This window comes from Galeopterus variegatus, unplaced genomic scaffold, assembly GCF_000696425.1.
Source record: "Galeopterus variegatus unplaced genomic scaffold, G_variegatus-3.0.2 Scaffold5035, whole genome shotgun sequence".
NCBI classification, from domain to species: domain Eukaryota; kingdom Metazoa; phylum Chordata; class Mammalia; order Dermoptera; family Cynocephalidae; genus Galeopterus; species Galeopterus variegatus.
This window is the reverse complement of record NW_007731146.1, coordinates 74,162-146,250: the sequence shown is the minus strand read 5'-3', so window position 1 is coordinate 146,250 and position 72,089 is coordinate 74,162. Positions and strand designations below refer to the sequence as shown.

The 72,089-nt window shown below is 37.2% G+C and overlaps 1 protein-coding gene across 1 annotated transcript; it reads right to left on the bottom strand.

The window, feature by feature from the left end:
- Positions 1–28,978: 28,978 nt before the first annotated feature.
- On the bottom strand, positions 28,979–67,523 carry GC (group-specific component (vitamin D binding protein)). The gene is made up of 13 exons (XM_008588788.1): positions 67,148–67,523; positions 51,782–51,851; positions 51,062–51,194; positions 48,616–48,827; positions 47,300–47,432; positions 46,908–47,002; positions 44,857–44,986; positions 43,608–43,810; positions 42,148–42,277; positions 41,566–41,663; positions 39,477–39,609; positions 33,534–33,588; positions 28,979–29,156 (listed from the first exon to the last, which is right to left on the bottom strand). Exons 1-12 carry the CDS (start codon positions 67,203–67,205, stop codon positions 33,559–33,561), a joined length of 1,425 nt encoding a protein of 474 aa, XP_008587010.1. The 5' UTR covers positions 67,206–67,523; the 3' UTR covers positions 28,979–29,156; positions 33,534–33,558.
- Positions 67,524–72,089: the final 4,566 nt, after the last annotated feature.

The following is a 72,089-nucleotide window of genomic DNA, read 5'->3' as shown; positions in this document are numbered from 1 at the left end:
TCTACATACAGTCCCCATCCTAAGTCTTTAGTCTTGCCTCAGTTATTCTAGTGATCTTGTGTCCATGACGTATTACTTCTTCTTTTGAATATTAAGACCAAGCAGCTATGCTACATGATAAATTTTAACAGTTTAGAGAATATATAGTGAAATATATATATATATATATATATATATATAAAATATAAAAATATATCTAAATAAATAAAAATATTTAAAAATATATAAATTAAATCTTGGCATTAAAATTAAGTCAATACATTTAATTATATGCGTGGTGTTCATTGTGCTAAGAATTACGTTTTAATAGTAAGTTATTATTTAAATGAAAATAATAATTGGAGAGGCAGGGAATCAAGATGGCAGAATAGATGGTCCCCAGCATCACCCTCTCCCACAATGAACCAGTTTTTAACTATTAAAAAGCAAAGACTGCCAAGCTGGGCCCACTAGATCTCAAGGGAAGAGGAGAAGAGACCTACAGAGTGCACGAAGGTAAGAGAAGCCATGATGAGAGAAAGAAGGGACCTCTCCAACTGTTTTGAGCCCCAAACATTTCAAGGCCGGCCCTGGTGAGCACACAGAGAAAGAGCTGGCAAAAACCCCAGCTGTGCCCTTTGTGTGAAGCTGCTTGGAGACTGCAGGGGAGAGGAGGATCTTGGTGGCCCCTAGGCCAGCAAGACCACTGACAGGGTTCCTGTGGACCCACATTTGAGTGAGGGGCCACAGACAACTGAAGAAAGGGGCCACTCAGAGGCTGGTGAGTCATTGCAAGGGACCAGTGCATGGTCCATTCCATGGGAAGTGTCTGGAGTGTGGGCGGTAGGGGAGATGGGCCCACCAGGAGAACATTAGGATACAGGATGGACAGCTGATCTGTCCCCCAATCAGCACAGGCCCACTCTGTGTAGACTGGTCAGGAATATAGAACTGCAGGGGGTATAGTTTGCTGAAAATACTCAGGCCCAGACCAGAGTTGCCACACAACCCAGGTGTACCAGACCCCATGAGACCCAGAAGTGCTTACAAGGTCAACAATTAAAACCCGAGCTGCACAAAAAGCCTTCCCTAGGGAATCAGCAGCAAAGCAACAATTTAGCTCAACCGCAGAACTCAAGTGCTGTTTGCCACAGGAAGATCCCCCATTTTAGAAGTAAGCAAAGGACAACGAATTAGTTGCAGTTCAGAGTTTAAGTGTTCAACACAGGACTGAAAGAAAACACAAAAAGCCCACAGATAAGAGATAAAGGTCTGATATTAACCAGTAAAGGTCTAACACCACCAAAGAACACCTATAAAACCTAGAAAAGCTGGGAGCCCCCCAGGTTCCCAAGCTGGGGTGAGTGGGGCCTGAGGGCCTCAGCCACAGCCCCCTGAGGTCTGCATTCAACCCAATGACAACTGTGCTGCTGGTAGAAACCCCTTGGGCTCCTGAGCCAAAGGTTGGGGAGGGGTCCCCGTGGGCCTCAGCCATGCCCCAATGCCCTCCACAGCCTTGGGCCAGCCCCATCCCCCACCCCCACCTCTGTTTCCCTACCTCTTCTCACCTACCCATCCCACTGCTTCACAACAACATCTTAGAATGTAAAATAACAATATTAATTAGTTAATTAATTAAAGAAAATTATAATTGTATATAGCTAAGCTAAGTAAGGTAATCTGGAAAGTGGTTCAGAGATGGCAGAACAAAAGTCTGCTTTATTCAGGCTTCTTTTTTTCCTGATCAATTTCTTTTCCCCCAAATTCCAAGGTATTACTTAGAGGCAGCTTTTGCCCAAACTCAAGTATTTACCTTGAAAACTCCTTAAGACAAGACAAGAAATCATTACCTACCTGTTCTGAATTTCCAAAAGTTGGGGTGGGTAAACACGTTAGCCAAGGATTAGAACAACTAGATTTCAAGTGTGCTAAGTTTAATTTTCCACACACAAAAAAGAGAATAGTTACCGTAGGAAAACTCATTCAAATCTTTAGAAAGCTGAGGTGGTAGTTGATAGTGAAGAAGGAAAAAAAGTAGCCTGCCTATTGGAGTGCTTTTTAAAAAATCTATTTTTAACAGTAATATTTTCATTTTTATTATATTCCAACTTATTACAGAAAAATCAAAAAATATCAAACAAAAGAGAAAAATGTCAGCCAGAGACTACTTCTGTTGTGGGGGAATTTTAACCTGAGAATTAGTAACTAAAGAGGAGGTGACAGTCCATAGAGAAAGAAAGATGCAACCCAGAACAGCAGGGCACAAAAATGGCAACATCTCCACAATCAGATTGCTTTCCTAAAACCAGCAAAAAAGAAAAAATGTGGGTGTGGCTGAGTGGAGAGGTAGTTTTGGTCTGTGTACAGAGTGTAGGATGAGGGGTTTTCATGGAGAGAACCAGGGCACTAAAGAAGGGAGCCCTGAGACTGCAAACAGTGAAACCAAACTTCCCCTGCTTCAAACTATTGCTTCTCGTAGGCCTTGCCTGCTCTCCTCTTTAACTCTTTTTAAGTCGGTTCTTATACTTCTCTTTCTAGTACGCTTTCCTTACCCAACTCTGCCACAATCTTGGCTGTCACAGGAATAATACTACTAATAGCAATAACAAAAGCAACTAACATTTATATAGCATGTTATAGCTTATTAATGCTTTCAGAGATGTCATCCCTTTTAATATATGTTTTTTATTAGCTTTTTATTCATTCAACTAATATTTAATGATCACTGGCTATTTTTCTAAGTGAACAGAACAGGCCTAGTGAAATAAATGTTGTAATCCTCCTTCTACAGATGAGGAAATAGGGTCTAGGAAGTTCTAGAAACTTACCCAAGAGGACACAGCATTTATTTGAATCCAGGATTCAACTCCAGGACTGCTTACTCATGATACATTGAATATTGAGCTAAAGGATCAGTGAGCCTGAGTGAGTTTCTGTGACCTGGAACTTTAGTGCTCTGTAAAAATCATTAGTTTCTAATGGAATTTTAAATCCTAGAGTTTGTTTGGACCTAATTTTTAGTGGGTACCACATCTTTGCTTTATTTTCATATATATATCTTATGCTGATAGACAAACGCTGAAGTATTTCTTTGATTCAGACATAGTAAATATATTGCTTTATAAAATCCAAGGGGCTTTTCAAGATTCATGGAAAAAACAGTAAATATCCTGCGCCAACCAGCCTATCTTAATTTTTTATTCCTTATTTTTGGATATACTAAATGTAATTTCATTACAGTAAGGCTTTTGTATTTTTCTTTAGGACTGTATTCCCAGTATCTAGAATAGTGCCTAATCTATAGTATCAGTTTAATAAATACTTGTTGAATAAGTAAAAGCACATTGCTCTTTGTTGGTATGGATGTAAAGATAAGTGTAAAGTGTTTTACATACATCATTCATTCAACACGTTAAGGGCTTGGCCAGGCAGTATGCTAGGAACTGAGGGTAGAAGATAGAAGATAGATTATATCCTGACCAAATTATTTTATAAGTCAGGACTTTTAAATTACAAGTTATGAAAATCCAATAAACTTGCTTAATCAAAAAGAAAAATGACCTGAATTGGCTCAGATAACTGAATGTTCAAGGGAGAAATGTGGCTTCAGGCATGGCTTAGCCAAAGGATTGATGTGCTACAGGAGGCATCTGCTTCCTCTTCGTCTCTCTGTCCTGCTATTCCTTGTGTCAGTTTTATTTTTAGGCAGGTGACTCTTAAAGGGCAGTAAGGCAGGAAAACTGTAGCTGAGCATTTATACCCCTGGCATAGTTTTAGCTAGTGATTGAAGCTTCTTTCTGGAGAGTTGCAATGTAGATGAGAGATGATGATGATCTGAATTAGGGGACTACAATGGAAATAACAAGTGAACTACTTTGAGCAATATTCACATAGTAGGATGGATTTGATATAGAGGAAGTAGGAGAAGGGTCAAGGGTTGCTCCAAATGTTTTGACTGGGGAAATCAGTGAAGAGTTGCACCATTTACTGAGACTGAGAGCACTGAAAATGGGCTAATATTTTGAAGAAGATAAATTTAGTTTGGGATATGTTGAGTTTAAGTTTTCAATAACATTAAAAGGGAGTGGGCATTCTGATCTGAAAACTAGGATAGAAATCTGGCTGGCAGCCATTAGGACGAAGATAATAACTGATGCCATGGGAGTAGATGAAATTACACAGGAAAGGTTCATAAACTGTGAGCATAAAATGTCTTAATATAGAACCTTGAAGAACGTGCATGAATAAGGCACAGGTAAAAGAGGGGTGCACCGAGGATATAAAGGATAACCAGAAACTTAGAAGGTGGTGTTACAGAAGTTAGGGGAGTCAAAGTACTGAGAAGGACAGTGTTATCAATATTACCAAATGTGGTTGAGAATTTAAGAAAGATAAGGACAAAAATATACTGGAATTAGGGGTGGAGGCAACTTGTGATCTTGTGAGGACCACTTCAGTGGAATGGTAGGGATGAAAAGCAGATTGCAGTGGGTAACTAGAATTGAGAAAACAAGTAGAAATATTTTTCTATAAAAGAGAGGCAGAAAATAGATAATAACTGGTACAGTTCATGGGGTTGAGGAGGGACTTCTGTTTTTAATTGGGAGAGATTGAAGAATATTTGAATTCTGATGGAAAGGAGCCAAGAGAGAGAGAGAGAGAGAGAGAGAGAGAGAGAAGCTGGAGAGACAGGAGAAAGGGAATGACAGAGCATGGTGGAAAAATTGAGAAGGTGAGAGGAGATGGGTGCAGAACATAAGCAGAAGAATTTGCCATCAATAGAAGGGGTGATAACATTTTTTCCCTCTAACAGGAGGCAAGGAAGAAAGGAGGGGTGCAGACATAGGAGGGCTTATTTTAGCTTGGTGATTGGAAATTGAGGGAATTTCTTTATGATTAAAGTAAGTAGTTTAATCTTAGTTTGTCTGGGACAATTTTGGTTGATACCCACTATCCTGATATAAGAGCACCACCCCCTTGGACTCTCAAAATGATCTCAGTTTGGGCGGTAAATTATATGACCACCCTACTTAGGATTGCTTCTTTTCTCAGTAGCATTGGAGATGAGATGTGGGCACAGGTGTGAAGACAGCAAAAGGTAGAACATAGTGGCTATGGAGAATGGGAGAGCAAGCTGACCAGAGCAAGAGAGGCTGGGAGGTAGCACTGCCAGCCCAATGAAGCTGGGACTTTGATTTTCTAGAAACGCCACTGTATACCTGTCAGTGTTCAATAACCCTCTAGCACCTGTATGAGGAATCTCCAAAAAGTTCATGGAAAGATTTGTATTGTCTTTTAACTCTGTCCATGAAGTTTTTGAAGTACCATCTTCTGTTAATGTGCCTATTTATAGATAAGGAAGCAGACTCAGAGAGGTCATATAACTTGCTCAAGGACCCAGTAATAAGAGGTACAAGTTGGATTTGAACCCAAGTCCTCCTGATTCTAAGAAGTGTATACTTAACCACTGCACTGCGTTGTCATGAAACCTCTTGGGATTTTAGGTAGAGTGAAGTACTCCTGTATTCTTGACTGCCGTGCTATATTGTCGGTCCTTTCTGCATTTATGGTATAGAGTTGTTATTGCTTTGACAATATACATGTTATCTCCTTGTACTGCATACCTGTAAATGATACTTTTGGAAAATATTTCTTTCACACCATGTGTAAGTTTGGAGGTCACTAGTAATGTGTTACTAATAATCGTCATTACAGGGCAGCTTGCATATTACTTATTTAATAAAATAAAAAGAATTAGAGGAACCTCAAAGTCATCTTTGTGTGTGTATGGTGGGGGCGCATGACTCCTGTGAGTCTATGAACAGAGACATTTTCTCCTTGTCTTCTCTTAATGCTGGGTTTATCTGTGATTGGGAAACACCTACCATTTTCTCCACTTTCAAAGACTGCTGCGTATATGCAAGGGGAGTGGGGAGAATTGATCTGGATACTTTGAAGTATTTAAGGAAAAAAACCTGGAACTTCAAAGTTTGCATTGGCACTTTGTGTTGCTAAAGATGAGTTTCCTATTACCTTTGGGATAGGAGTTTTAGTTTCTGGAGTAAACATTTGCACGAGCCTTCGATTACATAAAGGTGAAACAAAATCCTGTTCTGGAATGCTGGACTAGGAATAAAAGAAATCTAACTTTTTCCAAAAGCAATGTAAAAGGCTGTGTTTTCTTTGGTCACAGGAGCTTTTCTGAAAAATTATTATGACTTTAACTGGTTTGGTTTCTCCTGGACAGCTAGAATAAAGTAAAAATGAGGTTTTCTCAGGGAAAAGAGTGAATAGTTTTTAAAAATTTAGTTGAGGGCTAAGGAATGACTGATAAATTTTAGGAGGAGGATTTCCTACTTTTCTGCATTCTTATGTTTCCATAAAGCTTCCATTTATTCAACAGGTTTTTACTGAATATGTACTGCCAACAGTATTCTAGGTGTTTAAGATACGTCAGTGACAAGACAGATAAAGATCTCTGACTGGGGGTAGCTTGTATTATAGTGGAATTCCTTGAGTGAAGTGTTTTGACAGATAAAGCCTTGTGTCAGCTGTGTTTTAGAGAGAGGAGGGTGGTGTCTAGATTTGGAGTGAGGCAGAGCAGACAACTGCACCATAGGGCGAGTAGTTATGAGATGTCAGGGGCAGGAAAAACGGTGGGAAAGCTGAGAAGCCACAGCTGGGAGAAGGTAAGCCCTATCTGCGGATCATCAGAAGGGCTTGTGAAAGGCTCTGGACTCCACAAACGATGGACACCCAGATGGTAGTTACTGAGGTATTAAAAGGAGGGGGAATCCAAGAAGCTAGTGGGTCCTTGCGTTATGCCTGTATCAACATGAACTTAATTGTCGACTATCAATTACATTACCTTGAGTAGGAGAGAAAGAGTTGGTATCAGAAATAGTGCACAGGAGATTAAACTTAAATCTCACTTATGTGTATTGCATATATGATGTCATCATTTCTCAGGGGTGCTCATTGTGGAAGAAAGGTTGAGAGTTGTTGGTGCATCTGTTCACCAGGAATACCAGGAATACGAGCATGGAGTGCAAGTGACTTGTCAATATAGTTCATTGAAAAGCAATGTAGATACCCTCTGTGTAATAAAATCCTAGATTATATTTTCATTAGCTATAGCCAGATGGAGATGCTTTTATTTTCAGCCCAAGGGTACTGCCCTTGTAAATATTTCTTCAGTTCATTCTATATGGTCATAGTTATATGATTAATCAAATTATTGCGCTTGAAAAACAAAAATTGTATAAGAATAATTTTGGTTGTTAGGGCATTTTTCCATCCATTATCTATTTTCTTTCCAGAGTTTTTCCCCACTAATGAAATCATATCCATTTTATTCCAGGTAAATCAATAAGTATTGCCTTTTTGTGTTCTCTGATTACATTTATCATGTTAAGATGCACTTGCAAATTCAGTTTAAGCTTATATTTAGTAGTATGTGATGCATTCATTTGGTTTCCTAACCACACAGAACATCAAATGGATTTTTAATTCAACTTCATGTTTATGGAGTTATTTACCTAAAACATAATGGTATAGATTTCTGGGTAATATTAATGAGATGTGGAAAATTTATGAAATCAAAATAAGAACATTTCAACTTTCAGTCACATATGAATATGTTTTCTTTGCCTTATGTGTAAAGCCCTTCCTTAGCTTCAGCTTTGTCTTAGCCACTTCAATACCTTTTTCTATCCCATGTCAGATTCCTAAAATTCATCAGTTTGGAGGATCTGCTATGGTGGGCACAGTTATGGCCCCCCAAAGATGTTCTCATCCTAATCATAGGAACCTGTAAATATGTCAGGTTACATTGCAAAGAGGAAGTAAGGTTGCTAATTAGCCTACCATAAAATAGGGAGGTTATCTTGTATTATATGGGTAGGCTCAATGTAATCATCAGGATCTTTGAAAGCGGAAGAAGGATGCAGTTAGGAATGAAAGGCACAGGGAGAGGCAGTGTTGCTGGCTTTGAAGATGAAGGGGAGGAGCCATGAGCCAAGGAACGTGGTGTCCTCTAAAACCTGGAAAGAACAAGGAAAAGGATTATCCCCTAAAGCTTCCAGCAAGGAAGGCAGCCCTGCTGACACCTTGATTTTAGCCACAAGATGAGACCTATGTTGAGAATTCTGACCTTCATAACAGTAAAATAATTCAATGTGTTGTTTTTTAAGCCTTTTAGATTTGTGATAATTTGTTAGCGCAGCCATGGAAAATGAATATACCTGCCATTTGAAAGATTGTGAGATATATATATCTTATATATATATCTACCTGCCTCATCTTTCTCTTTGCACCCTCTGTGTTTCTTTGGTGACATCCCCCCATAGGAGGTGTAGATAGAAGTCGGAGTGGGCCAGGGACAGAGCCATAGTGGCCCCAGTCCTAATGTTCTGCTGAAGTGCTCTGGTTGCCCCTGGAATGTTTAGCCTGCTAAGTATGAGCTGGGACACCTTTCTTGATATTAGCTTTCCTATACCCATGCCCATAGGCTCATAATAGACATCCTGGGCAAGACCACATTATTTATAAGCATAGTGTAATGGTGTGAACTGAGGAGAATTAACCAACTGTGGCTATGGCAAAAGTTGACATTTCTATTCCTTAGGGAACTTTTCAGGAGCCAAAGATTTAAATGTAGTTAAACTTTTATTATCTCATTGTAATCCTTTTAAGAGACTTACCTAATCCTTTGCAACCGATTGTTTAATAGTGATGGTCATGGATCAGAGGATAAGAAGTTGGTTGCTTTTGTTAATTTTATTTTTAAAATTAGCATACAGTGAAATTGACTTTTCTGGTGTATAAGTCTATGAATTTTAAAGCACTTGTATATGTTTACTTCTTTTTTAAAAATTTTATTCTATTTTATTTTATTTTTTCATTGGAAAATAATTGATTAAACATATTTGTGTGGCCTAAAGTTGAATATCAATACCTGTGTACAACGTATGATGATCAAGTCAGGATGATTAGCACGTTCATCATTACAAAACGTAATCATTCCTTGTATCCATTAACCAATTTCTTGCTAACCTCCTCCTCTCCCCCTTTCCCACCTCTAGTAACCACAGCTCTGTTGTCTCTTGAAAGTTCAACACATTATTGTGATTGATGTTTCCCTTCTTCTTTCCTTCCTTTTGCTCCCAGTCACGAGTAAAGACATTCAATATTTCTCTCTCTGTGCCTGGCTGGCTTGTTTCACTTAATGTGATTTTCTCCAAGCTCATCCATGGAGCTGCAAGTGGCAGAATTTCATTCTTTTTTATGGCTGAGTAGTATTCCTTTGTGTCTATGTACCACATTTTCCTTATCCAGTTGCCCATCAATGGATATTTAGCTTGATTCCATATCTTTGCTATTGTGAATACAGCTGCAATAAACATGGGAATGCAGGTATCCCTTTGACATGATGATTTCCATTCCTTTGGGTACGTACCTAGTAGTGGTATTGCTGGATCATATTGTAATTTTATCTGTGGTTGTTTGAGAGGCCTCTACACCATTTTCTGTAATGGCTGTACTAATTTACAGTCCCACCAACAGTGTATAAGGGTCCCTCTTCTCTGTATCCTTGCCAGCATTTATTTGTGTTTTTGATAATAGCCAGCCTAACGGTGGGGGTGGGGGGTGGGGGGAGATGATATCTCAATGTGGTTTTGATTTACATTTCCCTGATGATTAGTGATGTGGAGCAGTTTTTCATATACTTGGCCATTTGTATATCTTCTTTTAAGAAATTTTTATTCAACTCCTTTGCCCATTTTCTAATCGGATTATTCGGCTTTTTTTTTTTTTAGTGTTAAGTTGCTTTGAGTTCCTTATATATTCTAAATATTCATCTCTTGTCGGACGTATAGTTTGAAAATATTTTCTCCCATTCTATATCTTGTCTTTTCACTCTGTTGATTGTTTCCTTTGCTGTGCAGAAGCTTTTTAGTTTGATATAATTCCATTTGTTTATTTTTCCTTTTGTTGTCTGTGCTTTTGAGGTCTTATTCATAAAGTTTTTGCCCAGTCCTACATCCTGAAGTGTTTCCCTATGTTTTCTTCTAGGAGTTTTATAGTTATGGGTCTTATATTTAAACCTTTAATCTTTAATCCATTTTGAGTTGATTTTGATACATAGTAAGATCTATGGATCTGGTTTCACTCTTCTACACGTGTATGTCCAGTTTTACCAGCACCATTTGCTGAAGATGTTGTCCTTTCCCCAATGTATGTTCTCGGTGCCTTTGCTGAAGATCAGTTGGCTGTAAGTATGTGGGTTAATTTCTGGGTTCTCTGTTCTGTTTCACTGGCCCCTGTGTTTGTTTTTATGCCAGTACCATGCTGCTTACTCTAGCTTTGTAGTTTGAAGTCAGGTAGTGTAACGCCTCTGGCTTTATTTTTTTTATTTTTTATTTTTTTTGTCTTTTTTTCCGTGTCCGGCAACGGATCGCAACCCTCAGTGTCGCCCCCGTACCGGACCGGGACCGGCAACGGGATCGCAACCCTTGGTGTTGCCCCTGCGCCTCGCTCAGCCAGTGAGCGGGAACCGGTCTGTATGTGGGATCCGAACCCTCGGCGGGAGCGCCTCCGCGCTTCCCAAGCAGCGCACTAGCTCAGTGCGCCACCGGGCCGGCCCTCTGGCTTTATTTTTTTTGCTCGAGATTGTTTTGGCTATTAGGGTTCTTTTGTTATTCTGTATGAATTTTAGGATTGTTTTTTCTATTTCTGTGAGGAATGTCATTGGTATTTTGGTGGACATTTCACTGAACTTATAGATTACTTTGGGTAGTATGGGCATTTTAATAATATTAATTCTTCCATCCATGAACATCGAATGTGTTTCCATCTTTTTATGTCCTTTTCAATTTCTTTCAACAGTGATTTGTGGTTCTCATTGTAGAGATCTTTTACCTCCTTGGTTAAATTTATTCCTAGGTATTTTATTCTTTATGTAGCTATTATAAATGGGCTTGCTTTCTTGATTTCTTTTTCTGCTTGTTTGTTGTTGGTGTATAAAAATGCTACTGATTTCTGTAGATTGATTTTTTTATCCCGTAACTTTACTGAATTTGTTTATCAGGTCTTGGAGTTTTTGGTAGATTTTATAGGTTTTTCTATACATAGGATCATGTCATCTGCAAACAGTGACAATTTGACTTCATCTTTTCCAATTTGGATGCCTTTTATTTCTTTCTCTTGCCTGCTTGCTCTGGCTAATACTTCCAACACTGTGTTCAATAGGAGTGGCGAGAGTGGGCATCCTTGTCTTGTTCCTGTTCTTAAAAGAAAAGCTTTCAGTTTTTCCCCATTCAAGATGTTGTTGGCAATGTGTTTGTCATATATGGATTTTATTGTGTTGAGATACCTTCTTTCTATACCTAATTTGTTGAGTTTCCTTCCATAACTAATTTCCTTCTATACCTAATTTATCATGAAGGGATGCTGAATTTTGTCAAATGCTTTTTCAGCATCTATTGAGATAATCATACAGTGTTTGTCCTTGATTTTGTTGATGTGGTACATTGCATTTATTAATTTGCATATGTTGAACCATGCTTGCATCCCTGGGATGAATCCCACCTGATCATGGTGTATAATCTTTTGGATGTGCAGTTGTATTCTGTTCTCTAACATTTTGTTGATGATTTTTGCATCTATATTCATCAAGTATATTGCCTGTAGCTTTCTTTTTTTTTTTGTTTTGTCTTTGTCTGATTTTGGAATCAGGGTGATGCTACCATTATTGAATGAGTTTGGAAGAACGGCCTCTGTTTCAATTTTTGGAATACTTGGAAAAGGACTGCTGTTAATTCTTCTTTAAAGTTTATGTGGAATTCAGCAGTGAAGCCATCCTGGTCCTGGGCTTTTCTTTGTTGGGAGACTGGTGATTACTGCTTCAATCTTGTTGCTCGTTATTGGTCTGTTCAGGTTTTCTATTTCTTCTTGGTTCAGTCTTGGTAGTTTTTTTTGTGTTCAGAAGTTTATCTATTTCCTCCAGATTTTAAAATTTGTTTGTGTATAGTTCAAAATAGTCTGTAATGATTCTTTGTATTTCTGTGGTATCAGTTGTAATGTCTCCTTTTTTTCATTTCTGATTTTTGTTATTTGGGTCTTCTCTCTCCTTTTTTTTAGTCTGGCCAACGGCTTGTCTATTTTGTTTATCTTCTCACAAAACTAACTTTCTGTTTCATCTATATTGTCAATTTTATGTGCATAGAGCTCTTCATAGTATTTCTTAACTTTCCTTTCAGTGTCTGAGGGCATATGTTATATTCCCTTTCTTATTTATATTTTCAAAATCTTTGCAGTGCAATTTGGATCTGATCCATGTGAGTGCCATTCAGTGGCCAGTCGAAGACCTGGGTAGTGATCTAACTTTTAGTTTAGTTTTCCGTCTTTGATAAGCTGATTAGGCACAGATCCATGCATGCACAGCTTGGGGACGAGCCCAGGAATTCAGAACCAAGTTTATGGGGTTGTTTTTCTGAGTTCCTCCCTCTCCATGTTTTCGCTATTATTTTCCAATTCCATTTTAGTCTTGCTTTTCAGTCTCCTTTTCAGTCTTGCTTCCAGAAAACTTAACCTTTATTTACCCTGTTCTGCCTGGTACTTCTCATGACTCTACCGGTGTCTGTGGGTAAGCAGTAGAAAGACAGGGAATGCAAAGAACAATGGGGTTCACCCCACCCTCTTGGGTCTTGGCATATGAGCTCTCCCAAGTGGAGAGGAAGTTTCTCCTTCAGAGTTTTAGGTGCCTCCAGCACGCCCTGAAAAGTGCTCAAGCCTAAAGTAGAGGGTTTCTCCCAAGGCTCTTTCTGTGTTCACTGATGCCTACTTCTGGGTTTTAGGCTGTCTTAAATTTAGGCCAGGAAATATCAGTGGAAAAACATGGCACGTACACTGGTGGTTCAGTGGTACTTCAAATCTTGTCTTCTTTCCTAATATGCTTGCTGCTGTTTACTTTTCAGAGTCTTCAAATATCTGCTTCATGCATTTATCTAGGTTTTTGGCTACATTCAGTGGGAAAGATAGGGTAGAATGTGATTACTCTATCTTACTCCAAACTGGAACTGGATAGAAAATTTTTCTTAGGTTGGAAGGTGATGCACATTCAACTGAAGAATGTTTGCAGTTATGAAATGGTGCCCTGGTGGAATGATGATGCTGAGGGGATTATTTGGGAATCAAAAAGTTAAACTGCTTCTTTTTCTTAGCTTCACCCAGAGCTGCCCAATTCCCAAACTCATTATCCTCTAATCCTGCCGCTTTCCAAAGGCTTCATATTAAAGGGCTAAGGTTCTTTTCAACTTAGGGACACTATTTGCCATAAGCCTCAGTGTCACAAGACTGCAAACTGAGTATCACAGAATTTCACTTCCCTTGACCTGTTTTTCTAGTCAGTTGTCTACTGATGGTTTAATTTGTCAACATTTGCTAATTTCATCATCATTTCATGCAACATTTGTAGTAAACATAAAGTCCATTACATATAAACTCTCTTGGATAAAGCATAAAAATCCTTATATTTTATAGCTTCATTTTACATTTTCTTTTTAAGCTGTTAGTTAATGAATTTATGAGTTTGTTGAAATGGTGAGCATTCACACTGCTGCAAAGTACACAGAAAGATGACTACATGTAGTTTGCTGAAATCCTTGTATTTATGTTACCGGTAAATCTCCTATAAATACTTTAGTTGTCCACACACTGAAAAGTATGTGGATTAGGGAGAGGAAAAGACTGTGTGGGAACTTACAAAGATCAGAAACACTGGCTGGCTCTGTTGAATCCAATTTTCTCTTCTTGATGATCAGCTTAGAATCAGAATATTATCCCCGAAATGGACATTAGAGACAATCTAACTTATGAAGAAAAACAAAATTAAATAACTTGCTCCAGGTTCCTCAGCTAGAAGATGCCAAGACTAGGTGTAGGGTACAGATCTTCTGACATCCAGCCTATTTTACCATGTTTATGAAGCAATTTTATAGAACTCACAATTAGCTGGAATGGTGTTCAGGGTGTCAGGAGCCACCAACTGTATTGTAATAAGCACGCAGGGAGTTTACATCCTTTTGAAGCCTATATCCTGGTCTTAGTTTCTGTTTGGAATGATTGAACTCTTTCATATACTCATGTACATATTCAGCTTACAGGTCAGGAGTGGGTTAAAGGTCAGAGGTTTATGGCCCTGTACTTCGGTCACTTAGCAAGGCAATGTCACAAGCTTTTGCTTTGGTATACACTCAGTTGTATCACCCACAGCAATAGTGATGAAGGCAAGTATTCATTGTGATCTTGTGTGTGGGAGGCCCCAGGCTGGTCACTGGTGATAAAAAGGGTAGGTCAGGTTTGGTCTTTGCTCTCAATGAGCTCATAGTGTAGTGAGTGGTAGTTACTCAGTGTGTGCAGAATTTTCCCCAAGCTAAAGAATACATGGGTGGAGGTCAGCCTGTTCCCTTTTCTTCTATTTTATATTCATTATTCTTTCTAAATGTGGGATACACATTAACAACCATTTTAATCTTATTTGCCTTTTTGAAGGTCCTGAGGCATCTTTTGGTGAATAAGAACCAGCGGTGTAAGCAGACAGATTTTTAGTACTGCCCTGGTATAGGCGCAACCACACTGTTGGTTTCCTCAACACCTCTGGCTGCCTCAGATCTTGGAGTGCTCCTAAGTCTCTAGGTTCTCATCTTCATCTTGTTAGCATCTAAGGATGAAGGGTGTCAGGTGTTTCTAGACGCAGCTCATCCTGGTCTGCTTCCTCATGACCTGCTCTGCTCTTGAGTGTCTGGGCTCCACCCTCCACCACATTTGCCCTGGCCTGGGCTGTGTTCTCTGACTCACCACTCACGTCAGCATTGATATCTTGACTGGGCTCACCCTCTCATGCAGAGCAAGATAGCAGAATGCACCTGTTTTACCACTAAATAAATGATATGCTAAACACTGAATTAAAAGAAAAAGATAAATGAAGAAATTTGTTGCAGTGTAGTTTCTTTGGAAAAAGAGGTGGGGTGAGTAAGGGGATGGTTCTCGATAGTAACTGTAAGTAGTTTTTGCTCTGCTTTTCACCTTAATGCTGCTAGGTTATCACATCAAATATTTTCAAAAGTGATGATAGCTAATGAGGACAGAGAAGCAGGGTGGAGTCTAGGAATTTTATTTACTTCAATGACTTGAAGCCTTTGGCCTCCTTGGTATTTCATGTCTTCAAGGCTTAAACCAATACCTAAGGGAATATGGTAACTCTTCAAATAATGTAACATTTTCAGTAGAAGCAATGTAATTGATGGTTATGGTGAACAAGCAGAGCCAATTCAAGGAGGAACCAAATACACTGGCTTCTTCATTCTAGGTTAGGTGTCTTTCAGAGTTACTAGTCTTTGTATTTTTTGCTAAGATTGGAAGCCTGCCGTATTTACCTGGAGGCCTTTAGGTTGACTTCCCACTTTTTAAGGGGAATCTCAGAGACCATAGGCTGCAAGTCCAGATCAGAGGACCCTCAGAGGGCTCTGTCAAGTAGTTTTAGTGAGGATTGATTAAACCAAAATACCTAGATTCATTCTAGACTTACAGATCTAAGACCGGGAACTTTTTGCAGCAACTTAGGCTAGAGGTATTTCTGCACCTATGGCCATTCTGTGCAGACTCTGAATTTATAAGTCACAGTCAGTCTATAGACACTGGCTTATGCCCATAAATATCAGGAGGTGGGTGGCAGATGGTCTTCGGGGGTCCAAATACCATGAACAAAACCATAATAACTTAAAAAAAACCCACCCAAAATAATAGTAGCTAACATTTATTAACTGCTGTACTTGTGATATCTTATTTAATCATTACAATACCCTTTAAGAGATAGGTATTATCCCCTTTTTATAGATGAGGAAACTAAAAAATGTTACTTGCCCAATGTCTCATAGATAGAAAATGGAATTTTTCTTTGTGTCCAACTCAGACTATTTGAATGGCTTAAGGTAGAAGGGAAGACGTGTGTCTTGTTCTTAACGGTGGCGAATCAGAAACCCTGAAAGGCTCATTTGCCCCAGATCACACAAGTAGTAAATAGCAAAGCTGAGAGTTAAACTCAAGGTTTTGGACAAGCAAGGTAAAGTCCTTCCACTAACTTTTTATGGTGGAATTCAGAATGTTAGTTATTGGCTGCCTGCAATCCTACATTAACCAGGAATCTGCCACCATCTAGTGGGCTAACTTAGGAATTTACTTTTTCAAATAAGTTTTAGATACTGTGTGTGGAGCAGCATCAAACACACATATGCACACAGAAAATACTGCTTGTAGAGGTTCTCTAGTCTATTGCCAACATTTTACAGATGGGAGCATTTGAGTGTGAAGAGATTGAATGACATCTCCAAGGTGTCACAATATGATGGTGGCAAAACTGGGAGTAAAACTCCAGTCTCTACTCTTGGTTCAGTCCTTTTATCCTCTGCTACTCCACACATAGGAAAGAAAAGGTCTTTCAATTCACAGAATCCAAAATCAGAGTATTTCCTTGAAGTATTGCAAAGCTTTTAGGACCTATAATATTACTTGGTTTTCTATTTTGGCAGTCAACTCTTAGTTATATTAGTGGAAAGGAAAACTTGCGTATGTAATGTGAACATACATCTATTTATCCATATCTGTATAAATTTATGTCAATGTCTATGTGTAAATCTATTCCTATACTTGTATTTATGATTTTTTTTCCTTAGGATAATACCAAAGCAAATCTCCATTTCTTGGGCACATGATAATTTATGATAGACTAGAAGTAGACTAGATGGCAGTAGACTGCTGGTCAGTATTTTACAAAAAATAATTAATAAAAGGAAAGAAAAGGTTAATAGCAAATAATGTATACCTTGTATAAAACATACTTTATGCCATTTCACTCATAGTAGTAGAAGAGTTTTGTTACAAGTTTCAAAGGAGCTTATTTCAAAAACATTTTTATTTTTACCTTTCATAAATTTATTTTGTGTCAAGAAGCATTGAATAAATAATAATAATAAACTTTTAAATAATCTTAAGAACTGATTGTTGAATTCATGCGTGAAATGGGCAATTACTTAAAATGGTGAATCCTTGTTTGTTACGTTTCTTAGTTTCTTTCTTAAAACAGAGCAGTTTATTTGGTGGTGTTCTTTTGAAAAATAACAGGGGAACTGGGGCAGAGGCAAACGTGGGCTCTTCTCAAGAAAAAGCAATTCATGGCTTTTTTGGGATGACTTCTGCCATATGGAAGATTTTGGAGATTTCCTTTTGTGTATATGTTCTAGCTATGCTTTGCCAGGACATTTTCACAGGTGGAAGCAATCATCAAGTATCTTACCATCTCCACTATTGTCATTTGTTATCTTCAATTTTGCAGGATTCTGAACACATTTAAAGAATGTCACAATATTTTGAGCGATTTTAGAATAACACCCTCCAATCCCCTTAGAAAAAGAAAAAAATCCCTTTAAAACCACTGGACCCAAACAAAAATATATGAAACGAACCTGGCTGCTAGAATATATGGCTGTTAGTACACATAGGTAGAAAAATGCCTTTCTGATCAAACTAAGAACAACTTCTTTAATTGCAACTGTGGCCATAATTTAGAGAAGATGCTCTTCTTCAACCACTATCCCAATGGGCAGAGACAGTGGGGGCACCAGTTGGGCACACAGGCTCTGAGGTCAGATTGCCCAGATTTGAATCCCAGCTCCAACACCACTTACTAATAGATGACCTTCAGCAGCTCAATCTCCTCAGGTGTCAGTTTTCTCACTTATAAAATTGGCATAATTATGTTAGTTATCTCACAGTTTTTTTGTGTGAATAGAGATACTGAAGATAAAGTGCTTAGAACAATGCTTGGCACATAGTAAACAATAGTTTTCAGCTATTAAAATAATTGTTCTTAATGGGCTCTAGTTAGAAATCTTGAAGCTATCTTAGTCTAGGCTTAGCTCAGTGAGACTAGGAATCAGATCTCTCTGTTGAATCAACCTTCATTCTAGCCATTTGGAAATAATTCTGGTTTTTGGAGAATAGTCTTAGAAATGTTTTGGGAAAAGCAGGGTTTCCTCTGAATGTGCTGAATCTGCCTCTGCTCTGTTCTATGTGGGGGCTATGCTACCACAGCAGACCCAAGTTAGGGGGAGCTATTATCTCTTTTCCTTGATAAAAACTGTTAGAATTAGTTGGCTTCATAAGAGTAAATGACGAAGTAGGCTACTCTTCAACGTATAAGGACAACACTAAGTTCTGGCCAGGCCTTAGCTCACTGGTCTCTGGGCAGCTGACTGTAGGCAAAACTTGTCTCTGAGGGCAATTCCTTTGTGCCAAGTAGGGCTTGGGCCAAAGAGTCACAGTCATTGGAGCCCTGGAGGGCTTACACTGGAGAATTCCATGGGACCACATAATATCCTCTTCACCTCCCTCAACTATTGTTCCAGACCAGGGGAAGTCTTGCAAAAAGCCATGGAAGATATAGACCTGAATATGACCTACATACAGCTCATATGTAGGGATGAAATGATGAAGTTTCTAGCATAGCATTTTGAGGTTTCAGACCCCATTTCTATATCTGAATTAGAGTATTTTTTCTTTCTGTTGGATCAAGTGTAGAAAGTTAGATTAATGGTGTTCACGATTATTCTTCAGTTCAAGTGCATTATCAGCTTTGGTCCTGTAGGGCTCTTCTCTTGTTTCATTTATCAGCCCTCCTCATAACCCCTTTCCCTCTGCCTATAAATAACATTCTATGTGCTTCTTATACATTCTTTCATTGGATATGTTTTCATTAAATATAAAATTTTTGGTTTGCATGTATGCATTTTTTTTTTTTTTTTGTCTTTTTCGTGACCGGTAAGGGGATCACAACCCTTGGCTTGGTTTCACCCGCACCGCGCTCAGCCAGTGAGCGCACTGGCCATCCCCATATAGGATCCGAACCCGCGGCGGGAGCGTCACTGCGCTCCCAGCACTGCACTCTCCCGAGTGCGCCACGGGGCCGGCCCTGCATGTATGCATTTTTAATTTATGTAGATTGTATTATGTAAAAAAAACCTCATCATTTTGTATATATTTTTTGTCAACACTGTGTTTAAGATCCATCTATGTTGCCATATGTACATCTTCTGGTGCTTTTAACTTCTGTGTAATATTCTATGGTGTGTATCTATCACATTCTAGCTGTATATTATTCTAGGGCGAGATATCTGGTTTTTGTTAGATTCTGTGCCTCCACAAACAATACCACATTACCACATGGATCATTCCAGCCTCCACTTTTTGCTTATTTGTAAACTCCCACTTCAACAGTGACAAATCTGACTCACACTATTCTCCATCCACTTACTTAATTGCTCATTTCTGATATACATGAATAGCGTATCATAATTGTTAATCCATATCCCCATGGGAAATAACGTTACCAACTGGAGTACCGTGCTTACGTGCAGTTTCTTTTGCCTTTAGTCTTACAGACTCCATTCATTACTAACGTCATGTAGGTTGACACCTTTCCCCCCGACCCCTTCGGTGAAGTTGATTCATACATTTGTAATAGTTCGAGTCTCTTGTCATAGTCTGCATTCTTTCCTGTGATCCTCAAATTCTTAAAATTGCATGTTTTCAAAATGCTTTTAAAACTGCATAGATTAAGGCTTATTTTTTGCATTATACAGTTCTGTGGATTTTGACAAATGCATAATGTCACTTATCCATTCCAACAGTATCATGTGGAATAGTTACACTATCCTAAAAATTCCCTGTGCTTCACCTATTCATTTTGATTGATGCATTTTTCTTTTTTATTTGTGGATTTGGTTATATTGATAGAATTTTAATGCCTTGTCAGTTTTAAAATTGTAAATATGTTCTCCTTGTCTGCACATGCCTGTGAATTTTATCCATGATGTTCTTTGTTGAACAGAACTCCTTAACCTTGATGCAATAAAATTTATTAATATTTTTCCTTGTGATTTTTCCTTTTTGAATTTTTATTGAGTAGGCTGTTCCTGTCCCCATGTTACAAATATATTTACCTGCATTATTTTCCAGTTAACATCAGGGATTTACCTTTTACTTTTAAGTCTTTAATTCATTTGTAGTCTGCCTTTGCATGTGCTTCTGCTAGGTTTCCAATTTGATTTTTGATGTAGAAAATTCTACATCATCTACAAAATAATCCAACCTTTTCTCATTGATTTTTGATGTCATCACTATAGTGTTTGTTCCTATATATTCCTGGACTTCTATTGTATTCTGTTTATCTATGGGTATGTTATTACATTATTTATTACTTACATGACTTTCCATTATGTGTTAATATCTAATTATTCACATTCCCACACATTGCTCTTCTTTTTTAGGCTGACTTTTTTGTAGACTTTTCTATTTCTACATATATTTTCAAATAAGGATTTTGAATGACTAAGAAAAATTCATCTGTAATTTTAATGGGGATTGTATTTAATTTATAGATAAATTTGGAAAAAATTGACATTTTTATGATAGGACATCATTCACTCCAAGAGCATAGACTGTCTGTTCACTTATTCATGAAAGGCTATCTTTTATGATTTTATTAGAGTTTTAAACTTTTCTGAATGCGAGAGCACATTTTAGAAGATTTCCTTCAGCTTTCTGTGCCCCAGGATGAATCCACTACAATTCAACCTCCCTCCCTCATCATGTTCCTAAGTTCAAGACAGCCTTTAAGGGATTCTCCAGCCTTCAGACTCCCCGAGGGTTCTCATAATTAGGGCTATGATGGTTGTTAGTTCATGACATCATTATTAGTTTCCTCTCACATTTATGGTTTCTCCAGACTTGATTTCAGAGGAGAGAGCCAGCAGCTAGTTTTAAGTCACCATCCTAAAGGCCCTGTGTGCAATTTGTTGTATTTGTTAAATCTGTTTGGATGAGGCTGCATATTTCTTTTATGTGGGGGAAGAAAGGGAAGAAGTCACTTGCTTGATCCTTTTCAGGACCTGTAGAGTACAGACTTGACCTTGGTACTGCAGGTCCAGGCATAAGAGTACAGATGAAGGCCCACATGGCGTATGTCTAAATGTTTAAATGTTTGAAGTCAAGCTGACAAGTTGTTAAATAAACAGCATATGTTCTATCCTCCTAACTTGGCAAATATACCTTTATAACGACCTGGAAATCCAGGTGTAAGTGAATAACCCTTAGATTCCTCTGAGTTCTGTAATAGAACTTGGCAGAATATGGAGAGCCAGCTTCCAGTCCCTGGTCTGTCCCTCTTCCTTCCCAGCCCCAACTTTGCCCAGCTCTGTGAGTATCTCATCCATAATTTGTGCAGACCTTGGCCCGCATGTCCAAACTCTGTCCACATCCTCCACAAACAAGAACCTAGAGTTTGGTATTCCTAGAAGGGGGGTGCGTGCCAGTGCTGGAAGTTTGCATGGAATTCTGGCACCTTGTTTCCTAGAGTGGGAGAAGGAGGAATGAACCCTTGAATGGGCATGTCCCCTTGGCCTCATGAGTTCCTGGCTCCATGGGGAGGGTCCTGACTAGAGGAAGGCTAGAATCGGGCTTCCTAAAGTATGGTGCCCAGAGCTAGGGCTCTGTATGCCTGGGTCTGAAGGAGGTACTGGTCAAGTGCTATTGTTTCTTTTAAGCTTTGAAGAAAGAAATATAATTTTTTTCATTTAATTTCTGAAGAGGCGTAGTTGCTGCCTAATGTGGTACTGGGGTGAGCTTTCCCACTGTGGTTTACAAGAGAGACAACTCCTCCCAAATCCCTTTTCTTTCTGTTCTACCTACATAATGGAGATTATGAATCATAAGCTCCCTCTTTTTCAGCCTGCTATCTAGTGAGAGTGGAGTGACTTAAAATATGAGGGGATGGGAAGTGTGGATGGTGACTGGAAAAAATAGACTACCTTTTAATAAAGCCTCACTAAGTATGGGTGGTATAGTTGTTTTAAAGCTGTGTTTGATTGGCTTTAAAATCAAATAATGTGTTTATTTAATTACCTGTGTATGAATAAAATGGCCCACATCACTGATATTCTTAGCATTTTGTTCAAGGGGAAAAACGAGTCTTTATTAAGGAGAGGGGTGGAGACGGAGGGCAAAATGTGAATCTTGTTCCTATTTTGTAAAGATTGTGTCCTGGGCTGGCAGTTGCACAAATCAGTCTTTGACTGAGATGATTTAACAGTACCGTATTTCATATTAAATACCAGAAAATGCTCAAATCTCATAGGTATGCATGTCAGAGAGATGGTGAAGTTTATGGGGTCATTTATCATCCCTCTTATGCCTCAAATTCTGTGAAGTCAATGAATGATGATAGCAATGGCCTCATGTCACTTGGAGCACAGAGGAAGGTTGTGCATGGATCTCCGCCTTGAGATAGTGTGGATGGATCTCTGCCTTGAGATCTCAGGCCTTGAGAGCCTGAGTTTCTGGCAGGAAGTCCTGTCCTTTGTCTGATATTCCCTATTTGCCTACTGTATACTTACAAGGTAATCTGCCTTGGACCTGACTTAATAGCAGACAGCACTACTTTACCTTAAAGAGCCTGCGCCAGTATTCAAATTTGGAAACTTGCCACAGGACAGTTTTCTTAGCTCCTCCTCAGTGATTCCCTTCTCTTTGCGTGCATCGTTTTCTCCCTTCTTTATTAATACACATGTCTGTCTTCCCTCCTAGAGCAGAAGTTCCTTTGATAATAGGGATTGTGCCTTATACATGCTGACTAGATAATCAATAAATGTTTATTTAAAAGGCATGTATCTGCAAAATACAGCCTGGCTAGATCTGATTTTCTTGTGGAACTGGGTAAAGGGAGATATAAATATAGCCTTTTCTATTTTTTTAGTCTGCTAATTGTGATTGATAGCAAAATACCCTTCCCAATTGTCATTGTACATCCAGCTACCCATTTCAGTGTCAAGAGAGCATGTGCAGATGTTATGTGTATAGAATCTGGAGTCAAACTATTTGGAATCAAATCTGACCACTGACACTTGCTAGTTGTTGGCTGTGGGAGGGTTATTTAACCACACTATGCCTCAACTTCCTCATCTATAAGATGGGGATAATAGCAGTACCTACCTCATGGAGATTAATAAAGATGATGTGTATGTGGTGACTTTAAAACATCTGTAAATTCTTTGATACTCCACTAATAAAAAATTATACTGTATTTCTGATCCCCTTGAACATCCTTGATGAGTAGAATGTGGTGGAAAAGGTGTTGCCTGACTTCTGAGGGTTGATTGGAAAGGATATCTTCTGCCATTGTCTCATAGGAAATTCACTCTGGAAAGCTTCAGGCAGCATGTGAAGAGTCTGGCTGCCCTGAGACTGCCATGTGGAGAGACCACCTGAAGAGACCACTTCGACAGAGGCAGCTAAGAACTCCTACCTATTCCAGGCACTAGCTGTTTGATTCTTTCCAACCCAAGTGCCAAACATGCAAACGAAAAAGTTTTCAAGATGGCCCAGCCCCAGCCACTGCCTGCAACTGAATGAGAGACACTGAGCCCAGTCAATCCCCAAGTCTGTGAGCACATTTAATGACTGTTACTGTTCTCAGCTGTTCTTTTAGGGTGTCATGTTACCAAGCAGTAGGTAAGTGGCACAGTCACAAATTAGTAAGTGCTGTACCTGACTTAAGGAAAGTGCTCAACAAATGCTCTCTATTGTAGATCAGTTTTTGCTGTTTGTGAGTGTGCGACCTTATTATTATATTATATTATATATTATTATTCATCTCACTAAACCCATTTTATCAGTAAATTAGATGTAATAGGACCTGGATTGTCTGCCTCATGTGATTGTGATAAAGATTAGATGAGATAATAGGTAAGAAAGTCCTTTGACAGGTAATAAAATGTATAAAAAGTGAAATATTACTATTTTTAGTTTTTTTTCTTACCTTAAACTTAGTAGAAGTTTAAGATTGAGAAAATATTCACATTCAGTAACTAATACTATCTTTTAAGAAATAAAATGGATCCATTTTTGAACATTCTCAGGAATGAAATGAAAAAAAATCATGGATCATTTGGTCTTTGTGTACAAAGTTGCCAGTTGACATAATTGTTAAAATCTTTCTGAATAAAAGTTGAAAATTCTATATCTTGTTAACTGCTTTTCGTGTTGTTCTAAATAGAGTTGTCGCACAAAGCAAGCATATTTCAGATGACTTTGTGTTACCAACTTTAAGTCTGACTTCAGAATCTATTTCTGCACAGCCATCTGCATTTAGATATTTCATCCACAAGGTGGAGGCAAAGGTGTTTATTTGAGACAGATATGTCCTAAGGCTTTTCATGGTGCAGCGTGTTACAGCTGCACAGATCCATACTTCCGATATTGAAGACTGTGGACACAGACATCTAACTCATTGTTAGAAACTTTCTTACTGGGGTAGAAACAATATTGGAATCCCAAGCCTCTGACTTATGGATGGGTAAGTAGCTACTACTATCATTAATTACAAACTAGAACTTGCCAAAAAAGCATAAATTATGAAACTAGGAGACTTGTGGTGGGCATGGTAGAAGAAACAATTAGGTGTTTGTAGTGGATTGAATTATGTCCCCCGAAAACTCACTGAAGCTTGAATTGTGTCCCTCAAGTTTTATGTATTAAAAACTTAGCCCCCACTGTGACTGTTAAGGGGTTGGGAAATCCTATTACAGTAATTGAAAGGCGGAGCCTTGAAGAGGTGATTGGATTGTAGGACCATGCAGTAGTGAATGGATTAAAAATGGTGGTCAGGGGTATGGTTCTGAGGGCTTTAAAGGAAGAGGAGAGTCTGTCTTTCTCTCTCTGCTCTCTCTGTTTCCACCATCTTGCAGTGTGAGACCCTTGGGTCACTGTCGCCACCACCAGATGGATTATAGACTTCCCCACCTCAGAAACTGTGTAAGCAATAAATTTTGTTTATAAATCATCCAGTTTTAGGTATTTTGTTATAAGCAGCAGAAATGGACTAATATGGTGTTTTCTTGGCCTAATGGGGAAAATAATATTTCAGATCTTGGAAGAAATGGACAAGGATGAAGTAGCTTCTGGGAAAGGTAACCTTTTTGAGATAGGAGGTGCTCAGTCTCCCTGGGGTCAAGTTTCAGGCCACTCTCCTGGGTCCCAAATCACTCCCCTATAACTCAAGCCACACCTCTGAGTTCTAAACTATGGCCTGTGGCATGCATTTTCTGCACCAACATGTGGAAATTGAGACTGCAGGGGGCAGACTTATGTAATCTTGGTAGCTGAGCACGCTCAGTAAAAAGGATTTTATCCCTTGAATGTCCTTCCACTGGAGGTGCTGGAGAGCACCAAATATATTTGAATATATTTGAATGTATTTGGTGCACGTGTTGGAATTGACCAATGAGCATGCTCTAAAAGAGACCAACTGAGCATGTGCAAATCTAGGTTACATAACTGGGAACTGCCTCCTCAGTGGAATACTCATTAGATAACATGAATATGTATTAGATAGCAAAACTATGAAAGTTGAATCCCAGCAGAAAGTACGGTTGTTGCCCACTTCTCCTGGGGCCAACCCGTGCTTTGCTGGTGAGATGTGCATGCTTTACTTTTGTGTTAAACTTACTTCTAAAGGGCAACTGCTCACTTTGTGCTAAACTCCATGTGTGTATTTCTTACTTTTGTATAAAACTTGGTGTGGGCCCTGCCTCAGTCTCTGGAACTAGGCTGCACTTTCTCTGTGAAGTCTGTGTTCCTTTCTTTGTTATATTAAACCTGCTTTCACTTTCTCCTGTGACTCTGCTCTTGAATTCTTTCCTGTGGCAGAATCAAAAACCTGCTAGAGGACAGGGTGGGTTGAGGCTGGCTGTCAGGCCTCCCTGGACCCTATCCTATAGTATCATCTTGACTTGATTTTCCACCACTGGGGTTTCTTTAGTGGGAGATAAAAGTCACATTCTACAATTAAGGACAAAATACTCAAAATGCAATGCCAGATTGAGATAATGCAGTGTTAGACATTTACCATTACTACAGTACAATCAGTCACGTAGCCAACAGGTGTTTAATTGTTTGATCTCATATACTTTCCTTTTTCTAATTTGGGTGAGGGCACCAAGCTTCCAAAGCAGTGATTGGCAGGCTTCGTTGCAGAGCAGGTTCAGTTTTGAATAAGACTGATTAAATCTGAATCTCTGAGGGGGTGCCTGGGCACTGGTATTTTTTTTTTTTTTCCAAATTTCACCATATGATTCTAATGTGTAGTCAGGGTTAGGAATCTGGTGTATAGGTTGGGTGGGAGTGAGACCTCTGTGGTGGGGAGAGGTGACAGAAGGGCATACAGAGACAATCTTCTAAGTCTTCTTGCTTACTTTTAGCTGTTTACCACCAACTGGAAATTGAGTAAACAGACAGGCTAATCAAATTCTTGCTTCACTAGAGCCTATTGCTATTGAATTAAATGATAGAACAGCTTTTCACTTGTTATATTTTTAAATTAAAATCTCCATAAAAAGCAAGAATTTCCAGGTAAGTTGTCAATATGCACTCCCGTGAAGACCATTAAGGTGATGGTTTTCAGGTGATATTTAAGAACCACCTGTGAGATGACCTAGGTATCCAGAAAAACACAGGAAGTTAGTATTGCAAGTTAAAGGATTTTAAAACTTGTAAACAGCAATGACAGAAGGGTTGTGTGTTAGTTAAATTCTAAATGTCACCTTAGCTAGGCTGTGGTGCCCATTATTGTGAAACATTAGCCTAGACTTTGCTGTAAATGTATTTTGTAGATGTGATTAACAGTTACCATCGGTTGGCTTTTTTTCATTGACATCGACAACATGAGTGAGTGGGCCTTACCCAATCAGTTGAAGGCCTTAACGGTAAACAACTGAGGTTTCCCAGAAAAGAATTCTACCTCAAGACTGTAACATAGAAATTCTGCCCGAGTTTCTGGACCATCAGCCTGCCCTTTGGATTTCACACTTGTCATCTCCACAATTAAGTTAATTCCTTAAAATAAATTTCTTTCTCTCTCTCTCTCCTACTGTTTCTGTTTCCTTGGAGAACCCTGACTGATACAACTTATGTCATTCTTAGAAACAAAGTAGAGTTTTGTTTTCCAGCATGGTGAGAACCCATGCTTTTGGATGAAGATGATAATGTAAGGTATAAAAAATTGAGAACTTCTTATTTAAGAGAAATTAACTAGTGAAATCAGCTATGGTTGATAGCAGATGGAAATTCAAAAGCATCTTTTTTTTTTTTTTTCGTGTCCGGCAACGGGATCACAACCCTCGGGGTTGCGCCTGCACCTCGCTCAGCCAGCGAGCGGGAACCGGTCTGTATGTGGGATCCGAACCCTCGGTGGGAGCGCCGCCGCGCTCCCAAGGGGCGCACTGTAGCAGTGCACCACCGGGCCGGCCCAAAAGCATCTTTTTAATGTTGGGTGACACTCAGGAAGAAAACATATTTAGGCAAAAGATCTCCACTTCCCATAAAACAAACATGGGCAAAATTATGCTTATAAGGCTAACAAAACTACTTAAAGAGTTTTACTTCAAAACTCTTAAAGTAAAATGACAGAATATTTGGATCAGTGACTCTTAATATAAGCAAAAATGGTGAAAGGTGTTCAGAATTTGCTGGAAAATATATCCAGGGGAACTGTGAAAACACTACTTCAGTCAATCATGTAATATTCACTGATTTATTAGTGACAAAAAACACCCAGTTCATGGTCAAGCATTAAAATACTTGACCAAAAAGGACAAATTTGTGGTAGTCAATGAATGATTGGTAAATGTAATTTCCCAAACGTGAGTGGAATCTTCCAAAATTAATTTCACAGAGCAATAATTCTGGGCAATATTAAAAGGAAAAGGGGTTAGTGGTTAAATATATTTGGGAAACACTGAACTTTATACAATAAATTGTGACTCTTCAAAAGAGAGAGATACTATATTGTGTTTCCAAAACTAATTTGATGAGGGAACATATTCTTCAAGTACACCCATTAACCTTCCATGGGATGCTGAAGTTGAAAGCTAAGTCCCTCTTTTGTTCTTTGCTACATGTGTGAAGTTTGGCCACTGATTCGCCTTTTTGGAGTCTCAGTCTCCTCATGTTTCCTCAGACATATCTACTTTTCTGAGTCATTTGAAGCTTTTAAAACTTTAGTAAGGTAGTTTTTGAAGCAAAAGAGAATTAAAAAAAAAATTAAATGCTGCCTAAACATGTAGTGGACAGTTTGTTGCTTTTTGTTTTCATGGCATTTGCAAAATTTCTCTATTTGAGGTTAACTTCCCATTTTGGAATCTTTGGGGAGGGGGGTAGGACTGCATCTTCTACCATAGAAGGGGCAGGTATTTTATGTCCCAGTTCCTGATGCAATTAAAGGGTATTTACATATAAAAGGTATCCCTTGGTTCACATTAGTTTCAGAGAGTTATTTATTCTGAAAACATGATCTTTCTTTCAAAGCAGAATATATGGTTAAAACATCTTAGTTTTCCCTGGGCAAATCCTATCTACTCCTATTTTATATATGGTAAATTGAGGTAAGCTGAAAATCATGATGTTTTTAGAACTTTGCCTCAATAAATTGCTCTGAAGAGTCTTTAGCAAAAACAAACTCAGGCCACAAAGATTTTCTTTTTGCAAGGCAGATACTACCTAATTAATGCCATGCAACTTGTAGTTAGAAGCAAGAAGTTAATCTTGGTAGGTGTTTTTTAAGTGAGATATCTCAGGCTGTTTACTGTGAAAGGCTAGCTAAATTTTCCTTAATGGTACCTACCAAGCCTGAGAAGCAATCAGGGAACGATGTTTAGTGTGTTGCGAGTTGTGAAGAGATGCTTAATGCTGTGAATCTTTTAGAGGCAAACAGCAGAGATCTAGAAAAAAGCAGGGGCTGTGAGGTTGAGACTGCCTACAACAGCAGCTCTGTGAGAGAAGGCAACAGTTCTGCAGATCAGTGTTCTGAAGAGCAGCATCATTCTCAGTCACATTTATGGTTTGCATTATATTTCAATTTATTCTAACAGCAAATCATCATACTTATCATTGAATGAAGACATAGCAGCTTGAAAAAGTAAGGAGTATCATAGTCATCTCCTCAGAAGCTCAGTGGTTTTGCTTAGGTAGGGCCATCAGAGGTCATTCCCCAGGGTGGTTCCAGCTCAGGTCTATGAGAATGAATGACGTGTTAGAAGAACAGAGCGGATGGGCAACAACCATAACACCACGCAACAGATGCAAATAAGGACATGCTATTTTTATGTTTATGCCAAAGAAAAACCTGTGTACCATGACCCACATATCCACTATGGCCTACCTGATGGGTCCAGAATAAAAAAAAATGTAGGAAATTTGCAATATCAGTATATTCCCAATATGGCATATGAAGTGATGACTTTATATGCCATCAGTACTGTTATGCCAAGGTACATTGTACACTGTACAGTGTTTTTTTTTTCGTTAAACTAATTGATGTATGTGACTTTCTAATCTATGAGAATAAAAAAGTCACTGCCAGAGCAAAAACGATAACATAATGAGGTCCCCTATCATAGAAATGTGATAATAGTTCGGTGGGTTTTATTCTAAGAAAACACTGGGTATGAGTTTTTATCAAATCACCTTCTACTTTGTATTAAGGCAAATGTGTCTCCTCTTAATTTCCAATCCTTTTCTAAGACAGAATAATAAAATTATGTTATAGTTCTACCTGCACAGTGCAAAAAAATTCTGTCTTTCATCCTCTTCGATGAGTTTATGCCTTGAAGTGAGGATGAGATAGGAGACATGAATCTGTTCTTCCCTCACTTGGCGTCAGTACTTAAGATTCTGCCGGAGTGTCAGCACCTCTCTGCTGGGTGTGATTCTGTATCTAAAATATTTTTCACTCAACTTGATTCTAGAGTGTGAGCCAATTCCTTTAGCAACCCAGGGAACACTGATTGATTGCTTCCAAAGTTGAAGGGGGAAAAAAAATACCTGGCTTTGTGAGATTTAAGAGACAGTAATTCCCTTTCTAGCCGTGCATGCATATGTGACCAAAATCAATTGTGGGGCTTGAAGGCTTGAAGAAATAAATTAATCAAGTGGACCAATAACCGTCACAATGACAACTCAAGTTTATAATAAGATTTTAGTTGAGTGAAATAATGTGGAACTGTTTACTGGAAGACATGAATTGTGGGTGTACGTCGGGATTGGAATACCTTGAGACAAAAGGCTTCAGCTTCTACAAGCTGTTCAAATCTCTAACTAGAGAGGAGTAGGCTTTCATTGCAAAAATACATAATCAGTTGAAGCGGCTTGACAGTTTTAGGAACTGTTTTATCCTAAACAGTGTGCCAATTCTGCCATTGGAAAGCTTACCTGTTATACAGTGAGAGAAAAATCATAGAAGAAAATATCTTATAGAATAATTTAAAATATAATGAAAAGACTGGTCTGTCTGGGGAAAAAATGTATTCAGCACTTAGTCTGGAATCATTAAATCAGGACCTGGGTTCAGAGCAGCTCATGATTGGGACTGTGTTGTATTTGGGCAATGCCACTGACAATTGAATGAATCCAGAGTTGTTTAATAGAGCTACAAAATTCTCCCTAAAACCCAAGAAACACAATCTCCTTGTAGTGTTCTGAAAACCTAATAAAAAGGTTTAGGCTGTGGCATCATTACTTCTGTATATCAAGTACTGCAGTCCTATGACCATGTGAACAAGGTATAATTTGCTTTTTCAAAGCCACATAACTATTCCTCATATGACTGAATGTTGGTAGCTCTTCATCATTGCAGGTTATGATTATGATAAACAAGGCAGTGTATAAAACTGAGCTCAAAAGAGCAAATGTATGTTGTTGAAATCTATGAAAGGAATATGTGAATGATTTTAGAGCTTCCATCCAGATGATCAAAATGTGTTTGGGTAAAGGGCATAAAGAAAAATCATGTTTTGTAATAATGAATATGCTAATAATAAATAATAAAAATAAAAATAAATGTTTTGGGGTAACCAAACAATTGGGTGATGCAGAAATTGAAAAACTAATTAAAGGCAAGAGAAAAATATTGACTAGCACAGAAGAAATGATAAAAAATTTCTATAGAAGATGAAGATAATGATTATGAACCAGAAGAACTGGTATATTAGAATTTTCATTAATCTGACACTAAAAAACCGAGTTCACCTCTCGATTTAATTAGTATTAAAAATATTTATGAAAGTTGTTAGGTTAAAAATAAATCTGCTGAAATCCATCAAGTTGGTATCGCCTCCCTTACTTTTCTTAGGATACTTTCTCCTGTTTCAATACATCCTTCCAGTGCCTGAAACTATACCTAAGACACTAAGAAAATGCACTCTGAGTTCTTGAAGAATAACATAGTCCAGTGAAAAACAAATTCAAGGTCAAAGTTATTGCATAGCTTTCCAAACAATCCTGATTCTTAATTAAAGTTTAAGATATCTTAAAGGGTGGGAGGTGAGATAACTGTTGTATATTGGGATTTTTGCTGTGTGGAAATTACTACATGTGGATTGAGATAAAGGGAAATGGGACCCATTTAAATGGGGAAAGAGGAATAATTTAGCAGCAACAGATACTATTTTAACTCTAGAATATGTACACTGCAAGTAACTTACATTTTGGTTTTTATTCCCCAGGTATTATTTAGGGAACTTATTTTACTTTTAGGACGGAATATCTGTGTGCCAAAGCACAAAAATATATAGGTAGGAAAACATTTTTTTAGCTTAGATTCATAATAGTAGTAGTAGTAGAAGCAGCAGTAGCATCAACTTTGCTAGTATTACTGCTAATATTTGGGATTGTTTTTACTACTTTTTAGACATTTTATATACATCATCATCAACAATCATTACAACAGCACTGGGAGGTAGATATTGAAATTTTCATTTTACAAAAAAAAGGAAACTGAGTTTTAGGCAGTATAAATCACTTGCTCTATTTCACAAAGATAAATAGTTGGAGTGGGGATTCTAATCTAGGCCGGGTGACTCCAGAAATGAGTTTCCTTGGTCACCCACCTTGTACTGCCTCTCAGAGTGTTAATTTTCTTTTTTATTCCCTCAGCTGATTTAAATAATTGGTAGTTGACAAGCTGAATACGAAGAAATGATTTAATTTCATTAGTCAATGGTTGGAGGGCATTTGTTTCCATATCATTCTGGGCAAAACAGTCAGCAAAATAACAATTGACATCATTGAAAAGCCTCAGTTCAACTAAGATCTGAGATAAACTCAAACCATTATTTGCATCATTTTAAAACCTTAGTTGCAATATATTTAAAATGAATATAACTGAACCTGAAGAGAAAATATTCTTGTTGAAATGTGCAGAGTTGAGGTCACCTTCACTTTAAATTGTGGAGTTATATCTACATAAACTATTTTATGTTCTTAATATCTTCATCAGGCATTTTTATTCCTTTTTTTTTTTTTTTTTTTTTTTTTTTTTTTTTTTAATATCTTCATCAGGCATTTTTATTCCTTTTTTTTTTTTTTTTTAATATCTTCATCAGGCATTTTTATTCCTTTTTTTTTTTTTTTTTAATATCTTCATCAGGCATTTTTATTCCTTTTTTTTTTTTTTTTTCTGGTCCAGCAACAGATTGCAACCCTCAGGGCCCCCCCCCTACCAGACCGGGACCGGCAACGGGATCGCAACCCTCGGTGTTGCGCCCGCCCCTCGCTCAGCCAGTGAGGAGCTGGTCTGTATGTGGGATCCGAACCCTTGGTGGGAGAGCCTCCGCGCTCCCAAGCAGCACAGTGTAGCAGTGCGCCACCGGGCCGGCCCTTCATCAGGCATTTTTATTCCTTTTTTTTTTTTTTTTTCTGGTCCAGCAACAGATTGCAACCCTCAGGGCCCCCCCCCTACCAGACCGGGACCGGCAACGGGATCGCAACCCTCGGTGTTGCGCCCGCACCTCGCTCAGCCAGTGAGCAGCTGGTCTGTATGTGGGATCCGAACCCTTGGTGGGAGAGCCTCCGCGCTCCCAAGCAGCACAGTGTAGCAGTGCGCCACCGGGCCGGCCCTTCATCAGGCATTTTTAAATGGGTGAAAATGTAGTATCTGAAAGAAGCAATTGAGAATATTTCAACAGTGTTTCTTTAATTTGAAGAATGTGTCTTTCCTCTTAAGAACCCTGCTGTGTTATTTTTAACCATGTTATTTTTGATGAATCCTGTCTTTAAAACTCAGTTTTTTTATTAAAGTGCATCAGGATTCCTTAAGTGATCTTTATGCTGTCATTATCTTAAATGTGAAGTTATGATGAATGTAGCACCAGGCTAGAGAACAGTAAACCTGGAATGTAGTCTTAAATGTGTCAGAAGTTGACTATGTGCACTTCTGTAAGCTCTTTAACTTTTCTAAGTGCTTAAAATTCTCATCTATAAAACAAGTTTGAATAGATAATAAAGGGAAAAAAAGATCAGAAAAGAAAGTCTCCTTTCCATTCTGTGATTTAAAAAAAAATACATTGTACAATGCTGGATTCTTTGGTGCAACATTTTAAAAATATACTTACCTAAGATAATACATATGCATCACGACTACAGGATATTTTTCATTTCAGCATCGATCTAATAATGAACAAAGAATGTTATAGAATTTATGAAGTACTTTATTTGTCAACTACCTAATCATGCAGAAGGTATACAAAATTTTGAAACTTTGCTTAGAGGAAAGGATGCTTGCCAAAATGTAATTTTACATTGCAGTTTTTATTGGCCATCCTTCATATTTATTTAGTTTTACATTGTCTCCACCCTTGAAGAGTTTACAGTCTTCTGGGAAAAACAGACAAGGAAAAAACGACAACAGAATTTAATAAGTGCTAATTATTGGGTATGCACAGAATGTTGTGGGACAACAAAGGAACTTGAGTGCCAGAGAAGGATTCCCAGAGGAGATGATGTCTAAATTGAATCTTGAAGCCTGATGAAAGATTTAGCCAGGGCAAGCCTGATGACAGATAGGGCAATAGGGGCTGAGTCATAAGAACAGGTTTAGTGTGTTTGGAAAACTGCAAGTAGTTCAGGAGAACCAAAACAGGAGGCACAAGAAGTAATGATAGGAGGTCAGCGTGGAGGGGAATCAAGGGTCCAAAAGCTCCTGATTTTGTAAAAGATTTAGTTAGACTTCAATTTAAAAGCAATGGAGAGCTATTGGAGGAATGTATTAGTCATTTTGTGTTTTGACCTCAGTATAGAGATGGGATTGGATGTGAGGCATTGGGGGTGAACTGGAGATTGGAGACTAATTGGGAGGTTGTAATCCAGGTAAAAGGTTGCCTAAAATTAAGTACTGAGAATGTAGAAGAAGATGGGTGGGATATTGAGAGATATTGAGGAGTTAGAATTGATAGGATTTGGAATCTGATTGAATGTGTACGGAAAAAGGGGAGAAATCAGGGATCACTAAGTTTTTATCTTGGGACAATGGGTGAATAGTGGTTATATTCGTAAATTTAGAAAACACAAGAAAAGATTTTAAGGGGAAGATTTTGGCCATTTTAAGTTTGTATTTCTTGTGGGACAAGAAAGCCCCGTAGACATTTGGATATGAAGCCTGGTGCTGAGAGGACAAAGCCTGGCTTGAGGTAGAGATCTGGATATTAAAGACATGTGCATGGATGAGAACACTCAGGAAAATGTAGTGTCATGGAAGTGATGAAGAACAAAGAAAAAACTCTGGAAAACAGAAATTTAAGGCATGGGTAGAAGAGGAAAATATGAAATAGAACAAGAAGGAAAGAATTATAGAAAGACAAAAGGTAGAAGATAATACTTGTTTCAAGTATCATCAATAATTCTTGTAATTTCAATAATTCATGTTTCAAGAAGAAAGGAATAGTTGTGGGTGTCATGTGATTTGCAGAGATACTTATAAGGACTGAAAAATGTTTATTAGATTCAGCAGGAAGGAGACTGGTGGTGTGACCTTGTTGACAGTACGGTATCATCAGAAGCAGGACTGCAAAAGACTGAGGAATTTGTAGAAGGTATGAGGAATCAGAGTATATACTATTCTTTCAAGAATCTAGGCTGGAAGGAAGAAAAATAGCTAGGGATGTGTCTAAAATATTTATTTTTTGTGGTAAGGAGAAGAGTAACTTTAATACAAATTGGGCAGAGCCAGTAAAGAGGAAATGTTGAAGCAAAAGAAGAAAATATGATTAATGGAGAAGATTCCAAGGAAGTGAGATGAATGGAATTCAGCATGATGCTACCAACCTGGTTTAATTTTTGCTATTTTAACAATGGTAATTTTGAATTTTCAGCCAATAGTTAGTAATCTCTGGGTATCAAAACTTTGCTTTTGTCATGATTAGCTAAATTAGGGCTGAAGTCTATGACAATGACGTGGAGTGAGAGTAACAGACTAATGTGGAATAAGCTTATGATTTTTCTACATCATATAACCTCTGTAAATCTTATTCAAGCCATCTGTAAAAGGGGAATTAAAATGGTACTTAATATTTAGAATTTTGGGGTATTATTCTACAAACATATACATGAAAAGCTATTAACATTCTCCTGAACATATCATAAAATCTATTTATATCGAGAGATATAACAAATTAAAGTGCCTATGCCAGTTTTTACTGAAGTACTGGAATGGGCAGAGGAGAAGGGGTAGACTCTATTGTTAGTTTCTTCTCTGCCCAACTTCTACTTGGCTATTTGAATTTGTCTCTGTGTGTTCAAGACTTTGGTGATCTACTCCAGCATATAGCAGTGGCTTTCTGAATACTTTGGGAAATCATATTTGATATTCACCAGCAGTCTGTTGGGACATCTTATAGAAGCATAGCAATGAATTTGCAGAAAAGTGCATAGGGATACCCTGCCTGAATGATGGAAAGAGAAAAATATTTCAAGTCTGATTTTGAAACTATGTGTGTGGATACACACACACACACACACACACACACACACACACACACACACACACACACACAGTTTTTGCAGGCAAATGGGCCATTATGTCATAAACAAGCCAGTTTTGAGAGTGCCATGGCAAAGCCAAAAGAAAATCACACTGGTGTTCTATTTCCTGGTCATTTCAAGAACTGGATGAGGGTGGGAGTAGATTTCCACATAATAAAACACTAACTTGATGTGGTTCAGAAACCCAGAAGCCCCTTTTGCCATTCTTCCACCAGTTGTGCCAAGCATATTTAAAATGGCAAAGAGAGATTGATCCCTGGATATAAGTGATTGCAGTAAAAGGAGTAGATAGACATTACTTTTAAGAAAAAAATTTGTCTAGCAAATATAGTACAAGGAAATCTAACAACTTATCCAAATATTATAAGGTAAGTGGGAGGAGAAACATTCAACTAAACATTGGGAATTAAAGCCAATTCTGTTCTAACAGATGTGCCTTCTGATGAAGTCAGAGAGGAGAGGTGGGCTTGCTTACCTAGCCAGGAGATTCAGTTTAGAAAGACAATCAGAAGGGCTAATAGAAGCACCAGAGGGTCTAATCTCTGAGTGCTCTAAATAATCAAATAGTACACAAGTATCATATCAACTTCATTCATCTCAATTTATTGAGCAATTATTGAAAGAGAGGCTACGCAGCCACAGTACAAAAACTTACTGGAGATAAAGCAAGAAAATAGAGTTATCGAAAGGGACAGGGGAAGGGTTTAAAAAGTGATATTTCTTATCGAATCTAAAAGAATATTTAGACGTTTCCCCCCCCCACACTCACACTTTTTAAATGACTGATGAGACCCTCAGAGCAAATTGTGCTAATTGCAAACAACTTCTAGGTAAGGTGATTTTATTTTTCTAGATAAGGAAACCTAAATTCAACCTAAATTTAGGGTACAAAAAGCAAGTTCGTATGAAAGAATCTATTCAATTTAATAATTATGCTAAATGTCTTAATGCCTTTACTGACCAAATACCCTGACAGTCTAACTCATTCAGTTTTTGTTAAGAATTTTATGTGGTTTGAATTTTAATGAAAGATAAGGATGACATATTTGACAGTGGAATTTAAAGGTTTCTATTCTACTGTACTCTTTTCATCTGGAATTCTGACTTTAAAAATTGTTATAAACAAGATTAGCAAATAGGTTTGGGACTAGAATATAAATGTAGAAATTAGGAGAGAAATCAGAATCCCTAAGGTTACAAAGAAGGAAATCAAGCAAGATGTAGCTGCGTTTGTCAAGCCGATTAAGACTTTGTTTCTTAGGCACTATGCAGTAAAAAACAAACGAAACTTCTCTAAAATATTAAGAGAATTGGTACACATAAACCAAGACTTTAAAAAATACTTTACACAACCTAATTTTTAAAAAGCCACCTTAAGTATAAAGAGCTGCTATTGAGAACAGAAAATAGACATTTTCTAGTTGATAGAGAAAGCCAGGGTAGGCTCAGTAGAAATTATGGAGGAAATATGTATGGCCTAACTTATAGAAGAATGTTCTCATAAATTATGCTATCTGGCAGCGAAATAGGCCATTTCTACCTCTAGGAGAAAATAAATTGACTATAGGTATTTAAATGGAGGGTGAGTGGTCTACAGGAGGAATTAACTGAGTGAGAAATCACACGAGATAATCTTTATAGTTTTCTTCCAACATTTTTACCTTTACGATTTAAAAAAAAAAATTAAGTTCCTAGTTATTTTCAAATGTGCTCTGCTAGGCTTTGTTCCTTTCATGGATTAATAAATAAGCAAAAATTCATGTAAATTCTTAAGAGAAATTTTTACTTGTGGAGAAGTACTTCTAACTGGCATTAAATTATTAGCCTATGTGGCATTGACCTTTACATTATAGTTAAATTATTTTTCTGTAAAGACACACAAAAATGGTGGGTCAAAGGTGGGTCATAAATACTCCTTCCCCAATACATGATAAAATAAACATTTGTAAAGTCCAGTCAGAAAACCTCAACAGCCACCAGCAAAGTGGGAAAGCAATACAATTTAATTTTATGAACTTCAGAAAGAGGCGCACCAAAGAAGAAAATATTTTGGCGTGGTGTAGAGTTGTTCTTAACCCTGCCTCTGTACTTCTGATATGGAATACGTGGGACAACAAAATTCTCAGAATTGTCACTAATACCTCCAAGTTAGCAGTAAAGTGAAATGAAGAGTGGCCCTTGGCTTTTGACTCTTCTAAATAATTGAGATGATTGCTGGAGAGTAACAGGTACAATGGAGGATATGAACAAGTGGACTGACTTTCTGAAAAAGGCCAGCAAAACATCCCCCCATGGAAGAGGGCAGATATTGCCTTGGTGAAGGAAATCCTAGTAGAAGACACTTCCAATCTCAGAAGTCAGAGCATAGTCCAGGTCTACTTACAGTGGGCACACAAAGCCTGAGCTGGGCTCTTCCTCCCCTCCCTCATACCTTCAGTCTACATAGAGATGGGCAGAACACAAAGCACCAGCCTCTCCTTGTGGTTTATAGGAGAACACCAATAGACCTCGGATGCAGTGAATAGGGAGACACTAATTCATCTACTATCAGAGAAAACAAAGGGTCTGGTCAGAACTGCCCATGTTTTGCACAAGGTAAAATATAAAGGATCTGGCAATTATGCAAATACATTTAAGGAAGAGAGAGGAGGAGGGGGACAGGGGCAGGGGAATGGGAGAGAGAAGTGGAAGGAAAAGAGATATTTAAAGAAAGATGAACCCAAGAACTCACAAAAATTCAAAGGAGTTGGGGAGGAAAATTGAAACATATGGGAGTTCTAATTTCTCTGTGTTTCAGAGTTGGGAGCCAAGTGATAGTGTCGAAAAGAAAAATTTGTAATTAAAAATGACTAACACTTTAATATTCATAGATGTCTTTTTTACTTAGAAAATAATTCTTATGATAAAGAAACATTTATGTGACCTTTAGAAATTCTCCAGTTGCATTTCTTTTTTCGTCATATTAAAACAAAATTAAGTTTAATATTTTTAAATTTAAATGGAAGGTATGGTATGATCGCATTTTTCTGAAAGTATTTTTTAATTGATCTACCTGCCTATGCTCATATATATGCATATGATAAATTTACATAAACATACATACATATATATGAAATAAAATTTTAATGAATTTTTACCCTCACTATGTTTACCCTCACTATGTGAGATGGCCTCTGGTATTTCTACTATATTCTTTTTCTTTTCTTCTTTCATTTTTAAAAGCTGTTGCTAGCTTACAACCTATAGTCTGAAAAACACTACACTGTCCTTTGCTGCCCGCATTCACAAACCCTTTTGTTTCTTATAAAAAACTGTAAAGTTAAAAGAAACTAAAATTTCATAAGTTTTGCAAAGCTTATTTTTTTTTAAGTGAGCATAACATGGAAATGGTCATTTTGTTTTGTTGAAAAGAGAACAAAATTATAACAGCACCAGTAACAAGAAAGAAATTAGTAAATCTTAATGCGTAAGTTCTTAAAACACTCTGAAGTGATAAGTAGAGGGTTACATTCTCCTACCTGTGAGCCACAGTAAAGAGGAGGTGAATTCGTGGAGCAGCACTTGGAGGCAAAGTCTGAGCGTTTGTCAACCAGCGCTGCCAGGTCAGTGGGTGTGGCATCAGGCAATTTTGCTCTTAGACGCTCTGCCAATCTGAAAGACCATTTTTATGTGAGGTTTTTATTATATGTATTTTATAAACATTTCTAATGAGAAATGATAGCCAACTTCAGATCTTTTATAATAAAAAAACAATTAAAATAAGTACTTGCCTGACTCGAGAAATTCTATATCTGTGGAATAATTTTTGGTGAGTCGATTTGAGATTAGAATGTGAAATCTATGTCTCTTTCAAGATAATGAAAATAAGCATGCAAATTGCTGCTGCATTTGAATTCCAATCTTTCCCTTTTCATTTGCTCATTATTGCAACACGGATGACTTTCTCTTCCATTTCCCTGACCCTTCACCTTCTCTCCAATTTTAGATTTCAAGCTCCTTAAAGAGTATTTTCTTTATGGGACCTCATACTACCTTAATCCTTTTTCTTTTCTCTCATATTTTACATAATTTTCTCCTGAGTTTGTCTACTTATCAACTCACTGTGCTGGAAAACACTGAAAGGGGAGTCAGGAAACTTTGGTTCTCATTTTGAACTGTACCGTTAACTAACTCTGCATCTCACTTTCTTGATGGTGATAGGACTTGGTACCTCTGAGTCTTTCAATTTGAACAATCTATGATCTTGCTGCCTCTTCATCTTCATAATGAACAACTCAACCTGGTTTTATGACTTTCTCTAGGAAATACTTGCCAGGCTAGTAGTGGGCAATGGGTGGTAAAAGAGACCCAAATTTATCTGGAGCTGGGGTTGTCGAGGTGGATGCTAGAAAGGGACACGAGGGAAAGGGGGACTAGTTTATTCATAACAAGAATTATTGAAATGAGTAGGTCCAAGCTAGGAGAGGAGGCAAAGTGAGACCAAAAGGAAATCAGATGATTAAAAAAAAAAAAAGTGGGGGATTTCAAATACTGAGACTTAGTAGTCTTAATCTTTTCTAATTTCATAACCCTAAATGTCAGTTCTACTACAAGTTCATCTGGAATCCAGACTATATAAACTACTACTCAGATACCCCATGCAATCCTGGAGTTCAAAACTGTTGCCAGAGAACTTAAATTCGAATTATCTGATTAACATTATTTTATACTACCTCCATAATATTCTACTAGATTATACAATTAAACAGTTTTCCGATAACTGAGAAATAATCATTTTGAACTTAAGTCTCAGTTTTTCATTTTTTTTTAAAAACTTTGCTAAGGTAGACTTCATGGGGGTCACTGAAAGAAGTATTTTACTTTTAGGAGTATTTAGAAAGATCTTTTTTATGGAATTCTATTTGTGCTTGCTTATGGCCCATGTTGTTTGAAATGGATCTGAGAAACTTACTAAATAAAGTTGAGAATGACATGGTCTTCTGAATGGAGACTTTTCTCAAGAACCCAGTACTACTACTTTCATTATTACAGCCTGTTATTTTAGTGTTAACACCTACTTATAAAGAAATGCTTTCTCCTCCTCTTAATTGAGAAAAATGACTATTGAACATCATTATTGATAATTAGCATTTGACTTCCCAGTTTATAAGGAACACATGCTGGTGATGACCACTGACACTATACTTGGTTGAAAGTTTGGGTCATCTTGTCAGGCAATATGTCATGAAGTTAGATAATATTTTCTAGCAGTTTTATAGCTCCCCAATTATATGTGGCAATATCTACAGATAACTTTGGGGCAAGAATACTGATAACCCATGGGCTAATTTTGCCATTTTGAATCAAGTCCCTGCAGATAGATTATATAATGTGGCTGTGTTCTAAATAGCCTCTCACCTTATACACATGACATTTTGTTCCCCCAGAAAAGAACTCAGCTGCTGCTAACATAGATATTAGATTCTGACCACTTTTAAAACTCTTAATACAGCTTCTCTTTTTATTGTTCACATAGCACACCTAAGTTTTCAACCATGCTTTCAAAGCACAATACTAGGCAAATATTACTGATAAATTTGGAGGATATAGCCAGAACAAGTCCCTTACTTTTTCTTGTATTCAGTAAATGTGTTTTCTGAATAATCTGCACATAGTTCTTGTCCCTTGGCAATGAAAGAAAATAGTTCCTTCTTCAGTAGAGGACCCTGTAAGCAAACAACAATTGTGTAACAAAATTAATTGTCTTGAAAGACTGTCCCATGAGGCTATTAAATCAGAATTTCATATACTATATCAGTATGAATATTTATTATCTATACCAAGCACTAGAAAACATTTTCTGCATAAGTCTAGATAGTAATTTTAGTCTTTGTAGGCCATATGTGGTCTCTGTTGCAACTATGCAATGCTGTACCAAAGCAGTCATGATCAATGCAAAAAAAATGAGGATGGCTATGTTCCAATGAAACTTTATGTATGAACACTGAAATTTGAATTTATATAATTTTATGTGTCATTAAATATTAATCCTTTTTTGATTTTTTCCAGCAATTTAAAAATGTAACTCAGTTCTTCCATTTTTACCTCGTAGGTCATACAAAAATAGGCAGTGGGTCAGGTTTGGCCATGAGCTGCAGTTTGCCAACCCTTGATCTAAATGGTTGATAAAGAAAATCTAGCAAATTATACCTTATCATTGAAACAAGCAGTAGAGTCTTCAGAGTCACAGCAATCACCAAGGCTTTTCAGGGTTGGTTCAAGTACTTTACTGAGGAATACTTCTGGAATGTGAGTCCTCCTACTTAGTTCAAATGTATACCTGGCATGAGAGAGAAGAGATAAAACTCTTCTTATGAATAGATATGTGTATATGCATTCATGTTTTGAAATGTGACATATCTATCACAAAGAGAGAGCACCTGTTTTCTGCATCTTAATTAAAAAAGGAGATAGCCAAATCAACAGGCTTTGAGTTATACATATCTTCTTTGAATTGTAAGTTATTAATACTTGCTTTGAAGCTATTGTGACTAGTTAATATTGAATTAAAGCTTTGCATGCATGCATATTTTCATATATGCTATATATAAGCATATCTACTTCAAAAGCATATAGAACGGTCCTTTGTGCAAATATAATACAATCGATCCTGTATAAAGCACCATGTGGGTACTTTAAGTAGCTTTTCCACGAAAATAGTATTTTCTAAATTCTGCCATTATGTTTTATCTCTCTGCTGTTATGCACTTATAAAAACAATGAGTATTCAGAAAAATGAAAATTAGAATCTTGGTCCAGTTTAAATTTTGCTGTCTGGTATCAATAATTGATATTCCAATTTGCTTTTTCAATGTATTTGTGAAATATTTTATTCTATGAGTATGCATACACTCATAATATATGCAACACATGGTGTATTTTAGTTCTTTAGTTGAGTGAAACAAGATAAAGATTTACCATTTCTTCCTATTTAAAACAAGATAAAAATTTATCATTTCTTCCTATTTAATCTTTTATTTCTTTTAATGGTTTTGAATATTAATAATGTCAAGAAAAATATTCTGTTTGCTGTCTGTTTTATTTGTATCAAACGCTTGCTGTCTAAAAATCTGAAATACTTTAGGCTTCTGACTTTGAACTAGAAGCAATATGATAAAATTAGTTAATATGAAATATTTCTGGTGTTACATGTGTATAGTATTTTATTGTAGAAAAAGATATTTTCACATTTACTTTCACCTACACTTCTACAAGCATTTTTCAAGCCACCTGTGTGCTAAGTAAGGCAAGTATTACCATTCTTAAATTAATTAACAAGAGAATGAAGTTCCGAAAGGTTAAGTCACTTCTGGCCATACACAGTAATCAGAGGAGACAGAATTAGGAACCCCAGTTTCCTTTCTCCATATCCAGAAGTCTCTCTATTAAACTTAATTATTCTTCATGTAAAACAGATTATTGGGTTTTTAAAATCTGAGTTATTTAAAATCAATTAACAAATACTTAAAAGTCCATGAAAAGCATAAAAAGTGCTGTGCCTGTGTTGGAAATGAGTGACAGCATACCTCCCTCCGTCTGGCCTGCAGCATGATTCTTTTGTGTCCAAATGAACTTAAAATGGAAACACATTTCACATCACCTCTACTTACTGATCCATGGCTTTGGTGTTTTTTTGATCACACCCGTCTTTATTTGTGGGCAACTCGACATCTGGCAACTCAGGTGGTTGGGCAGCTGGCATGGAGTAAGTGCACAGAAAAATGTCCATGGGTGTTTTTTCTTGACAACAGTCTTCAAACTTAGAATTTTTCTTGGATAAGTTGTCACAGATTTTTACTGTGTGTTCAGGCAGCTACAAAAGAAATGGTGAGTTTGTGCATTGTTAGTTTCCTGGTTTGCCTGATTAAAAATAAGGCTTACAAGTCATGGCATCATGTTTGTAAAAGTCAGTGTAAATACTCTCAGTAAACTGGTACAATATTTGGGAAGGCAATTTGTCAACATGTACTAAAATCCTTAAAAACATACAATTTCACATCTAAGAATTTTACTCAGAAAGTAATTACAGATAAAGGGAAGACTTAACTATAAGGTTATTAAGTACAGCATTGCTTAAAATAATGAAAAACCTATACAACCTAAAAACAACAATAGAAGATTAGTTAAATAAAAGAGGAATATAGATATAATACATGTAATAGATATATGCAATTGAGTCCTATTTAGCCATTATATATCATTATAGAAAAACACCTATTAACACAGACATGCATTTTTAATGGAAAGAGACCAGGCAACTCAATGTATCTATTGCTGAAGAGGTCAACAAAACCTTTTCATCTACTTAAAAAGATTATGCAAGTTAAAAATGGTGAAAAAATTTGAGATGATTAAATTACTAAAAGTATAATAAAAACATTAGTAGCCTCTAATAGTATAATGGTTGCAGTGCCATCTAAACGAACTTTATGTGATAATGATTTGAATCTGCACTGTCCAATACTATTGTGCATTTGAATGTGACTAGTATGACCGAAGAATTTTAAATTATATTCAAATTTAAATATATATTTAATTTAATTAACTATGATTAAATTTAAATAACCGTATGTGGCTAATGGATACAGTACTAGAAAATGTAGGTAGAGTTAGGTCTTGGGAATCCGATAATCTTGTCTTGCATGTAAACCCTGCCGCTTACTAGTTGTGTGGTCTCAAATTATTGACCCTTGCTAATCTTCTGTTTCTTCATCTGTAGAAAGGAGTTAAAAATATATTTACATTTTGTAGGACACATGTGATGATCCATTCAGATAATGCACATGAAAATCAGTTTAGAAGAGTGCCTGCCACTCGACACATGGTACATGATGATAATGGTGATAGGGGTTGTCTTACCTCCTTGGCCATGCAATCCTCAGAGGCAGACTCACAGCATTTGGAGAGGATTTTAGTAACATCTTCAGCTAGTGGCAAAACATCCTCCAGATCAGCAGTAGGTACTTTCTGGGCTAATTTTATGAGATGGCTAAATAGTTAAAAATAAATTTGTTAGCTTACCCACATTCTCAGTGTTTTTGTTTTCATTATGAACACACTGCCTGGAGGAATGATATCATGGTGTTAACTCTTTGGCCTCAATGGCCACATGAGCACATTTGCCATGCAATGGATCCTATGTGCAAAAGCCACATACTCAATCAATATTTATTAACTCTGGTGTGGAGCTACAGGCCTTTTATTAATTCTTTTATTTTATCTACAATTTCTCAGCAAATTTATAAGAACATTTTTAAAAAGACTGTGAGGGGCACAAAAATACAACATTGGCCTTATGAGTAGAGAGACGTCAGTACTTTCTTTAATGCTGTTTTAGACCTAACATTTTAAAGGCATCCTTCAACTGTGTAGGTCTGGCCAGAAGAGAAGCTGCATTTGAGAACTGAAAATTTGAAAAGATTCATTGGGATAGTTTAATTCTGTTCTATTAATGTTTATGCCAGTGTCACACTGTCTTGACCACTATTGCTTTGTCATATATTTTGCCATCAGGAAGTTCAGTCCTCCAACTTTGTTACTTTTCAAGATTATTTTGGATATTTGGGGTTCCTTGAGATTCCTTATAAATTTTACAATTTTTTTTTCTATTTCTACAAAAAATACCATTAGGATTTTTATAGGGATTGCATTGAGTCTGTAGATCACTTTGGGTAGTATGGGGATTTTTAACAGTATTAAGTCTTCCAAACTACAAGCACAGAATGGCTTTCCATTTATTTGTATATTCTTTGATTTCTTTTAGCAATATTTTGTAGTTTTTATTAAACATTCTTTTACAATATGATTTTAACAAACTGTATGGTGTTCTTTTACATGTGTATACCATAATTAACCTGGGCATTTTCTGCTTTAGGGACATTTAGGAAATCTCTAGTTTTTTCTTGTTTAAAAAAATGTAGCACCAATATTTTATAGCTAAATCTTTCTTAGCATCAAATGCTATTTCCTTGGGGTAAATTCCTAGACATTAATGCAAGTATAAATTAATAATTAAGCAATATATATGGTAGTATTATATTATAAATTCCTACGTTCTACTTGCCAAATACACTATCTCAATATAAAAGGAAAACTAAAGGACTAGAGAAAACATCATTGTGTATTTGGGTAGTTCTAATGGAAGACTAATTTTAAAGGACTCAGGAAAGTAGTTTTTATTCTCATTACAGAAGTTTATTACCCACTGCCAGCAAGAAATGGGTTCATTTATTGCCATTAGATAAAAAAAGCTTGTGAATCAGAGTAAAAGGAACTAAAGAGACTATAAATACTGAAAAGAAAAATCTGGCAAATCTAGATGTCTGAGGACATATGACAGAAGTATAACATAGAAACTTTTAAAATGAAAATGTGGAGTTAACAGTAAAGGAGCCATACAAAAATCAAAGTGATGGTTGCAAATAGCTGAAGTAGATAAATAATAAGAATAAATATTCATGAAGATCATGAGATTATTCTATATAGTAGAAGGCTTCATAAAGCAAGTAAGAATTCAGGGAGTCTCATCCCAAGAAAAAACTGCAAAGCAAATAACAGATGATGGACACAAAGATTTTTTTTTGGGGGGGGGCTTTTTTATTTGTAATCTATGCTAATATGAATATTGAAGATATATTTTTTAGTGGTCTACCAGTTTTCCCATACAACAGGTATGTGGAAAAGATTGATTAAAACCAAATCTGATGTTTTACAACATAGCCTTGTTCCTTATTGGTCATATTCTGTGTAGAGGGGGGAAAAAAGAATAGGGCCATATTTTTGAAGATTATAGGTACATAAAATTATATTTTGTTTCTTCTATTACAAATATCTTCTTAGAGAACCCTAATATTATGGATAGATAGCGCATAACAAAACTTCTAAATACAATGACAGTGCTTAATCTTTACCTAAGCCTTGATTTCTCCCTCCCATAAGCAGAATATTGTGAGCAGACTTTATTTGACATGGTAGTGAGAAGCGATAAGTGTTTAATCTGGAGTCTCTAGAAAAAAAAGCACAAGAATCTCATTAGACAGTCAGGATCTCTTGAAAACAGAGGGCACAAATGTCAAAAACAGAGACTACTAATTTCATTTTTTTGATAAATGCAAAACTGAACATTGACCAAAGGAACAATGATATTTATTTCCCAGAAGTGGTATGTTTACTTTCCAATTAACAAAAGGCAAGGGAGGCATTTTAAAAACTTTTACTGATTGCAGACTCTCAACTTCTACCATTGTTTAAAAGGAATGCCATCACAAGAAGAAAAAAAATGGCACATAAGTATGGGACCTACCTCTTTCAGAAAGCATACGGTTGGGTTTGCAGAAGTACAGCAGGACCCTACCATAGAGAGATAACTCTTGGTGTAACTGACCAAAAGTGGCAGAGGAGCTTGTCCATAATTACTGGAATATTCATACATAAAACTGTGGGGAAAAAAATAGGATTGGTCAAAAAAACTGGGAAAATGAAAACTACTTTTCTACAAGTATTCTGATGGAGAAAGGATGCATGTTACACTAATTTATAGTTTTAGTATCTATTAAGCACTAAGGATTTAGAGAAAGAGTTATAATACTATTTACTTTTAATTGATATATTCATTAAAAAATTTTATTTTTTCCTAAATTCCCATAGGTCTGCTTGGGAGGAGGGGCCATTGTCCCTTTATTCATGAATGTCTAGACAGGTGAATTGCCCATGGTGATTGCTTATTATTTAAGCTGCTAATTGGATTAATTACAATGAATGTAATTAATGGGTTTACGCTTCATTATCTATCTCGGTTTTTATTCTAGACAATTGCTATGCATAGGTGTACTAATTTGTTGAAAAAAAGTCATTTTAATTTTTAGAAACACAAGCCCCTACGGATCTAAAAGGGACTCTGAAATCTTGGGAAAAATCTCTGAAAATTTACAAGAACAGGCAAGCCCACCAACTTTTATAAAATTGTGACCAATTTAAATGACATCACTTTTGATTTTTGTGTGTGTATATATATATATATTATTTTTTCATTATCATAAATTGGCTTTCCCCCATTTTTGTTCATTTTTATGACCTTCCAGGACTAAACACAAAGAACCAGTGGCACCTTATCTAATTCCTCATGCATGTTAAGTAATAAGAAGGTCAAATTTACATATTCATTTTTGTAGTACGTGTCATGTTCACAACTGTTTCTTGGGATGAAGAAACTGTTAATTTATTATGCTTTATTGGAAATTAAGTATTTAAAATGCACACAGCAATAACCTTGCTTTTATCATAGGAAGTATGCAAGGATCCCTAGCATAAGGGGAATCACATTAGGGGCTGTCAAATATTTGATCATATGTCACATGGACAGGAGATCCAAATGATTCTGTTTCAGATGATAGAACTAGGACTAGCATATGGTGATCTGGGAAAGTTGATTTCATCTCTTTCTGAGAAAGACATTCACAATAATCAGTATCAACAGGGAGTTGTGCTGTTGGGTGAGAGTCAGGTTCCCCTCATTGGAAGTTGCCATAGAAGAGATGCTTACATAGAGTAGGGGGTTAGATTAGATTCATTTCTGATATTTTATGCCTTAAAATTCTATATATGACCAAAGCAGCTTACTGGTCAGCAAATCCCTTTGGATCTGTCCTGAATCCCTCACAGATTTCATCATTTGTTGGCTCCACATAGGTAGGAAATTCCTGTGGCTGGTGCTTTAGGGCAGCCATACAGAGTTTCCGTTCGAGGCCCTCTTGGGTACAGCACTCCGCTGTTCCTGGGTGCACTGGGAATGGAGAGTCCCTTTCACAGGACTTGGCAGACAGTGCAGAGGTCTGGAATGAGAGAGGGAAAAAAGGAAACATGTATATGCAAATTTCCAGACTCGTAGTTTTCCATTCAGTATGACATCTTAGTCTATCATTTAACAATTCTCATTGATAACCAATTGTCTATGAGATGATTTGTCAATGTGAGAAGCTGCATAATTATACTTATAGGCAAATGTAGGGTATTATTTATGTTAATAAATAACTCTCCTCAGAATAGAACAAAAAAATAGAACTTTGTCTGACTGTGGCCTTTATAATTTTATCCTCTAGCACCGTGTTTCTCCATGGAGATATTATCATCTCTGAGGATGAGAGGTCATTTGGAAATATTATATTAGTTATTCTGTTATTATTTTCTACCTGTTTTCTGCTGCAATACCTCATTAAGAAGGAAGACCTCCGTTTCTTAAATGAGCAGACCTCAATTTTTGACTGCTTTAGTCTTTGCATTCTCTTCCCTAATGATTCTTGAGCCTGCTTTGGCTTCAGAATTACTCATAGACTAAATAAAAATAAGAAATGCTTGGACCAGAAATTCTGATTCAGTAGGTCAATGATGGTGCCTGCAAATCTTTTTTTTTTTTCCATAGCCCCAAGGTTTATTCTCCAGTGCAGCATGGGTTGAAAACTACTAGTTTACATTAATTTACTGCCTCAGTCCTGATACACTGCTGCATGTGGGCAGTCTAAGCACTACCAAAGCAATGGTAGCAATAAGATGTTGGTATTAGAAAGAACTTGTGAAATAAAGATGGAGAATAGAAATAGCTATCATGAAGAAAAAAACATTAGAAATAGTCATCATGGGAAAAAATTACTTTGAGATTTATATAGGAAAACGTACTTTGACATCCTCACACTTATTTTTACAGGTTAGGCATCTTTTTAAGGAAAAACCTCTAAAAATCTTTCCTCTCAGTAAAAGAAAGTAACATGATGAGTGAGTCACTTAAACCCACGTCTCATCCTCTTCCGTGCCTACCTGCCATCATGTCTCAGAACTTAGGAGTTAGACTGTCTTTCTCTTTGTTATCTCTCTTTTCAACCAAGCTCCTTTTTCCTTCCATTTCTTTCCCTGGCAAACTTTATGTTTTTTCTTTTTAAAACTATCTCTTTTCAAATAAAAAATGAGGTTGAAAAATAAAAAGCACCGACACATTTTTTTAAAAGTGCTTTGAATAAGCAGAAGAAAGAGGGAAAAAAGTCAATGCCATCTCTGGTCTCTTAAGCTCCAGGATTGTAGAGACAGATCATATCTCTGGTCAAGGGATGTATTAGCAAATATATGAAATAAAATAAAAATGTGCTCTTTATTTTGACCATGGATGACGGTTTGATGCTTGCTTAGTTTAAGGTGGTGCGGAATGTCAGGTTAAAATGATGGGTGTTTATGAGCTTGGTGATGGAAGAAAATGATTGTGAAATTCTTAGAAAGTAGATAAGGACCAGATAAAGCAGTTAATGGGTAAGAGTACTGATTTTATTACATCTACTATAATCAGATTTTTTGAGTATTGTTTCTGCAGCCTAACTGCCAGAGGCTTGAGACTGATTTGTCTGCAGACGCCTTTATCAAATACATTTAAATGTCATTTGCACCAAGCCTGATGACTGCATTAGTAAATTGCTGAAACTCCTGAGATTTCACCTTTTTCAGGTACTGTCTATATTTTAAACCCTGTCATTTCAGCATTTTAATTTCTGCATATATACTGTATGGGAAAAACCCCAGAACTTAGTATATGTATATAGGGCAACATTAGAAACCCAAAATAATTTGAGGCCGACACTAAATTATTCTGGAGCTGTGGGTACTAGTCCTGGCATGATGATAAAGGTATGGGTGGGGTTCTAAGCTACACAGCATAAGTTGGAATTATTTCAAGAGGTTCCTAAGTCTATATTTGTGAACCTCGAATTTATGGCGTTAAAAACTCAGGGTTTTGAGTCAGACTGGACTTACACCCTATGCCCACTTCTCACTAGCAATGTATGTTTAATAAATCACTAAGTTACTTTACAGCTCCATTTTCTCACTTGAACCTTGTAGGAATAATGGGTAAAATGGACTCATTATGTTAGAAGAAACCTGGACTCTAAAGAGAATAGACTTCATATTTCCCCCACATTAGGAGTGGATGGAATTGCTGTCTAGAATTTCCCTGAGACACGGCGTGAAGGCCCATTAGGCTTTGTGCTCTGGGCTGCCATAGACATCGCCAGCCACATATACCTACCCTGGTGTCATAGCAGGCAGGGTCAGCCCCTTTGGCACAGCAGGCTTCGGTCAAGGAGACAACTTCCTTCACAAGCTGACTGACCTGTTCAAATGTGCCACTGGGAAACTTTCTGCTGTATAGGACTAGTGATCTGAGGGGGGAAAGAAAAGTCCATATATTAATTAGAACTGAATTTTTTTTCACATTTTTGCACATACTAAAATATAAAATCTGTTCAATTTTTAAATGGAATATTGTACACATTTTAACAAATATGGCTAATGAAAAGAATAAGAGGTTTAGTTTAAAAAGTAGTTTGTTCTAGGTGAATTAATCTTGTAAAGCAGTAGAAATTGGACTTGGGTTTCCATTATACCAGCTTGGTGGTGTCTTTCTCAAGTCTCCCCAAATGAACCTGTTTCGTACCTTATTGCTTTTGTTTGCAAGAGTACTAGGGCGTACTATTGCATTTTAATTTACCTTAGAAAACTGCTGGCTTATTCTTTTTTTAAACTCATTAATGAACTTACTGGTGACAATTCTTAGACCACAGTAACCACAGTTCAACTGGAATCTTTGGATGTCTTCCAGACATCCCCGCCCACATTGATCCTGGGCTCTCTCCTCTTAATCTTAGCAGAGATCAGTTCAACTCCCCACGCTGAATGGAAGTTACCTCACATTTAGTTTTGTTCAAGGTCAAGTGACTGAGAGAGACTGTGGATACTGCACACTTACAAAGATGTGAAGTCGTCCTTTCCCAGATCGGCGAGTTCCTTGCAGACTTTATCCTTTTCATAGTCTCGGCCTAGGAAGCAGAAATAGAAAAATTTATATCTTTTCCCTTTTTAATGAATATTACATTAAGTGTACATGTAAAAGCGTATTTCAAAAAGCTTGTGGAAAGGGAGAGTTAAAAGATAATATGAAACTTTCCACGATCTTTTTCAAGTACCCTTGTATAAAGTGATTCTCCACATGATCTATGCTGAAAGCAGCATTTTCTCAATATCCGTATGCAGTTTCATTTTTTGGGTGCCTTTCTAGCTGTTTTCTTACAATGGACCACTATTTTAGGGCATGCTGTAATGTTTTATTGGACAGCAGGAAAAAAAGGAGAAAAAGAGTGAACTAGTACCGAAAGTAGGTAAGTCGAATGATGTGTTAACTAGTGAGTCAGAACTTATTGATATGACAATCATTTTTCTAGGTCCCATCTTAATAATAGTGCTAAAATGGGACTTTTTCTCCTTCCTTCCCTCTTTTCCGCCCTTCTTTTTCACCCTTTATTTTCATTGTCTCAGTTTCACTGAAGGCCTCACAAGACATAAGAACAAAAATAAGTGGAGAGTGTCTCCGTTCCAAAGTGGGGGGCCAGCCCCAGCAGTGAGGGCTTGCAGGAGGTGTGTGAGAGCCAGTGCTGACACCCTTGCACTGGTACCCAGCTCCAGGCTCTGTACGAAGTCTAAGGATTCAGCCAAGGGAGAGGGTGGAAGTGAAGCAATATATTTTCTGGAAAAAGTTGTTAGTGTGGTGAGTTTGGAGAAATGGTGGTGAGTGTTTCTCCTCACTAAAAGCATAGTGAGAGACGCTTTAAGGAAGTCACTCAGAGACCTTGGCAGGTGACCTTTGGAGTTTGGGTTACAATGGACAAGTGTCTGATTCAGGTCAGAGAAATCTAAAGGGCAAGGGGCTGGTTAAGTGGCCTGGGGAGTAAAGGAGAGGGCTCTGGTTGGGAAGCTCTGGGGTGGCCTTGCAGAGCTGATAAAGATCAAGCTGGCCTGGAGTTGTCTTAAATATTTATTTTTCCCCCCAAAAGGGCTATGTAGAGGGTGGTGGGTTGCCAACAGTGGGGCACCTCTATGCAGAGTCAGACAATTTGAAATTCAGGGGCCCCAAAGGGAGGCTTAAATTATCAGCCGGATGTGAGAGATCTCCAGGGATGACAGGGCAGAGTCTGCCAAAGACCCCACAAACAGAAAATGGTCAGCTTTGAACATCTCCATAACACAGGAAACTACACTAGCTCACTACGCTGCCTGTTGAACTACTTTTTCCTGCTGCAACCTTTCCTGCTAGCTTCTCCCTTCCCTGTGTTAGCCCTGGAGGAGCCTGAAGCAGCCTAGACAGTGGGAGGAAGAAGAGAAGAGGCATAGAAAAAGGAAGGTGTCCATGCCATGCCCCCCTTTCCCACCACATGCAATAGGACTGCAGCAGGCCTGACCTGGGGAAGTGGCTTCAACTTGCAGTGAATTTACAATTTTTTCTTTTTTTGGTTGCTGGCTGGTATGGGGACCAGAACCCATGACCTTGGTGTTACATGGCTGCACTGTAACCAAGTGAGCTAACTGGCCAGCCCCTGAATTTGCAAATTTTGACTACTAAATACAACTATCCTCATGACTGAAATGAGGTGGTTATTTTGGGATTCAAAAGGACCAGAAGACTTTTTTTTTTTTTTTTTAATCTGAGAGTGAACTGAGGAGACTCACGGGACCTGCTCTTGAGTCCATTCTTGCAGCAGGGAAGAGCTAGTTCCTGTGGAGGATGAGTTCTTTACTGGTGGTGACACCTGCTTATACAACACACCTGTTACATGTGGAATAGGGTAGATGCAAGGAAGTCAACCAATGTTCTCCTTCCCTGATTCATCATTTATGCCAGTAAGTCCAGGAAATTTCCCAGTAACCTGTGATGCTAGATCTTCTGAAAAAATGTAAGAAGTATATAAATGACCTGGTCTCTGTTCTAAGTGGCTTTAACTTTTCGTAATCTGTCCTCCTGGCTATAAATGTTGGAAAGTCAACTCGCGTGATATGATGGTAACTGCTGTCACATGTTTTACCCCAAGGATGTCCTTACTTCTCTGTTACAGTTCTGTAGAAGACTGAATGTACATATGCCCAGGTAGAAATCTTTGTTTTATGGTTGGAGCAGAGGTGGTGGAGGCTGTTATACAAGCTAGGCAGGGCTTTTTTTTTTCCTTAATAAAAGGATTCTCTTTGGGGCTTGTTAGATTTAATGATGAAAATTGCCCATAGCAAAAGCTGTCGCAACAGGTATTTTTCAGGGGGACATCCCAAAGTATATTTTTGAGGCAAGAAAAGCCAGAATTGAGGATTGAGAGATGAACACATTCTTAAGCAGCACTTTATAACAAGGAACCAACTCAAATACCATCAAAATCACATGGAAGGTGGAAGAGAACTGACATGTTTGACTCTGACATTATCCTGGAAGCTAAGACAAGGTGGTAAAACTGATAAGCTAATGGTCAACGGAATACAAAAAGCCACCGGCAACAAATCTCTGGCATAACTGAGAACTTTCACATCTAGTACATTTCCTGAAATTTATTGATTAGTTTTCAAGGTTGGATATTGTGACAGGTTCAGAAAGTCAAAGTAAGGCAGAAAGTTTCTATTAATCATTAATGGTATTCCACGGGGTTGTAGATTAGAACACAGAGGGAAAAAATTTAGGTTAGCACGGTCCTCATTTAGTGAAGAGCAGTATGTTAGGATGGCAGAGTTGTTTCATGTTGCTTCTAAAGCAGAGCTAGGAAAAGTGGCTGGCAGTATAAGTATAAGGCAATAGATTTTAGTTCAGTATAAGAAAGCTTTATAATGTATGAAGCTAATTAATAACTGAAATGATAGGTGTCTTTTGAAGAAGTGAGTTTGTTTTGTCACTGAAAATATTTGAATGAATTTAAATAACCATATACCAGGGTACTTCAAAAAGTTCATGGAATAATTAGTATTATCTTTGGATTCTATTTTTCCATGAACTTTGTAAGGTACCCTTGTATATTAAAGATTCCTGAATGTAGTATGAGATTGTATTCTTGTGATTTTTAAGATCACTTCCCAGGAATTATAAATTAGCTCCTTTTAGAAACAGTAAGAGATTATAGGGAATCTTTTTTTCCCAGAGCTTACTTTATTTTAAGGCACAAAAAATAGCTCTAATAAGACATTTTCTTTTTGATGATTATGAGCTACCTCCGTTTAATAAACTCCCCCTATTAAATGGAAGAGGTCATTTTTGTTGGTACTTTTATTGCGACCATTCAATAACTTGCATAGTGAAATCTGGTATTCAAATAGGGTACCTTGGATGAACATTTTGAGAAATATTGTTTTTAGCCTTCCAGGTTCAGATTTCTCATTTCACTAAAAATATAGAGTTTCATTGTATGTGTTATGGGATTGTGTGTGTGTGCAAAGGTAGTGTAAATGGGCATGATAGATTAACCCTTGTTATGCAGTTTTAGTTAAGTCAACCACAAGTAGTTTAGAATTCACGCACATATGCTTTAGTTAAAATGCATACTGATAAAAGTGGAAAATTAGATGGACTGCATAAGACTTAAAGTGGTTTTGAACAATATTTGCTGGAACATTGCGCCTTGGACATAAAAGGAAGCAAGGGAGAAAACTCAAAAGGGAGGCAGTGAGAAAGTTCAGAATTAAAATATGAAGGTAAACTGCTTTTATAAAAATATCCTGTAGAGGAAGCTGTTGCACCATGATCTTTCAGCTATATACCCCAAATATATTTCTGATTAAAAAATTTCACTTATTCATTTATCCAAATAGGAGCTATAGAGCTTACAAGGCTAAGCAAATATGTTAATCATTTTCTCATCTTGCAAAAAACAGGAAATAAATACTGAAGTTAATGTGCAATGTGATTATTGCAAATTGACTCCTCATTTCATGGAATATTGCTTAATAATTTTTTTTATAGCAGTTGAAATCACTCTGATTCAAATAGTTAAATCATGTCTCAAATGAATTATAAATGACATGCTCTGTTCTCTAATGTACCATTTGGTTATAAAGAGTGTGATCTGGACTTTGACATGGCCCTAGTAAATATTGGCATAATCTTAGTAACTCTGGTGAAATCGTTGTCACATCAAGCGATCCCCTTGGTACTAAATGTTTACAAATTTCATTAACAGAATTTCTTCTTTGTGCAACAGCACGTCCCATTTGTATGTGAGTATTGTGAAACATTCTGGTAAGTCATGTCCAATTCTGGACTTTTGAAAACAAATTTGATTTACTTTTGGGAAATCTTTACTGCTTCATGCACCTTACCTCTCCCAACAGAGCTGACAATGTACATTCATATGCGCGACAGATATTTTTTGAGGGATTACTCTGTGCCAGGTATTGGGTTCAGTTTTGAATTTGAACATACAATAGAGACCAAATGGACACATCCCTGCCCCCATGAAACTTTCATTCTAGTGACCATAGGCAATACGATACTCACTATCTTGGTATAAAATTCACTAAAAAAGATATTTTGGACACTTTCACTATTGTTATAATCTTTCAATAAAATGTAATTTGGTCCTCTAGGAAAACTGTTTGTATACCCAGAGCAATGAATGGTCCTAAATAACATTGCCTTAAATAGCCACTCATATAGGGTGCTAAGAACTGTATCAAGTTGCTATTTTCCTGTTGTGTTCTGGAGAATCAGGGGCTTTCAGAGTTCTGTCAGCCATTTTACATTTTTGTGACTTCATTTCTTTGGCTTTTTTATTTCTATTCTGCACTGACAGGCTAATCTGTGCCACAAATAGTCAGTACATTTGTTAGCATTTTTTTTAACGTTATCTTTTAGTAATATGGTTTGCAGTGTTTATTCAAACTAGGTAGATATTGGTGATTTCAGAGTAGTGATTTTACTTGAAAATTAACATTGTTGGGTTGGTTTAGGAAGGTGTTCTGGTTATTGGAGACTGATATCACTAGAAACATTGTCAATGAAGTTGCAATGGAGTTAATACTTTGTTTTATTTAATTTTCAGCCTTTTTTGGTTTCATCTCCATTGACATTTTTATTCTTTATCGTAGAGAGCACTGATTTGGATTTTCATATTAACATTTATGTTTGCAAGTAGATATGTAGTCTTCTGAATTTGAATCAATGAAAAGAAATTCAATTCTTTTAATACTAAGGTTAGAGACCTACATGGCATCTACAGATTAACTAGTCTCGAGGAAATTAAATAGGATACTATGAGTGAAAGAAATTGAACTTTATTTCAGATTCTGAAAATCCAAAAGCCAATGAAGACAGTAGAAAATATAAGGTCAGTGAGATAGTAGCCCAGAAACTACAGCTTCAATGGAGGACAGTAACAGATTTACTCCAGCTGATGTCCTTGGGTTCACCTTGGTTCCGCCTGTCTTTTGGAACATTCACCAAAGACCCAAAAGAGACATTTTTTCCTGCATATATCTCATCTCACCTCTCCTTCCTTTAGTGAGTTGGTAACCTCCCACAATTGCTTTTATAGGGAGTAAAGATAGGGGAGGAAGTTGGGATGGGAGAATGTGGTATCACCAGCATCTCGATTTGGAAACTTAGAATGCATTGCCATGCATAGGTCCCAAAACAATGTAAGATTAAATAAAAATATCATGATGGTAGTTAACATTAGAGTGCCAACAATTTGATGGGTACTGTTCTAAATATTTGACATGTAATATCTCACTTAATCCTCACAAAAATCCTAGGAAGTTTGTAGTTATCACAGCTCACCTCCAATATTTACAGTATATTTTTGTGTGTCACTTTAAGAACTTCATCTTTATGTATAAATTATTTTTATGTAAAATTGTGTTTAACTTCCAAATAACCGAACAGTATATTGACTTTCTGAGCACAATTTGTGAGTTAGAGTATTACTCTGTTGGAATTTTACAGTATTCTGTTTACAGTATTGAAAGACTCATTATTATTCATGCCCTTCTGAAGTCTTAATTGGTGGCTAGTAGTTCTAGAAAAAAATTCATTCGTTCTCTCCATTCCCCCTTCTTTTTTTTTAAAAAAATCAAAAACCATCCCCCCACACCCCCACCCCAAGCTTTTAGGGTTTGGCACAGAAAAATATAAAGGTGAGCAGGTTGGCTGAAAGCCTCAGTTAAGTGCTTTGGTCTCAGCAGAGACATACACTTAAGTAATATTCACTAGGCATTTACTAATAGATCTTGTAAAGGAAGCCAATACTGACTATGTTCCCTTTAAGTAAAATTATCTTCATTTTCTATGAAAGTTATTGCAGGGAAAGGATCTTATCTAAATTTTCAGGTCCTGGATGCCTGGCACAATTCTGGACATAGAATGAGTGTTCCAAAATAGCCAATTCATTAAGCATCTATTATAAAACATGAAGAAAGTATCATTAAGTAAGGGATGGCAAAATCATATTTCCATATTACACGCCTTTTATGAGGTGATCTAAAGAGGAGGTGGTTGTGATTCTGCTTTGTTGGCTAGCTATACACTACCTATCTTGATTAAAACTTCAGAAAACATTGGACATGGGTGATTCCCTTTCACTGTTTCCTATCAATATACTTATCTCAATAATGGCAAGGATATATTATATACTAAGTTATTTTTAAATGGTCATGGAAAAATTGGATTAAAAGATAATACAAATTTTTTCATGAACTTTTTGAAGTACCTTCGTATGTGTTTCCTTATTTATGTCTCGATTATCAAGCATATCCCCTGAACCACTTAAATACATTTTTAAGTCCAACAGATTAACATAAATAGAATTATATGGTATAGAAAAACTTCCTTTTCAAAGATTAGTAATCATTCTTTTTATAACTATAAAAACTAGATTTGTGTATATTAAATTTTACTAAAGCCAAAACAATTATTTAATAATTTTGTTATTCTGATACACTGGCAATATTTTTGTTTCCTGAATGAAATAAAATTTTCTAATTTTCTTATTAAATCACGGCAAGAACCTGAAGGCTCATTATTGGGCACTTGTAAGAACTGTAGTTTAAATGGGACATTTCATAAGTATTAGACACTCAAAGCTATTTCGTGCTAAGCATTGTGATTTAGATTGCTTTAAGTGCTTTTATAGCACTCCATCTTAGTAAGGCTAAAGAGCTTTCTAAACAAATAAATTAATAATGAACTTTGTCAATATCACATAAGCAGAAAATGAAATGCCACTGTTGCCTGAAGGATGTTTACTGGTATTAAATTCCAGTTGTCATTGGAATATAATACCTTAGCTACATTTGCTAAGAAAGCCTAAAAGGAACACTCACTTAAATGTTGGTATGGCCAGCAGTCCAACTATCTATTTTGTTATTTATATTTTTAAAAATCTAGTGTGTGTCATATGAAGGTATTTTATTTTTAAAACCAATTGCCAGCTAGTGTTTGTAGCAGCGATAATAACAAAATCATGAATTTACTTCCATGATATTAAGACTAACATGTGGTGTTGTTTTATGACTGTGCTCTTGCTGTCATATTCTTATTTTTAATAGATACCAAAATCACAGTTGTTTGCATATGAAAGTGTTGAGTAAATTTTACTTCTGAAGAATGAAAAGCACAACTTGTTACATGTAAACATACTTAAAGACTCCATATGTGATTTCACTTATGTGTGATTTAAATGGCTGATAACTAATTATTTTGACTATTTTTAATGGAGATAATCATGTGTTAATATTCCTTTCCTTAGGTGGTATTGAGTCTCAAACTATTACCAAGACACCAAACTCAAATGCTCACAGGGTCTAGGGACTGCAAAACTTACATCTGATCCAAGTGAAGAAAGGAAAATGCCCCCTGGTGGGAACCACAGGTCTTATTCACAAAGGCAGTCACAATTCAGCCCCAGTTCATTATTACCATGTGAAAATTTGGCCCTTATTACCATATCTTCTCGTGCTTCCAGAGACTCTAGAAATCTGGATTTTTATGTGAAATCTCCAGGTTTTAAAATGTTGACATGTCATGTTAAACTTTAAAGACACTTTGCTGGGCCAAAGAAAATATATCCATGGGATGCTGTATTTTATCATGATTTAGGGTTAGAGATGCTGGATACAGACCACCTGGATTTGAATCCCTGCTGTCCTAGGTAATGGGCAAGTTGCTTATCCTCTGTTCTTCCTCAGTTTTCTCATTTGTAAAATGGAGATGATTGTATCACATAGGATTGTTGTAAGGATTAAATGAGTTAATATATGTAAAATGCTCAGAACAGTGCCTTTCCACTCAATGGTAGACAGTATATACCTGTCAATTAATATAGATATTATATAACTATTATTATCTAAATCCAGTTAGTTTGTACTACTGTTATACATATGCATGAGACAAGTCTTTAATGACTATCTACCAGGATCAAGACATCCTGCAAAAGAAAACTCTAAAGTCACCACTCCTTAAGGAACCCGAGTCTATACAATGCCAATAATGATCATTGCCATAGAAGAGATGGAAAAAAAGCATTATGAATGAAAACTTTAGATTGAAAGAAAGCTTTTAGAAAGTCTAATAAAAGGAAATATTACTTGAAGTGGACCATGAATGATGGAAAGGAATTTTAAGTGAAGAGAACAACATGAAGAGATACTGGGAGTTGGGAAAGTCATGTTTGGAGAATAATGAGTAGGTCCCATAAGGAAACTGAAGTGTGGGATGTAAACACAGAAAAACTTGATAGCCAATGTTTTACTTATTATATATTTTTTGGTTAATTAGGAGTCTATTGAAATATATTCATATAGGAGATTAATCAACTCACTGCTGTACTTAAGGAATAGTAATTTAAGATCTCTGTAAGGCTTTCCTATGAAATAAGTTAATTCTTGTAAAAATGCTTACACATCTCCAGCCTAACAACACATGGAACATTAGTTAGGACTGATATAACAAATAATCACAGACTGGGTGGCTGAGACAACCATTCATTTCTCATGGTTCTGGAGACTGGAATTCCGAGAGCAGGATGCTAGCATGCTCACATGCTTGGTGAGCGTCCTCTTCCTGGTTGTGTCCTCACATGGCCTTCCTTCTTGTGTGTGTGAAGAAAGAGAGATCTCTTCTCTTTTTTTTATAAGGGCGCTAATCCCATTATGGGGGCTCCACCCTCATGATCTCATCTAAACCTAATAACCTTCCAAAGGCCCCACCTCCAAATATCATCACATGGGGTGGGGTGGGTTAGGGCTTGAACAGATGAATATTGGGGGGACACAAACATTCAGTCTCTAACACATAGTAAACATTCAATGAATGTTAGCAATGACATTTATAGTAAATTCAGTGATAAAAAGTATATTAATATCACATCAAGGGATTTGCTCCAGTCCTTCTCTTAGATGGTGGGCTAAGTACTTATTTTCTGGTAAGAGAAATTTAGGAGAGAAGATAAAAATAGAAAGTCCCCAGGAAGCAGGGAAATGAGTTAATATGTACCCTAGTCATCTCCTGTCCAACTCTCCCTGGATCTGGCCAATAAAATGGTTGTCTAACAACAGGGACACGCTTGGCTCACTACTCCTTTCCTTTGAGAAGTCCTCGCCAGCTGCAGGACCCAGAAACATACCATATTAGACTTCTATTGCTGCTGTAACAGATTACCACAGACATACGGGCTTAAACATGACAAGCATATTACCTTAAAGTTCTGTTGGATAGTCTGACACAGGTCTCAGGGCTGTGTTCCTTCTGGAAGCTCTAGGGGAGAATCCATGTCCTTGGACATTACAGGTATAGGAGGCAGCCTCATATTTCTAGCTCCAGATCTCCTCCCTGTCTTTAAAGTGAACAACTTTGCATCTCTCTGTGTCTTTTTTCCTTAGTCACATCTTCTCTCCTGCTTTCCTCTTCCACCTTTAAAGACCCTTGTGATTACATTAGCCTCACCCAGAAAATCCAGTGTTATCGTTCTATTTTTTTTTTTTTCCTTTTTGTCTTTTTTCGTGTCCAGCAACGGATCGCAACCCTCAGTGTTGCGCCCGTACTGGACTGGGACCAGCAATGGGATCGCAACCCTCGGTGTCGTGCGAGCACCTCGCTCAGCCAGTGAGCGGGAACTGGTCTGTATGTGGGATCCGAACCCTTGGTGGGAGCGCTGCCGCGCTCCCAAGCGGCACCCTGTGCCACCAGGGTGCCACCAGGCCGGCCCCTATCGTTCTATTTTAAACATAGCCAAATAGCAACCTTTATTAAAGCTGCAACTTTAATCTCCCTTTGTGGTATAACTTAACCTACTCACAGGTTCTGGCACTAGGACGTGGATGTCATTGGGGACCTTTATTCTGCCTTCCAAACACCCATTAATGTTTAAGTCTGAGGTCACAGCCACCACTGGGTGACTCCAGAGGCCAGAATTGGGGTGGATTTGCATCAGACATCTCAATCCCTGGAATCTTCACCTACCAGCTACAAATGCTCAAGATTAATACATTAAATGTATTAATCTTACAATAGTGACAGTGATTTCTATGTAATTAATTTATTTTTGGATTTCACTTATCACATTATATCTGGTTTTTTAAATTGTATTTTATTAATACAAATTGATTGGGAGAGGTATGGGAGGTAGGGGATTGGTTAGGAAGTCATTTGATAGCCAAGTGAAGGAGGGGAAAAGGCCGGGGTAAACCAGTGTACGGAAATGTAAGTGGACGTGTAGTGGTGTGAGAGGTAGTGTTCACAGGCTTTGGGAACTAGATCTATGTAAGAAGTAAAGGAGAGAGACAAATAAAAGAAAATACGGTAGAGGAACCTATGGTAGAATGCTCTGTACAGGCTGATCCAATTCAGGGCTGAAATTCATAGAATATGGAAATGATTGAGTTCAGAGAATAAAAATGAATAAAATAAACAAGAAGATGCTAAAGGACTGAATAAATGATTCAGATGTGATGGTGACAGGAAAATAAATAGAAAAGTTAGAAATTAGAGCCAATTTCATGGATTGGTGATGAAATGATTTTGGACCAATTATGGATGAGCACTGTAAGCAGCATGAATTTTACTTAATTCCACCTAAATTGGTGTTAGTGACTGGTTATTTTTCTCATTCTTAATTTAGTAAAAGATCATATTTCAGGTGTCTGTCTCATTAGAGGCAGCAAAGTAGTGATTCAGAGCATTCTCTTTGGAACCTAACAACTTGGTATAAAATTCCGATCTGCTATGACTAGCTCAGTTACCTTGGCTAAGTTACTTAACACCTCTTTCCCTCAGTATCCTTATCTGTAAAATGGGAATAATAGCACTAAGCTATTGTAAGTCTGAAAAAATTATTAAAAGATATTTTTTATTATACATATTTGTGGGGTACAGAATCGAACATCAATACATATGTACAATATGTGGTGATCAAATCGGGATAATTAGTATGCTTATGTTTACAAAACATAGTCAATCTTTGTGGCCTTTAACTAGTTTCTCGCCAACCCTCTTCCCCCATTTTCCACCTCTAATAACCACAGTTCTATTTTTTTTGAAAGTTTAATGTATTACTGTGATTCTTTCTCTCTCTTTTTCTTTCTTTCTTTTCTTTTCTTTATTTGAGCTCCCACTTCTGAGTGAGGACATGTGGTATTTCTCTTTCTGTGCCTGGCTTATTTCACTTATATAAAGGATTTTGAACATGGTGGCACATTGTAAATAAAATATTAGCTGTTATTTTTATTCACAGAGTGTACAATCTAGTGCTGATTCTCTACAGTGGAGACTTTATATAATAATAATTATAATAAAATAAGAACAATGATACACATTTACAAAGAGTGTACTCCTTCCATGATATTCACTGTATGTCTTCATTGACAATTTCCCTTCAATACTTAAAATTACCTTATGAAGCAGGTACTGTAATACTAATTTTATAACATTACACAAAAACTTTTTAAAATGCTACATACCAAGTAGTATTCTAAAACTGGGAATTACAGCAAGGAATACAAATAAAGTCCTTGATTTCATGCAGCTTACATTCTGCATTGGTTACAATAAACAAGTAACCAGCTGGTGATAAGGTAAGGTAGAAAATGCTAAGAAGAAAAATAAAGCAGGGTAAGGGGGTAGAGAGTAATGAAATGGTAGGTGCTACCTGAGGTCTGTTGGTCAGGAAAGCCCTCTCTGTAAGTGAACTTGGAGTAGACACCTGAAGGAGGCGAGGAAAGGAGCCATGTGGATATCTGGGGGATCAGTGTTCCAAGAAGAGAGAAGAACTAGTGCAAAGCCCTGTGGTGCAGAGGACATGGAGTGTGGGATAATGTGGGGGTCAGTGTGGCTGGAGAAGAGTGAATAGGGAATCTAGGGGGAGAGAGAGGTAGCAGTAAGCAAAATAAAGAAGTTAGATGACCATAAATACTGAGGGAGGGCGTCATCAATTCCGTTTACAGATTTCTTTATCTTCTTCCTTGTCTAGGGCTGTTGTGATTGGGAAAAAGGAGAAGGAAAAATATAGCTCACCCACCAACCCAATAGGGACCATCTTTCTTCTCTCAGTTTGATGTCATGTTTAGTAAAAATATATATGTTGAAAATGAAATGCTTAAAATAAAAAGGAAAATGTTCATAATAAACACCCTGTTCTTGCCAACAGCTCTTACCAACTGCAGTGGTTTATTTTCTGCTGGCATCATTACCTTGCTACTTGTATAGCTGTGGCTGCAGCCTTTGTTGCTTGTTTCTTGGGAAGAGGGAAGGATACATTTTAGATTAGTGCTGCATCTGTTTCAGTCCTGGGGAAAGAAGCCACATGGAGGAAACTGGCACACACTGCCATCTTGCCTCTCACGAGGTAGCAAAAATGGGTGTTTTCTTAGGACACCATCCAGATTTAGCAGATTTTTTTTTTTTTGTCTTTTGTCTTTTTTTCCGTGTCCGGCAACGGATCGCAACCCTCAGTGTTGCCCCCGTACCGGACCGGGGACCGGCAACGGGATCGCAAGCCTCGGCGTTGCTCCCGCGCCTCGCTCAGCCAGTGAGCGGGAACCGGTCTGCATATGGGATCCGAACCCTCGGACGGGAGCGCCACCGCGCTTCCCAAGCGGCGCACTATCCAGTGCGCCACTGGGCCGGCCCAGATTTAGCAGATTTGATAAGCCCTTTTCTTCCAAGATACACTCAAGGGCTTGTGAACCAAATCTCTAAAGCTGTTTGATAGGAGAGAACTGGCCTAACTACAACTGATGTTCATGTTGGGCTGCAGCAGTATCCATTTTAGACATCAGATTTCTAAAGAATAATTCCATAGTAATAGGCATTTTAGGAAAGAGTCAATATGTCTGGGAAACTCTGAGTTAAGTATTATTGCTTTTCTGTAGGATTTCTCAGAATCTTTCAGACAACGGAGACATTGTGAACCCACCAAGAAAGATTAATCTATGGCTAATTTTAAAAATATGTTTGGCCATAGAAACTTTTTTTTCAAGATGTGTCTTGATTGAAATGTACTTTGGAACAAGTGTTCTAGAAAAATGCTGTGTCTGGTCATCTCTCCAGAACTGTAAGAGGCAGAGACAACTACAACCCAAACCAATCCCTCAATATCCAAGGCACTGAAGACTCTGAACTGAGTCCTCCTGAACTTCTTTAATCTGTACACTTTATTACTTCCTGCCACGAGGGAGCACACCTAGCTATAGTTAGATTGCTGACTTGGTCTTTTATCGTGTCCAGGTATTATAGAGTAGAGGATTATAGAATTGAGGTCAGGACTACTCTCCTCAGATATTGGATGCTTATTGCTTAAAAATGTGTTTTATATGTCTTGGGATATTAACTAACCTGTGGCACCTGGGTAACTGGTCTAAAGTTCAGACCTTCAAGGGAGCTGACTTGAGGTTTTTAGCATCCTTTGAGGACTGCTGAGGCTGTCAAAATAGAGACCGTGGAATGCTCTGTTATTTTCCGAAGGACTCTGTGATTCTTTGCGGTTAGCCAATGCATACTTAACGGAGTCAGCAGTCCAAGAGGATGACTCCCAGGTGATGGTCTCCATTTATAATTTGAAGACCTAGCTATTGCTGGATCTTCTGTGTTTGAAGATCGTGAGCTGAACCCGCTTCAGTAGGATCTTTCAGGATCAGATCTGCCCCAGGGAAATCTTGCACAAAGGAGTAAGCTTTCAGGGTTTCTTGGGACTGGGCCTATTTAGAGGTCTTATAAGGAACAAAATTTATTTATTTGACTTTTTAATACCCTACTCTATCTCAGAAATACTAATTTTTAGTCTTACCTAAGGATCCATAACTTACTTAAAGATCTGTAGATGAGTAAGACAAAACTTAAAATAATTTGAATGATGAAAGTAAGATCAAGGAAAAGTGAATGTAAAAAGAAGAAAAGTCAGGAGTAAGGTTCATGTCACAGTTAATAACCAATAATTCCTGGGAACATGCATTTTATTCCACTGGTTAAATACATTACTAATATGAATGTTAATGTATGATTTAGGTGAGGCTGTTAATTGGCAACACAAAAATGAAGATTTTAATTTTATAAAGCAGGATGAACACAGATTCCTTTACAAACAATAAAGAATTAGCCAGAAAAGTAAATAGAAACTGATTATGAATTCCACAGCTTAGGAACTTTCCATAAAGTTATATACTTACATAATCTCAGTTTGTTATCATTTAAAAAGTTTTAAAACATTTTCTGAAGATGAAGACCCCATTTGAAGAATAATTTTAGTGAAAAATACACCTCAATTATCTCATTTATGTTTGTATTTCATAGCTATAAAAAAATTCTTACTTTAGGTTGGGATATTTTAAAAACTATATTGCATCTTCAAATACTGCATGTATAGGATTCCTTGAAGAGGAACATAGAAATATCTCAGATGAGTTCATGTGTCCTTGACATGGTGTATTTTGCCCCCACTGGTGACGTATATTTGAAGTCTGAAAAAATGCTCAGTGATGGATCACAGTGTCCATTTGCTTTATTTCTTAACAATTAAAATGTCCTAATTTCAAACCACTCTCTTCAGATCTTGTTTATCAAAAAAGGTGGGGGCAAGAGATAATTTGCATCGCATAATTCCATTTTCTTTTTAAAATTGAGACTCTTATCTTGATTTCTTTAGCTATTCCAATTCAACACTATATGGCACAGTTGAACTCAGATGAATCCCTTTTTGATCCTTCCTTCTCTCTCTGATATATTCACCAATTCTTCAGTTTCTTATCTTTTATATAGTTCTTTAAAGTAGTAACATGAAATAAAACTGGTAAGAGTTCTTGCAAATGGTCACAGCAAGAGAAATCTTACCTCTCTCTAGAGCATGTCCAAATGCTACAGCAAGCAGGAAAATCAGGACCCTCTTCATTTTCCTGCCCAGGAGTCCTGCAGCACCTCCTGTGTCCTGTAGATTATGGGAGGTAACCAAAAGATGGTAGCCAAAGGGAACCAGCTCCCTTTTACTAAGATTCCCGTGAGCTAATCAATTATTAATCTCTGCACAGAAGGGGCGGTTATCCTTGGCCCAGAAGAGATACAATAACATCATCAATCAAGGCAAATAGACACCCTGGGGTAACATAGTGGAAAATCTAGGAGATTTTAATCATTAACTTTGTCCAACTGCAAAAGAACCAAGGCATATAGATTATTTTCCCCTGCTGTTTTTCACTAAAATTTATTTAATGTGTTAGTAAGGGACACATTTTTCCCTGCTATATAGGGTTATGTGTCTTTTTTGGACATTCCCTACTGTTCGCAGGTATGAATGGAAAATTGGAAGTTTTCTCTTTCTCCCTCCCTCCCTCCCTCTCTCTGTCTCTCTGCTTCTTTTGCTGTCTTTGTTTAAATCTACTGCGTATAAGTAGTACCCGAAAAATACTGCAGACCAGGTGTTTTAAGTAATAAGGGGAAAAAGATGAGAAGCCAATTCAGTGCAATTGCTTAAACCCATAATTTCAGTGCTATAAAACAATTTTACCTGAGATGATGGCATAGTACTTTATAGTGATACCGTATATTACAATTTTTGAAACACTGGAATGCATATTAAAAATAACCTTTGAAGTGAAGCAAATAATAACTGGAGAGGTTAAATGACCTGCCCCTAATCATAAAAAGTTAGTGGCAAAGTTCGGACTCCCTATGGCTAGTTTAAATCTCCTTCTAATGCTATACAACTGGCATATTTTATGATAATATAACTCACTAGCTCACAGTAGCCATGTATGACATGGAATCCAACATCTTCATTTTACACAAGAGAGAACAGACCTCCAGGTAGATTCTGTGACTTGCCCAGAGAGGGGCAGATAGTGATCATTTATTGGAATTAGGTGAGTTCCTAGTCTGTGCAGTAGCCCTCATTTTAGGAAATGGTTAGGGACAGGTTGGGTACACAGGTTCTGGAATCAAATCCCTACTCTACTCTAATTGCTGTGTAACTTATTTTTACCTCCCTAGGCCTCATTTTCCTTATATGCAATGTAGTAATAATGCTTAGTACCTTTGTCATAAGACTGTTGTGGGTTAGTTAAGATAACCCATGTGTAGGGCTTACCATAACATCTAGCACATGGTAATATGCATTAATGTTACCTATTACTCTTATTCTAGTTATTGCCACTTTCTTCCAGTGACTCTCTAAATTTCTATCTGAGAGGGTTGTCAGAACTAATGAGGGCTGGAACTCAGTGAAGGATTTTAAAGCCAGCCTTTTGTCCTGGGTCTCACAGATCAGTGATCTAGCATTCCATTATCAATTCAGTAGCCAAAGATTAACTACATGGGAAGATTCTATCAAAACCTCAATAAACTGCATTAAGCAGTTATAATTGTAGTCTTATCCTCCATCTATTTAGAAGGGAGATTAGGTTCAGAAAATAAAGTCCAGCTAGTTAGAAAAAGATAACTATGCATGATCGAAGCAGAGATAGCTCTGTAAGGCCAATGGAAATTTGTTGGTAAAGATTAGCAGATACTATAAACATTGCTCAAGATAGTATGGGAAGATCGCTTTTCTGTTCAAGGACCACTGTATCCTGTTCTAGGATCAATTTCCTGCCTACTGCACATCTTCTAAATTTTCTATTTTTCTTGTGACTCAACTCCTAGTTTACTTTGCGAGTTAATTAAAAAATGTGTTTTAGTCTTACTGTAATTTATTTTGAAATAAAGGAACTCTAATGAGTGCCAAAAAGTTTAAAAAGTACGGAGAACCCCAGAACTCAGAGAGAATTAACACATCAGTCTATTTCTGTAGTTTCCATTTTTATTTAAGATAATACTAAACATATATACTTTTGTATCCTTTTTTATTTAACAGTACTTTAGTCTTCTGATGATTAGTTCATTCAAAAATACACTTGGATTATTTCCCATGAATTTTGCTACAGAGTTTAAGACTACCCTGTTCTTTCATTTAAAAAAAAAATTATAACTTTACCTCTGCTTCTGAAATAACATTTACCACTTTTGTTTAATGAAAAACTACATGTAGCAAGAATTGCAACATCTCATTTAGGTGTCCTCTTGAGAAATCTCTACATAAGCTGTCAAATACATTCTCTTGGCTGAGTTCATCTTTTTCTAATAGAAAATTGGCACTGACGTGCTAGTAGCTAAATATATGAGCCTTTTTTCAGTCTTATTTATGTAATTTTCCTGAATCTTTCAAATGTTTATCACTTACTGCAATTTTAAAACTGGGAAGAAATAATCATAATTGGCCTAAATAGGATGCCTCATGTGACAATAATCACTCTAGTAAGTCAAGTAGGAAAAAAAAAAAAATGGTAAAAAAGATAAAATCAAACTTCCTGACAGTCTCTGTTACAGAAGCAGTTATAGCAACTCAGAAATTTATTATAGTAGTATATATTTAATAAGAGTTATTCATTAAATATTTAAGCAGTTGAATTTTACAGGACTGTTTCCCATAAAGAACTGATTCGAAGTGGCTTCTCTTTCTTTATCCTGCTATTGGCTTCAGAAGAACTGTAGATTTTTCCCCTAAACAGGGCCAGTCATAGGCAAAATTGTGAGGCAGACAAAGCCCATCTTTAATTCTTTTCACATTTGTCTTCTTTAAGTACCTCTTGGTTCTTACACACTTTACCAAAGCAGTATCTTTAACATTTTTATGCTGCTACAGGCTACTTAAAAGCTCTTCTGTTCAGTACTCCAGTAGAAATGACCTTCAGGATTTTATTTGCCAGAGTGTTCTCTCTATCAAGATTCTCTTTAAATTATTAAAATGCATTATTACTATCTTTCCCTGATAAGTGACCTGATGAAATGGATGTTTAAAGTAACCTAGTCTAGTTCCTATTCTTAAGGGAAAAGCTTGCAGCTTTTCCCCATTCAGGATGATATTGGCAGTGGGCTTATCATATATGGCTTTAATTATGTTGAGATACTTTCCATCTATACCTAACTTGTAGAGAGTCTTTATCATGAACGAGTGTTGAATTTTATCAAATGCTTTTTCAGCATCTATACAGATGGTCATGTGGTCCTTGTCTTTGATTTTATTATATGGTGTATCACATTTATTGATTTGTGTATGTTGAACCGACCTTGCATCCCTGAGATGAATCCCACTTGATCATGGTGTATAATTTTGCATATGTGTTGCTGTATTCTGGCTATCCCACTGCTGGGAATATACCCAGAGGAATGGAAATCATCAAGTTGAAGGTATACCTGTTCTCCACTGTTCACTGCAGCACTCTTTACAATAGCTAAGAGTTGAAACCAGTCCAAATGCCCATCATCAGATGAGTGGATATGGAAAATGTGGTACATTTACACAATGGAATACTACTCTGCTATAAATAAGAATGAAATACTGCCATTTGCAACAATGTGGATAGAACTAGAGAGAATTATATTAAGTGAAACAAGTCAGGCACAGAAAGAGAAATATCACATGTTCTCTTTTATTTGTGGGAGCTAAAAATAAATAAATACACAAATAAACTGGGGGGGGGGAAGGGAAGAAGACATAACAATTACAATTCTTTGAAGTTGATATGACAAGCGAACAGATATGAGGTTGGGAGGGAGTGGGGAGAGGAAGGAGGGTTTTGGTAATGGGCCATAATAATCAACCACATTGTATATTGAAAAAATAAAATAAAAAATTTTTAAAAAGTAGCCTAAAATAATACCCTTAAAGTTGATGTATAGAAATGAACAGAACCAGTCCAGATTTCAGGGTATTCTTGTAGCCCAGCCGTTTTCCTTTTCTTGACCTCCATGAGAAATTCCTGTATCCTTACAATAAATTTCTCTTTTTACAAAAGCTTATTCCAGCTGGGTTTCTGTCACTTGTAATTAAAAGCATTCTAACTAATCTACCTTTAAATGATCTCCCCTCTGTTGCTGCCATTATTTATCTGAAATGCAAATAAGACCATGTTACTGCCTTCCTACTTAAAACCCTTTAGGCCAATGCCTGTGCTTAAAGTTCATGGACTCATCCTGCCTTCCTCTGAAAGGCACTCTGCCTGGTGTAATAAAAGTTGTATGGCCAGCTGCTTGTGGCTCACTGAACACATTAGGCTCCTGGGCCTTCTACAATCTTTGTTTATACTCTTTTTCTTTACTATACTTTGTGTATTTGCTCTTCCTTATCTTTCAATAGAAGAAGCCTTTCATTTATTCATTAAACATATTTAATTCATACCACTTTGTGCCAGGTATCATGCAAGCTACGATGGCAAAAATACCTGTATGGCCTTTCCTCTTATGGACCTTCTAATCTAGCTAGGAAGACAGATGTTCAAAACAAAATGACAAGCGTGCTGAGTTGTGAGCGTGTGGGGAATGGCTGGGATGAGAGTAGATCCAGAGAGACCAATTTGGAGACTGCTTTGGATGTCCAAGCAAGGCACGATGGTGGTGCCAGCACTGCAGACAGACTGTGCAGAGCAGAGTCACTAGTGGGTGGTAATTGAGTAGACAATGAGAGGAAGATGGAAGAGTAAGAGGCGACACCCAGGGTTCTAGCTTGAGCATGTGGGCAGATATGAATGCCAGTCTCTGGGATAGAAGACCCTGGAGGAGATCCATAGCTTGGAGGAAGATGTGTTCAGGTCAAATTTTGAGTAGACTACTCTGGAGCTCAGAAGACACCTGAAATTTCCATGCAGTGCTGGGTTCTCCGTCTTCATGCTTTGCTCTCCCGTGGTGCTCTTACTCTAGCTAAAGCACGTTCATCTGGATACTCCCAAAAGCTAACACAGAAACT

Excerpts from the sequence above, each read along its gene's own strand:
- GC (XM_008588788.1), bottom strand. The coding sequence starts at position 67,205 with ATGAAGAGGGTCCTGATTTTCCTGCTTGCTGTAGCATTTGGACATGCT. Across the intron at positions 47,003-47,299 it reads CCGTATGCTTTCTGAAAGAG|AGACTCCAGATTAAACACTT; the intron begins GTAGGTCCCATA and ends TTTTTTTTCTAG. Across the intron at positions 33,589-39,476 it reads CTCTTTACTGTGGCTCACAG|ATCGATGCTGAAATGAAAAA; the intron begins GTAGGAGAATGT and ends GTTCATTATTAG.